The sequence below is a fragment of the Dipteris shenzhenensis genome, chromosome 32, assembly GCF_047967505.1.
Source record: "Dipteris shenzhenensis isolate YYH24624 ecotype China chromosome 32, Dip_SZ_1.0, whole genome shotgun sequence".
NCBI lineage: Eukaryota > Viridiplantae > Streptophyta > Polypodiopsida > Gleicheniales > Dipteridaceae > Dipteris > Dipteris shenzhenensis.
This window is the reverse complement of record NC_141627.1, coordinates 35,841,418-35,913,506: the sequence shown is the minus strand read 5'-3', so window position 1 is coordinate 35,913,506 and position 72,089 is coordinate 35,841,418. Positions and strand designations below refer to the sequence as shown.

General features: G+C 42.5%; 3 protein-coding genes across 4 annotated transcripts in view; all 3 read left to right on the top strand.

The window, feature by feature from the left end:
• The first annotated feature begins 9,260 nt into the window (after positions 1-9,260).
• LOC147880671 (uncharacterized) lies at positions 9,261-11,941 on the top strand. Its single transcript, XM_087371268.1, has 5 exons — positions 9,261-9,304; positions 9,424-10,158; positions 10,253-10,383; positions 10,646-10,800; positions 11,378-11,941. The coding sequence occupies exons 2-4, from the start codon at positions 9,773-9,775 to the stop codon at positions 10,708-10,710; spliced, it is 582 nt and encodes a 193-aa protein (XP_087227394.1). The 5' UTR covers positions 9,261-9,304; positions 9,424-9,772; the 3' UTR covers positions 10,711-10,800; positions 11,378-11,941.
• A 13,923-nt stretch (positions 11,942-25,864) lies between these two features.
• Positions 25,865-68,453, top strand: LOC147880670 (ferric reduction oxidase 6-like). 2 transcript variants are annotated; one of them, XM_087370340.1, is made up of 9 exons: positions 25,865-26,400; positions 26,514-26,604; positions 26,716-26,901; positions 27,061-27,298; positions 27,432-27,759; positions 28,163-28,421; positions 52,112-52,376; positions 52,510-52,960; positions 67,988-68,453. In XM_087370340.1, the coding sequence occupies exons 1-9, from the start codon at positions 26,103-26,105 to the stop codon at positions 68,158-68,160; spliced, it is 2,289 nt and encodes a 762-aa protein (XP_087226466.1). In that variant the 5' UTR covers positions 25,865-26,102; the 3' UTR covers positions 68,161-68,453. The 2 variants fall into 2 exon arrangements, with proteins under 2 accessions (XP_087226466.1, XP_087226465.1); XM_087370339.1 differs by having other exon boundaries at positions 26,713-26,901.
• Positions 68,454-71,289: 2,836 nt separating this feature from the next.
• LOC147880669 (uncharacterized) overlaps positions 71,290-72,089 on the top strand; it is a 1,233-nt gene continuing 433 nt past the window's right edge. The window contains exon 1 of the mRNA XM_087370653.1: positions 71,290-72,089. This exon is cut by the window's right edge and continues 433 nt beyond it. Within this exon, the coding sequence (XP_087226779.1) occupies positions 71,290-72,089 (800 nt within the window).

Sequence of the window (72,089 nt, the reverse complement as noted above, 5' to 3'; positions counted from 1 at the left end):
AGCTTGACAAATCAATCATGATCAAGGGAAAATAATGGCTTGTAAATCATTAGGAAAGCCAGATTGTTCTTTGTCATATCAATACTTAACTTGATAAAAGATAACTCTCAACCTTGTAGGTAAGAACTTGATTCTAAAAATCATCTAAACTTGCTTCAACAAATGAGCATTACCATTTCTCTTCTCAATTCATAATCGAAGCACTTGTTGCTTAAATAAATATTGAGATCAAGTGCTTAAATAAATATTGAGATTACTCGAGTTATGAAATATCATTCCTATAAATTATAGCATCAAGTACCACTTCTAAAATTGAAGTTGTTATTTATTTAGCGATACTTTCTTACCATCAGATTACCTCTTTACTGAAGAATCTACTTGGAGAAAGTATTCCAATGCTATAGTCCATTCTCCTGAAAGCATCAAGGAAAAAACAACACCACATTTTTCTCCTCATATTGATTTACAAGGGTCAGGAAATAATAAAATTTTCAAAAGAAATATGTAGCTTCACTAAGGAATACTTGGCTTTATATAATTTCATTGAAAAATTTTCGACATATTCAAAGGGTTCTCATCTACTCCCTCAAGAACTCGGAATGTTGGTGCAAGTTGTCAAAATTGAAGAAAATTTATGATGTAATCTGCTTTTCAAGCAACTTAATACTTGATTAGGTCAACAACAAGCAATTATGATATTCAAACTGTAAAATTATGATACTTCCCTCTAATAGAGTTTTAGAAGTTAATCATACTTCCAAAAGTTGTAGCCACAATAACTTGGAACAATCGGCTTCAAAAAAGCATTCAAATAGCTTCACTTATGAAAGAATTAGTGAATATGGAAGAGGGGTAGAAGAGGGGTGTGACTTGATAAGATATTGGATTTTTTGATAACTTATCAGAGGACAAGTCACCCTCTTATCATTTGAAAACTGCATTTATCTTCTCTCACATTTTCCCCTTGCTAAGCATTTTCAAACCTGCTCATGTGCTCCACCATAGCTCAAACGGACCAAGAGAATGCATTCAAAGGGTCTGAAAACCCTTTAGTCAGCTGTAGAGGCAAATTCATCGCCGAATTCTTCAAGGTTGATTCTTCTTATCCGTAGCAGGATTCGTTACTTGTGAAGAAAATTTTACCCAAATGCTGTTTCTACCCGTTTGGAGAGGCTTGGAGGGAGGCTTTGAAAGGCTTATGCAATAGATTGAGTAGATGGAAGAAGCATTGAGAGGCAAGAGGATGAGAAGTGGCATCACGCGGTGTCACGAACAGAGACGAAAGTCTCTCTATTTTCTTTGCAAAAGAAGAAGACCTTAATCAAAGTCATAAGGCCCCTCAAAAATTGACTTACATTTACCACTCTCCAAAGTACATTTGGAGTCCCCCTTTTTAAAATCTGAGTCGACGACTCCTTCAGCTCTCTTCCCAACAATTCCTTGGAGAGTACCTCTCAATCTTAGGTCCTCATGGAGCATAGCAAGAGCTCTAAGACCACTGTAACATGAATTGCTAATGCCAAAATTCACATTAGCTTAAAAATACAAATACACTAAAATACATGAAAGAGAAGAACGAAAACCATGAAACGGAAGAGGACACAAGGCAAAGCATAGGGTACAATCTCCCCCCTCAAGGTGTGTGGCTCATGATCCCACACCTTGAGTATTTATAATATTTAAAACATAATGCATGAGCCAAAATACAAGGATACTTGATCCTCTCATTGCCAAGGCATGTCCTTGTCTTTAGCCATCCTTTTCTCTTGTACATCCTTTAATACATACTTTTCTTTTCTTCACTCCTTTACTCATGATTGAGTCTATCACATCCAAAATACATGCCCAAAAATAATGGGAAGGCTTTAGAGCACTTTCCTTTATTACATTCTGAAATAGGCCCTTGGCCATTGTTGCAAAAGCCTTTGCATGGCATAAAGCATTAATCCACAATGATTCAACACCACTCTTCCAAGATCATAAGCCAATAAATGTAAAAGGCATTTGATCCCTTTATCAATTGCAATCAACAATTGCCCCAAGGTCATTAATTCATAAGACCAAATATACCAAGGTGAGGTACACCTTATACTTCAAATGTTTTGCCAATAATTGCCAACGCTTGCTAATGTTACTTGGAGCCTTAATATTTTCGATCTTCCTTAGCATCACCTGAACTCATGAAACCAAAGCATATTAGTAAATAATCAGACAATAAATACTAATACCTTCAACACTTAGCATCCCAATGGCATACACCAAAATACTCATGACTACCCGTCATACTAACCAACATGCTAACAAATGGTCATCACATGCATCTACCAAATAATTCAAGTATTTCATAATGGCATCACCCACAATACTTTATTAAATGGCATTCATTTAGCCAGGCATCCCTCAAACCACATAAGAATACCAATAGAACCCCTGCCATGTCTGGTGCGATTCTATCCTATTCGCAAAATACTTTGCTTAATTTCAAGAAAAGAATTGAAAAATAATTTCTCATAACACATGTATCTCGGTGTAGAAAATAATGTCTCTATCAATATCTCTCTCTAAAAAGCCGCCTAGATCATACCAGCAGTAGAGCAATGAGTGCCATTATAGTTCCATACAACCATATTAAATATACCATGTGTCTCTCCATCTCAGAGGCCTATTACCATCATGAACTATCTGTATCTATTTCTGGAATGATAACCTTACCATCTCAATATACAACCCATTTTTGTTCTTTCCTCGTAGCCATCACTCAGGTCATTGCCTCCCTTCTGAGCTCTTGCTATAAGAGTGTGAGATCATCATCCAAGTGTGTTCTAGTCTGCTTTAAAGCTACCCTCATGCTCATGAAGGTGGACTGGTCTGCTAGTGTCCAGAACCTCACAAACATACATCTCATTGGTGAATGAGAGAGAGAGAGAGAGAGAGAGAGAGAGAGAGAGAGAGAGAGAGAGAACACATGCAACCATATTCATCTTTCTCTTTTCCATTCTTGAACTTCTACTACTTTTTCTCACCTTCACTTTTGTTTACATATCTTTTATCCTCCGCTTGGTATATTTACACATGAATGCATATTTCTAATCAAAGTTTAGTGATAGCCATCCTCATGTGATGGAGATGATGATGCTCACTCAACAAGAGTTTGGGAAAAGGAGTCTAGATATATCATAGGCAACTTAAAGAAGTTGGGTTATACCACAAAGAATATGGCAGCAATGCTTGAGCAATGTGAGAATTCATGAAGCACTAAGGAGAAATGAGAGGCGGCATGTCCAGAGAGGTATGAGTCTATGGAGAAGACACAACTACCTGTGTAGTGTGGGAGCACACATGAAGTGTGCAGAGGTCTGAATAGTTGTCTATGGAGAAGACACGACTACTTGTGTAGCATGGGAGCGCATTGTGCAGTGCTCTCAATAGGATTTCTAATTCAATTGGCGCATTCCTCTGTAGGGAAAGAGATGACAACATATAGGACTTTATTTCAATGTCTTTTGATTTATGTGAGGGGTTTGAATTCTCTATGAGGCTTTGCATTAGTGGTCTGTGAGGCATCCCATAAATTGTGTTGCATGGGAGTGGCCAATTTCATTTAACTCTTTCATTGAATATGAGTATATAGCAAGAGGTTTTCAAATGGCTTATGAAATTGACTCTTTCTTTGAATATGAGTATGTACCAAGAAGTTCTCAAATGACTTATGATATTGGCTACTTCAAATTATCGTTTCATTGAATATGCCTAAATCCCTATACAAAAGTGAGTATTCTCTCATTGAGACTTGAATTGACTTAAGGAAATAGTTTGCTCTTTGAAATGGCCACATGATTGTAGATCCATACATCTTTTCTTCATGAAATGGTTCACTCTTTAATATCGATGCATAGACACTAGTAGCATTTGCATACACATATACTAGACACATATTGATGCATAGATGCTGGTAGCATTTACATACATATATATTAGGCACAATATATAGATAAACAGATGATAATAGCATTTAGATACATATATACTAGACATATAGAGGGGTAGATGTTAATAGCATTTACACACATATAAACTAGACATGCATAGATGCTAGTAAGTAATAAATATATAGGTTCTAGTTCCATATATATAGGTACATAGATACTTTTAGCATATAAATACATACATAGATACTACTAGCATATAAATCTATACATGCATTCCCTTAGCCAAAATGATCACTCATGAATGCATTAGATCTCCCAACATATTCTTGTTAAGAGGTCTAATATTATTGATGTAGTAACGAAATACAATAGTTTGCTATGTCTTCTTTGAAAAACCATAGACCATAGCAAGTAATGTGAAAGAAATCACAAAAGAAGCTTATGAAGAGTGGCTATGCTTTCCATAGTGCAAATCAATTCAACGTTCTAAAAGGTTGAATATGGGCTCACTTTGTGGTTCAAAGGTGAGTATCATGATAGGATTTCATTTTGAGTAACATGATAGGATGTTGTTTTGAGTAACAAAATGTTCACAATGTACTTAGCATATATATGTAGATACCATATAAATATATTAAATAATATACATAAACACAATATGCATTGCAAACATATATCCATATATTGACACATCTAGATATACACATAGATATACAAGTAGACACGTAGATATACACATAGACACACACAAGTATACACACCATATGTAAAGAAAGATAAACATAGATACAATGCATATAGACAAACATATAAACAAACAATGCACCTATAGCCATACAATGCACAGATAGGTATATATATATATATACATATATATACATACATATATATATATATATATATATAAATAATATTCACATGTAGATATGTATGTATGTTTACAACCATACATATATATACATGAATACACATGTACATTGAAAAATAAACATAAACATTGCAAAACATATATACAAACATGGATACAATGCACACACACACACACACACACACACACACACACACACACACACACACACACACACACACACACACACACACACACACACACACATGCATGCACGCACGCATGCACGCATGCACACACACACACACACACACACACACACACACACACACACACACACACACAAACACACTGAGCACACATGCATGCACGGGCGCACACATAGATATACAAATGTATGAATGTGTGTAGCAACACATACATATACATGAACATATGTTTGTATAAACATATATAACCACATAACCATATTTAAACATATACATACCATATATGGTTATATGTATAAACATATACATACCATATATGGTTATATGTATAAACATATATAACCATACACAATCTGGTCAAGATTATGATGAGACTTATGCTCAAGTAGCAAAGATGGATTCCATACGGTTCTTGATATCACTAGCAACACTCACAGTAGATGGAATGTGTATCAACTCAATGTCAAGAATGCATTTCTCAATGGTTACCTAGACGAGGAAGTCTACATGCAACAACCAGCAGGTTATGTTGAACCAAGAAAGGAGAATAAGGTTTGCCATCTCAAAAAGAGTATCTACAGCTTAAAGCAAGCACCTAGAAGTTGATACAGTAGGTGCTCCTTATATTTTTAGATAATAGTAGAGAAAATAAGGGAAGAAGACGAGTCTGACTACCTGAAAGAGAGAGAGAGAGAGAGAGAGAGAGAGAGAGAGAGAGAGAGAGAGAGAGAGAACCAAATGAAAGTATGCACAAGCAGAAGTTGCAAAAAATGGAGAGAATAACAAATGAAAGGTCTTGTGTATGTTGCAGGTTGACATGAGGTTTTGTGTACCATATTCAAGATTTGCAAGTGCGGAAGGCATGAAAATTTGAAAGCCTGTCCAATGGATGTGAAATTTCAGCCATTGTGATTTGCCTCCTTCGACAACACACATCAGCAATTTGGATATGCAGGTGGCCCCCAAGCAAATGCAATGTGGCCTAGAATATTTAAAATTTTGGATAGGGCAAAGGGCATGCTAGTGTGCTAGATGCTGTGAATTTGAAATGCAATGAAATTTGGTATGCTTATGGATCTTATAGCAAGGAAGTACATGGAAAAAGAAGGAATGCAAAATTATAAATAGTGTCGAATTTATTCAAAGATCTTTGCACATGCATGAGTTAGATATTTTCTAATTTATCCATTCTAGGGTGAATCAAGATATGAATATCAACAAATATCTATGTTTGAAGACCACCATGCAGTAGTCATATAAGTGTGGATGCACATTTTTCAATTCTTTTTACTTGTCAACAAATCAAGAAAAAGTTATGGAGCATGCCCTAAGATGGGTGTGCATAATTTTAGCACAACATTGGCGTCCCCTTAGACCATATCAAATTTTTTCGATTAGGTGTCCTTTGGTTGAGGGGAAGCTCAAATACTACAATTTTTAATGATTACTTGGTTGCATGTATGTGTAGAACAAAATTTTGATGATTTTGAATAAATTGTTGTATCGTATACTGCTTAGGATACACATGCAACATAGTACTTGTACTAATTTAATGATATCATTCAAAATTTCAATTTCATATTTTTTTGGTCTCAGTTAATTTTGGAATGTATACTACTATTTGAAGACTAAGTTTATCAAATTCCATTGAGTGTAATGCATAAGTTATGGGTCATGCAAGTTGCCTATATACAAAAAATGCCCTCCAGTTCACAAAAAATGGCTACACCCAAGCTTTCTTTCACCCCAATATCTAATGTTAATGCCTTGTGTCTAATGCTAATGCTAATTCGAAATTCCATTTCCTATTACATGCACTACTACCATTAGCCTCATTTTCGACATTGTTCATCGGCGCTTTTTACTTCATTTTGCATTGAAAATGACATCCATCTTGATATAAGCAAAGAGATAGCGAGACACCGATATTACCGTCCATATAAGCATTAAGTTCTGAAGAAAGCAACAATATAAGCATCGATAAAAGTGTTGAAAATCTCCGTGGAAAATACACAACATCGATAAAAGCTAGCTTCCCAACTGTCTGCACACGCATAGATGCTCTAAGGGGGTAAATAAGGGCATTTTCCATGAGTTAAAAATTTTCAAATGGAATATCTCCATTTTCAATGACCTTTCATGTAGCTCCCTGATCATCTGCGGGTGCGCAGATGCTCTAGGAGGGTTAAGAAAGGCAATTTCTATGTCGAAGGAATTTTAAAGAGCTGCAAAATTTTGAAATTTCTCTCCCATGCCTAGTTTCGGTAGCTTTTCGACAAGCCAAACCATTGAAAACACAAAAACCAATAGCCTTGGCTCTCAAAAGATTGACATTTCTACACGGTGTCTAGCACTTGATGTCTTTGAATGATGATGTTGATGTTAGCATGCACTTTTGTTGAATACTTTATTTTTGTTGCAATTCTTTTGCAAAACTAACATATGTAAGGATTCCTTGGTCTTATACACCTTTGGTCTTGATGTGGGATTGTTGTCATCCTTATGTCTCTATTGGTTGATATGATTGAAGGTATGCCATTAGTATATCATAAGAATATCTAACTCCCTGGGCATCTGTGCGCAAACAAGTGTTCAATTCTACATCACACCATTGCTTTGTTGTCAAAGGGAGTAAATTCATGCTCGACCAAGTCGTTGTGAAGATCTATGACTTTGCAAGATTCATGGCAGCACGACCCCTCTCTCCTCTGGTTCTACAGTTCTTCTACATCTCTCAATGGATGTGTTTTAATATCTCTTCCTTGTCAAATTCCTTGTCTATAATACATGTTTTATCACTTCCCTTGATCTTGATTCCTTGCTTGCCATGACTTGCTTGTTCTTGCAGGCCTCTTTCATGCCCCCCAAATGGCCCCTACTTCATTCTCTAGACCTCAATTTTACTAACTAACCTTGAGTGCCTGACAGTTTGTTTGATCTCTTTGAAAAGCAGGTTGAGGAGAAAGATTCCCTTCCTTGTACTAGAAAAATTAATAGTGTTGTGTGTGTTAAGAAAGAGGCAGTAGCTTTCTATTGAAGTTAAATATTTCTTTGTTTTTAATTGAAGTTAAATCTTTCTTTGTTTTCAATTGACATAAATTAAGCTATAGATCATCATTACCACAAAGATTGATTTGGGTTGGTAATTATGGTACTCTCATAGTACATTTTGTAAGTATTCACAAGTCATATTAGGCAAGGAGGAAGAAAGAAATTTCAATAGCAAAGAGATATAACATGGTATCTATTATGTGGCTATGTCTCTGAACATTTTTTTCTAATGATTTAGAGGTAACATCGGAATGGCGGGAAGGCGCAGAGGTGGAAGGAAAAGGCAAAGCAAAAATGGTCAGGATTTATTTGAATGTTTCAATTTCAAATTTGTAAAACCCAGGATCACATTGAGTTGGTTGGATGTTTCAATTTTAAATTTTATTTCCTTCCTTAGATTATAAGAGCTAGTAAGATGCATGTCCGCAACATATTTGATTGTTTGATTTTTATTTAATTTAAAGGTTACATTGGAATGGATGGGAGGCATAGAGGTGAAAAAAGAGGACAAAATGAAGTTGGAAGGACAGGTTGGATTCATTTGGATTTTTTCATTTTAATTTTTATTTTCTTCATAAGCTTATAAGAGTTAGTTTTTTCAAAAGAGCAGGTGGAATGCTACTCAAATCTAGGTCTTGTGGTCAAGCACGAAATGTTGATGAAGAGGCTTCATCAAGGACCTTTTCAGAATCCCTTGCAAAAAAGAGTGGTAGACCACGTAAGAGGTGCATTTTTATAGATGATGAGGCAATGGAGGATAGCATTGAGGATGCCAATAATGACATAACTCATAGGACGATAAGTGATGCAGGAAACACAACGACTGAGCTTACGAGAGGAGAGGAAGAGGACATAGTAAATGAAGATGGAGAACATGAAAAAAGAAGAAGAAGATAAGCATACTCGTCATCTTGGTGTCCAGGTTCCTTTGGGCATGATGTCAGATGTGTTAGCCTTTTTTTTAAGGAGAGGCTCCGATCCACCCATGGTCTCGTTGTGTAGACTTGTTCCCCATGAGACCATTAGACCAGCTTCCTCTGATGCCTCTTGGGTGATTCCATCATTTGACAGTGTAGCATGCATTGAAACCATGGGAAAGTTTTTGGTTTCATTAAAAGGAAAAAATGGGGATTATATGCCTATAACTCCACAAAATTTGAAGGATTGGGGACCGATTTGGAGAGGGATCTTCCTGAAGAGTGGGAAAAAAATTCTTGTTTGGGATGGCAATCACCAATTGAAGACTTGGATGAAGCGTATCAAAGATGGTAAGTGATTCAGATTATTGTATACCTATTAAGAATAAGTGATTATATTCATATTTGAATAATCTATGCTTCTGAGGCTTTTACTTATGTTACTTGTGGTTCTATGTATGATGTTGTAGATGGTTGTGTGATGCAAAGAAGAAAGGTGCATTGGAGACCTTCCCTTCTCTTATTGATGATTGGCTTAACTTGCAAGATGAGAATTCAATGTATTCTCCTACTTTACAAGACAAGGGTGTCTCCCAGTGGGAATGTCATGAATGTCCATGGTGGTTGGAATACCCTCTACAAGACATTCCCAAACAAGAACAAGAACTATGGAAAAGTAAGTCCAATTTTCACCTCTATCTCATAATGAAATAGTTGTGATTTGAAAGCAGATGATAGTATCATTGTCCTTATAAATTTGTAGGATTTAAGGAAGAGGTCCAATATATTGTGGATGAGAATATTGAATCTCCAAGAGCCATGGGTGCAACTCATGCTCAAGAGAAGTGTAGTGTGGAATCCCCAAGAGCCACAGATGCAAGTCATGCGCAAGACAAGCCAAAGGTTAAACTTGACAAGGCAAAACAAAAGAGGGAAGAGTCAAAGGAAAAACCAAAGCTTGATAAGAGCCAATTGCACATGTCACCCACCAGTAAGGGGTTGTCCTTTGATGTGGCCGATTCAAATAGACGTCCCTTGACATGTCGAATAGGTGATTTGGTTTATGGTTCACACAATGTGAATTACTTTGATTATTCCTATCCGATTTCTACTAATACTTGTTGGAGTTTAGGTTTCCAATTTCAGTCCAAAGTAGACGCTCTATTGGTTGATGTATCATCCATTGATTCCTTTGCATTGGAGAGGTACCCTTCTTTTTCAAATTTCATGTGAATATAGGCTTATAAGAATTATGATGAGATAAATGGGTAAATGTAATTGCAAGTGGTCTTATTACAGCATACGACACTTCTTGGAGACCAATCAATATGATATGTACTCCCATAATGGGGTTCCATCATTTGAGGTGGCAAGACTTATTTTTGCAGACTTCCCCGCTTCCTTGTTTGTGAAAGGTTTTCACAAAGAAGGTATTCCCATATATTTTTGTTTTAGCTTCTTTTGTTTTTTTCCCTATGCATAGACAATACAATTTACTTAATCATATGCCATTTTTTAAGCTCTTACATTTTATTTTGCATTGAAACTATTCTACACAAAAAAATGTTCCAGTATTATACTTTTGCTTTAGTACCAATAATTTAAAACACTATCTGTTGTTGTAGGGAGCATACCATAGTGGAATATGTTTTCTACTAAGCTAGTGAAAGGCACTATGGAACTTGCCTAAAGATTTCTTGCAGATGAGGATTTTTTGTGACTTTGGGACTTGCCCAGCACTTTGGCAAAGTCTCTAAGTTTGCACACAATATGGGCCTAGGACTACTGCTAGCACATGGACTCTTATGTGTGATGGGAGGTGCATGCATCCTAACACTACGGAGGAGGTATGTTCATTCCTAACCTTGTTCTAATATTCTTTGTTAGAGACTATCCCTGATCTTCGCTCTTGGAGTTTCTTTCATACGTAGTAGAAGTCTTTTTTTTTAAAAGGAAAAAAAGAAGACACACCTAGGCAGGATTCTCGAGTATCGAGTCCAACCATTTTATCAGCCTTATCTGGATTTTTTTCAAAGTACTTGCCACACCACAATAACAATATGGGCAGTTTGAACAAGGCATGTCCTAGGCTCACAAATACAAGACAAGGCCATACCACTAAGATGAAAAAGGAAACACAACAATCATATACTTCTTTCAATTTATGTACAATCTTTAATTGAAGGGCATCGTTAATTGAATGAATCGCTTACCACGGATATCTCCTTTCTGGTTTGTCTGTCAAATGAAAACAATTATTCAGAAATAAAAGTAAAAATAAGCCTAAGCCATGCTATACCAACATGTAAATGTAATCACTGCCTGTTACAACAAACAGCCAAAACTTAGTGTATTTATTGTAGTTGTTTCTGATAGTAATTTCCTTCATTTTCACTAACAATACTCTATTTTGACTTTTTCTAGGTTATTGACTTCACAGTGGGATTGTTTTACCATGTGAGCATGCGAGTGCCAGCTTATGATAGGGAGGCAGGGGAGAAGATTGACCCTCATATGTTTCCAACCACACGGAGTTTCCTCTCTGAGAGTTTGGTAGTGCATTATGGCTTTGAGCGCACCATTGTTGATGGAGCTCTTGTCGAGGAGGGGCAGGGAAATCCCTTGCATTCCTCAAGAGCTCATTTTGTCATGGGTCACGATACATTTCTTAGTGCTATTTCTTTTTTTCAACTTATAACTAGGATTTATGTTTCAGGTGGTTGTTGGATACCTTTACAATTGAGTCAGATTATGTCTTAGATGTCTTTGCTAGTTGTGGAGGCTTGGGTCATGCATCTGGAGAGATGTACCACAATTGTATGTGCTTGGAGGGGGACTTTGGCTTATATAATCAGTTCCTTATAGATGTTGCATGTGGGCCACCCACTGATGATGCTAGTGATGATGAGTAGACCCCTGCTTGTTTGCATTTGCTTCCATGACATGTTGTAGCTTTTGATACTCTTGACCCCTTTAGTAGTGTGACTTCCTCACCTCAATCCATGTTTTGAGGTCTTTGTGTATGGATAATTCTTTGTTGGTTGTGGAGGCGCATCTGGAGAGATTTACCCTTGCTTATTCACATTTGCTACAATCAGATGTTGTAGCTTTGATACTTTTGATCCCTTGAGTAGTATGACTTCTTCATCTCAATTTTGGTTTTGAAGACTTTGTGTATGGATAAGTCACAATCCTAATGATAAGCAAGCTTGTTGTCTCCTGTGGTATTTGTAATTTAATAGTGGTTGGTAAACATGGTCGATACCATAGGAAACATAATGATGGACTAGCATGATGTATAATGAAAGGATAATTGTAAACACCAAAATGTGAAGTAGCTACAAATGAAAAGTTCTTGTACTCACAAGTTAGCTTTTGGTAATAATGTAAGCATAGATGAGTTATAATTCTAATCATATGCATGGAAAATTAATATGGAAAGGTTGTACTCACAAGCTAACTTTTTGGTAATAATGTATGCATAGATGGGTTACAATTCTAATCATATGTAGGGAAAATCGATATGGAAAGGTACCCTTCTATTTTCATGCTCTCACAGTGACATATGGCATAGATGATCGAAGTTTGCTTAGGTGTGTTAAAAAAGCTCTAAATCAAAAGCTCATAGTTTTATGATCCCCAGAAATCATCATCAACAAATGAAATTAATGCTAGCCAAATATTCAACAATCTATTTGATTTCTACAACATAGTTAGTAATACACTTGTTCCCTCTCCAAAAGCAATGTACCACTACTTTAATTGGATCTTACAAGCCTCAATGCTCATGCTATACATTTTTACATGAATGTCTCAAGCTTCTTTTGGATTTATAGCTTTCTTAATGTGTGGAATCAAATTTTCTAAAATACAAAGAGAAATCTAATGCAACACTTTTTGAGATTTTTCAACCCATGCTTTGTACCCTTTCACCAACTCCTCCATTAGACTCTCATCTAGAAAATTGGGGCATTTTATCATCACTAGTAATCAATTCCCATAAGGAATTTCTCCATACAATACGACCGTATGCTATAGTTGTCCTTACTGAGTTTCTCACCCACTATTTGTGATGTTTCACCCATGGTGCCTTCACTAATAGAGAGCATAAAACATACAATAAATCTACATAAAATCAGGTAGAGTCTACTCTCAAGAAACCATTAAAAATCATTACCAGGTTAGGATGAATGATAGGCCAAATAGCATCTAATTTCCTCATATTTTATATCAATGCAACACCATGTGTGAATTAAAGCATCATCTCTGGCATGATAGCATCTAGACAACTAGCCTCATGCTAGTCTACTTCAGCCCAATCATTCCAAAAACATGGCCTATCTCTTGTCCACATGGGATATGATGCAAAATACATAGGAAACATGCCTTTAAAAATTTCCCAATGCCGTTCAAGGCTCCAAAGTACCTGCGTTGAGTGCATTTTTACTCCTTTTTACCAATATATGCATTCCATAACTTCTCATTGCATTTTGATGCCCAAATGGGCTCATATGCTATTTATGCATTCTATTGGCATTTCAAGGCTTTTTTCCCACTTTTTTCAATGCTATAACAAAAACAACTTTTGGCTATCTTACAAGCATCATAACTTTTGTTACAGATCTCAAATAGGTTTGCTTCCATAACAAAAGTTGTAGCTTATTTAGAGATCTAAAATTTCTCAGTTTAACTTAGACTATAATTATACAAGGATTGGAAGATTCTCATGTCGCAAAAACTAGAGTTCTTTGTGCCTATATTAAAAATGGTGTCCTCTCCACTAGGTACAAACTTAAAATGTAACTCCAAATCAATGCTTGCAACCTATCTGACATAAAATGAGAAAAGCTACCCTAAATGTCCTTACAACTTGTCATTTTTGATAAATTTCTGCAGCGAGAGTTTTGCCACTGAGATAATGCTTTGCTATGCTTAGCAATGTAGCTCTTTAATGGCAGTTTGCCTCCACCAAGAGCAAGGAGAGTTTCACAAAACCTTAGTCTAATTTTGTTCATGGTATTCTTGTTATCTAAACCTGGCTCTTCAAATCCAAGGAATGCACACTTATAGTTGTAATGTTCTTTCAATCATGTAGTAGAATTGCAACCAAGAGAGCCAATGGCAAGCACACAACTTGCTTCATGCTTGGAAAATATCTCCCAACAAAGAAATCTTGATCAAACATTGGCATTCAGCTTTATTCCCTATAGAGTCTGCAACTCCAAAAATAGTAGTAATTATTGATTTAAAGCTCCCTCATACATAGGTCAATCCATGGGTTTCAAGAGATCAAGCTCTAGTACCACATTGTAGAGAGAGAGAGAGAGAGAGAGAGAGAGAGAGAGAGAGAGAGAGAGAGAGAGAGAGAGAGGAACCAAAATGTATAACCACTTCATTTTATGCTTTTCCATTATCCAACCACTACTAATTTTTTTGACGCTTATTACTTTGTTTTTTGGTGCAAAATCCTTTCATCGATATTATAGCCAAAAAGTCATTACATCCATATTTTTATTGATATTACCATTATTTTTTGAAATAGCATCGATATTTCAGTAAAAAATGCCTCTAAAAAACACACAGCATCAAAAAAAGTGTTGATATTCACCCTTCCTAACCTTGCAAAAATTAAATCAAATTCAAATGTTTCCACATTGGTGCACATCTTTAGCATGTAGATCGAGGCCTCTAAAATTAGTATCTAAAAAGTCCTCTGAGGAATTCAAACTATCTTCACTTTCCAAAACTCTAATAGAAGGGGTATTGGAAGTGCTAGCTTCCAACCCATATATTTCTTGATCTTCCATTTCATTCTCTACTTCCACATCTTGAAAAATACTTGTCATTTTCTAGGTACAACTTGAATCACAAACCACCACTGATCGTCCACTCAATTGGGTTGAAAGACCACCTAAAACAAAAATCCATGATATGTTCATACAATCTTTAATGCAGTTGAACAGAAAATGATATCCATAAAATAAAATGCTTACTTGCTCACAGTGCATGGGTAGCACAAATGTGTCACTAAGGTCATCCGAAATTTTGGTTGAGCCAAAGGACATAAAACCACTTGGATCCTTCTTGACCATCGCTTGAGAACCTCTGCAGATGGCTTTGAACCATTTCACATCAAATATAAATACTTGGAATTTCCTAACATTCACTTGCAAAATATCTTGTATGGTTCCAAAAAAATCCCTTTTTTTTTTTTTTTGAAATGGCACCCTCTAGTGATGGCGGTAGGGATAGGGCATCCTCTGGCGATGATGGAGATAAGGTTTCCCCCAATGATGGTGGCGGCAGAGATAGGGTGCATCTCAGGGGGGTCACTATGTAAAAACTCTCTATATCACGTGCGTTCAAGTGCCACGTGTCATATTGGGAATTATCCCATATACACTAGGTACTTTAGTTTGTGTGTGCACTCTATAAGAGTGTTATACTTCCTTTTGTCAAATCAGAGGAGTCAACATCTACATCAAGCTTTCCATCATGTGAGTACTTTGGTTATCTTTGCTTTGCTCTAGCATTTTCATTATGTCTTTCCATTCCATTCTTGCACCTTCATGTGGTATCAGAGCCAGCTCCCCTTCCTCCTTGCCTTCCAAGGAATTGAGTTGAGAGAGGCCAGAAAGAGAAGCTTCTCTCTCTCTCTCTCTCCTTGGAAGGCTTCCCTTCTCGTACCCCTTCATGTGGAGCTGGAGATTCCCTGTGGTCTTCATCAACATGTAGCTACCCACGATTTCCCTCTTCATTTGCAATCTTCTCCTCCAAATCTGGCCGCTCCCCTCGTGTTTACTGCCTGCCACCTCTTCTCACTTACCTCGCCATTCTCTTGCTGCTGCCCGCCTCTACATCAGGTTGCCACTACCCTGCTGCTACCCACCTCTACATCATGTCAGCATCCGGCTAGTTTCACTCTAGATCACAATCACCGTGGGCAACGAATCTCAAATCTCAGTAAAGAACCTGGTGCTGCCTTCAGCTTTTACTATAGTCCTCTCTGAAAAAGCAAGCATGGAGCTAGTGGAGGTGTACGTTTTGCGAGTTAAACTTGCTTCGACGTGCTTGCCATGCTTGTCGACCGTTTCACAATCTACACTCAAAGCGCAATAGTGAGAAGACCTTCAGTGCGTTGTTTGTCGAAGAGGATTTTTTCTGCTTGTTTGTGAATAAGACGTGTTGGCTGCTTTGGAAAGCTCTCCTCAAGGATCGTGAAGCGTTTTGCTATCTCTGAGGATGTAATTGTTCGCCGCATAGCAAAGGGTCACGATGACGGAATCTAATTGTTTGACACACAGCAATGTATGGAGGGATGTGATCATCTTACTTCCGAAATTGTAAGATGAGCATGATTGCCTTTTGATAGCTCTTGAAGGATGAACACCCACGCTGCCATTGAAAAATTCAATGGCCAAGGATTTCACACTTGGCAAATGAAGATCAAGTTCCACTTGATGAAGTACAATTTGTGGAATCTGGTCAAGGGAACTTCTTCATCAAAAGAGAGGGAAAAGGAACCTCAACATCTCAAGCAAGCATTCGCAATCATTGCATTGGGTCTTGGAGACAATTATCTGCATCACATTGCCAATCTTGAAGATCCTGCTGAAGCTTGGGCTGTGCTTGACCACTTATTTGGTGCAAGTAGCAAGCATTCTAAGCTGTCACTCAAGATTGAGTTCTTTGAGTTAGAGCTAACATCTGGAGCACCTCTTGATGCTCACATCAACAAAATGAGAAGTCTCATGAACTAGTTGGCTTCGGTTGATTCACCGGTGATAGAAGATGATTCTATGGCAGTGCTTCTCAAAAGCATGCCTGAAGAATATGACAACTTGGTCACAACACTGAAATATGGTCCCGATCCTTCATTTGAAGGGATCATAAGTGCATTGCAAGAAGATGAAAGGAAGCGAGAGAAGCGAAAGGATCACCAAGTGGAGGGAGAACAAGCTTTGGCAACCAAGTTCAAAAGGATGAATTTTAAAGCTTGTAGACATTGTGGCAAAAACAATCATGATGAGAAAGATTGTTTTCGCATCAAGCCATGTGGGATTTGTGGCAAGAATGGCCACTCTGAAAGTAACTATTTCTCAAAGAAAAATTCAGCAAATTTGGTGGAGGACACAAGTGATGAAAAAGCATATATGGTAGATGATAAAGATTTTTGTTTCTAGGGTTCCTTGCTTGGATCATGTTTCCAAAAAGGATTTTGTAAACCTGTTGCAACTGCTATGAGTATGCAAAGGTATCTTGTCTTATCTGTTTGAACCTCTCAGAAGTATCTATTATGTTTGTGTGTTTATCCTGGTATATCCCATATTATGTACCTACCCAAGGATGTCCAACTTGCATGAGAGACTAGAGCCGTGGATTTATCCTTCACCAGAGACCCTGGCATGAGAGACCATGAGCCTATGATTTATCCTTGCAGTATGAGGCATTTCCTTGAGGGGGGATTTGTTGGGAATATCAAGGAATTGCATCTTTTATGAACTCATGCTATCACTCACCTTTCCTTCATGGGGGGGTGTTAGAACATGAAGTCAAGTTGAGTGTTCTAGTGTGTACTAGGAACTAGTATTTGTGTGAGAGTGCCACGTGTCATATTGGGAATTATCCCATATACACTAGGTACTTTAGTTTGTGTGTGCACTCTATAAGAGTGTTGTACTTCCTTGTGTCAAATCAGAGGAGTCAACATCTACATCAAGCTTTCCATCATGTGAGTACTTTGGTTATCTTTGCTTTGCTCTAGCATTTTCATTATGTCTTTCCATTCCATTCTTGCACCTTCAGTCACCAGCCCTAAATCATGAAGACAACAGTAAGACAGATGATATCATGCAAGATCTTGAGCAAACCAAAGAAAATGCAAAAGATGGTAGGACAACGGGCTTCACATTCCAAGTGGAGGATAGTGACATGCAAAATGCTAGCAGATCTGCAGCTATCAAAGAACTGCTAAGCATCTTTAGAACTGGCCCTGACAGCTTCCTGTCATTCTCAGAGAAAAAAACGATATAAACATCCAAAGTAGTCACCTTTTCAGTGACAAAGTCTACACGCTAGTCCAATGGAGCTCCACGATAAGATCCAATTCAGCTAGCCCAAACAGGGGCATCCATGCAAGATGTGTCGAGAGGCTCCTACGTTAGAGTTGTTCAAGGTGGAGGAAGGAGTCTCTTCAAAGTGCCGGAAGCCCCAAAGCAAATTGCGTGGGGGCAACTTACCCCAAGGGCCAACCAAACAAATCTTCGGCGACACCTTTAGCACCGGACCTTCTGAGAAACTCCCTAGCTCAGATGGGAGCACTTTCAAAGGTAAGCTGCCTACTGTGAAGGTCCAGAATGGCATACTCAATGAACTGACCAAATGGCAGTGTTCCTGTGTGATTGTCGATTACATTCATAGCCCTCATCCCCTCGCAATGTTTCTAGAGGGTTGGGTTAGGAATTTCTAGACGTGCAAAGATTTGAATGTTACAAGCATTCGTTTCTTGAGGAATGGTTATATTGTTTTTCTCTTTGAGAAGGCCGAGATGGTGACTAAGGTCATGCAGAAAGGAACTTGGATGATCAGAAACCAACCCGTATGTATCTAGCTGTGGGAGCCTTCGTTTAATCCGGATTTACCTTCGCCTTCCAAAGCACCCATTTGGGTAGAGTTTCTAGACCTTTCATTGTCTCTATTACCCCAGTTGGAAGCATTATGTCTCCCTCTAGGCTAGTTTCTAGGATTAGAAATGGAAAGCTTCATAAGTCCAAGAGGAAATCTGCTAGCCTGTGTGTTGATGGAGTTGTCTATAGAATCTCCCAACGCCATTCGATTGCTGGATGGCATGACAGGTTTGGACTTATTCAAAAGGTGTTCTACAAGAATATCCCCAACTCATGTTTCCTTTGTGGATTGGGAGGACATTTCCTAAAAGACTGTCCTTCCTGTAGTAGTCGCAGAAAAGAGAAACAAGCTGAGAGTACAAAAGATCTGGAGGTATTGGAGAAGACAAGGGTAGAGGAACCAACTCCATCGCCACAGGAAGAGAAGCAGGGCAAGACTAAAGAGAGTCGGATAAAGATAGAAAAGATGAAAGGAAAACAGATAGAGGAAGAGAGGACCAGGACCAATGAAGAGAACATGGAAGACAGTTCAGGAGAGGAATTTGTTGCCATCTCACAGGATGAACAGCCTTTCACCCTAGTGAAGGGGAAAATAACAATTCAACTTGAAAAAATGTTAAATAGCTCCCACCTAGATAGCCCAACCAAGAAGAGTCTAGCAGAAAGAGAAAAGAGAAGGTTGTCTAGAGGATTTGCACTATCTCCTCAAATGATCCTGATTAACTCCAAAACGTTGAGGAATAAAAGCTCTACCCAATGATGAGTCAAAATAAAAAAAAAAAATTTGGTCTTTTGGTAAATGTTGAGGGGTTATCTAATGACTTAAAGCCCCTAGTTTTCAAGAGATGGATGAGAACAAACAAGCTCTCCCCTAACTTCTTAGCTCTCCAAGAAGTCAAAGTAGGAGGAGCAAAGACTCTCTTGCATCTAAAACAAATTGATGACAAGAGATTGTGGTTCACAACTAATCATGATGAAGGGAGAGGAGGTGCAATCATAGGTGTAGCAAATCACTTGGCTCAAGGAGTAGGGAGAGTTATCTCGATTTTTGGCAAATACGGGGTAGGGGTGGAATTTGTCCACACTAATCTCTCGTGTCAAGTCTTCTCGGTGTATGCTCCAAACTCGGCTAGAGCACTTTTGTGGGAAAGCATTCGCTTGTCAGACAATGCGCTTCTACTAGGAGACTTCAACATAGTCGAGAGTAGAATTGATAGATGGGAAGGGATGGGCAATGTGATATGAAGGATTAATCACCTAGGAAGATAAGGGTGTTTAAATGTGTCCCTTGAATGCACGTGCTATGTTCATGTAGTGTTCCTCTGAGTTTTAGCCAATGTGATGGCACATACTCAATAAAGAAATGGTCATGAATGAAGGGGTCATTGTCCTTTGGGCATCCTCAATCCCTCAAGCCTCCTAGAATTCTCATCTTGGTGATGAAATTTTGATCACCCTCACAATGCTCTTATCTTGGGTAGGCTCTTGGGCCATGCCTTCTCTCAAACTTCTTATAGAGTTGAGTTTCTATGACATCGAGAAACATCTCAATCCTCAATATAATCAAGCCTTTTATTTTTCTTTTGTGAGTCTATGTACTTACTCTTCACCTCCTCATGGGTGGGACTCTTGGGTGGGTAATGTAGCTTGGTGGCCCTCGCTTGCAAATTGACTACATGCTTCATTCTCCATAAGAGTTAGCTCTTTCTAGTGGGACATCACACGGCTTATTGGAATGCCATGCCGCCTTTTATTTTTTTAACACTTCCATCCTTCTCATGGCTGCGGCTCTCTCTTGCTTTACTCTAGATTGTGATCTCATTTATACCTCATCCTTGATGGGATTGCTAATCTACTATGATAGCATCATGCCACTTGGGATGTCTTGCAGTCTTGTATTTTCTTGAACATCCTCCATTTTGGGCCAATCATGGTCCAACATTTTTGCACATTGATCCAAATGTCTCTACAATCATTTATTCCTCAAATCAATCATGTTTGAGATTTAGTAGACTTTTACTAGAAAGCACTTCATCACATGAGTCTGGTCATTAGTAGAAATTGCTTCAAATCTAAGCCCATTTATCAATAATTCAATTGATTTTGACACTCTAAGTGAAAATTTAAAAGCACCTTGCAAGCTTCCTACTTAGTGAACACTATAGGATCATCTGCTTAACACTTCCTAGAGTCTCATAATAGAGATTACCAAATGTTAGTGGTTTTTTCCCCTTCTCTAAGTTTCCTATTCATAGATCAACAACTTAAAGTGGTCAATGCACCAAGGTTACTCACTCGCTAGCTTGTCAGAATAGGTGATGCTTGAGTATTGCACCAAAATCAACATGAACAAAAAATGTTGCTAAAGAACAAGTGATCACAAAGATCATCTTTCTACCCACTTGTGTTGGGCTCAAGCACTTCAATTGGTCAATGATGAGCACCATAGTGTGTTGCCTTAAATGATTCTCATGAGTGAATGACAAATATAAGGCCAAGGTTTCCTACTTATGCATATTTGAGCGGCCAACCACAAGTGGCTTATGGGACTAAATTAAGTCCATGTACACACTATTCTTCCATAACCACTCAAATGACCTTAGCCCTTAAGCCATGCACATTGATAGACTTCAAACTACCTTTGAACTTGTGTCCCATAGGATCTCACAACATGGAGATATCTAACACCCATCCAAGCACACATATTTCAACACTCCTTTTTAACTCCATGGCTGTGATCTTGATATAGATACGTCAATGCTGATGCTCCTCAGGATCTCTCCATGCATGCATCCAAATCCACAACCTCCTTGAAGAGACCAACTCTTCTCCTCCTCGAACATACTTCTCTTGCACCCTCTCGTGCAATGACCTCATCATATAGTTCTCATACAAAATATAAATATACTTCAAAAACATTCAATGGATTCAAGAAGTTCCAAAAGGCTCCTTTATGTATTCTAACTAACTCATATCATTAGCTAAAATTCTTAGATCTTTACAATAGCACTTTATCATGTGCATCCTTGTTGATATCTCATTGTTAGAAGGTTCTTTAGCCGCAAGTTGAGGTCTTCTCTTCCTTGGTCACTTATCGTTAGCCTTGGCTACCTAGTGGATAACATACTCATGCACTCGCGGGGTAGGTATAGCGAGGCTATGACATCCCACAATGTTATTCCAGACTCTATACAAATCTTGGTTAAGTCGTATTGAAGCCGTGGCTATACAGCATGGAAAAAATCAAGGGTGCAAGTGGGTATAGTGAGCACCAACCCATAGCTATGAGGAATGACAAAGAACAAGAGAGCATATATGCTCTTGTACACTACATTTATGCTCTCTTTGTGGTACATATTTTAGATGAGCCACTCAATGAACACAAACACATGCAAAGGAAGTTGTATTTTGTGGTTTATTAAGACTGAAGCAAGAACACTATCATGGAGTAGATTATCATTGGAAAAGGGGGAGTGCGACATCAATTAAAATTCAAGTGGAGAGAGAGAGATGGATTGGATGATTTTTTTCTATTAGTTTCGTTAAGAAGCGAAACTTTTATATTGGTGTCGAAAATTTGTATGCCTTGATAAAAATAAATGTTTGAAAATTTTGCCAAGATTTGAAACTTTTATGAGAAAAAATCTAAAGTTTCACCAGGATTTATAGCTTTTTCTTTAAAATTCAAAAGAAAATATACAAAATTGTAATATGTTCTACAAATATTGTGAAACTAAAAAACTAGCTCGATAAACTTTCACCAAGATTTTATATTAATATATAAGTATAGCTTCGATAAAAACATCCCTAGACCATCATCATCATCATCATGATATTCATTAGGTAAAAGGGGGATCACAACATCAATTAAAGTTCAAGTGGGGAGGGGGGAGAGAGAGAGAGAGAGAGAGAGAGAGAGAGAGAGAGAGAGAGAGAGAGAGAGAGAGAGCACAATGATGGTGACGATTGTGTTTATCTCTATTAAAGGCTGAGTATGACCTATGGGACCAAACATCTCATTACAATAGTAGCAAAAAGTGATTATGATGTGGAAAGAAACACTATTGGTCATAGCTACTTTTGTGTGTGTTATTGATTGAGATGCTCAACAAATTGATTCATAATCTACATGATTTGCTACAATGGGGCTATAATGTATATGCCTAACATCATCCTTGGACTTTTTAACATCAAAAGAAATAATGGTTTTGTAGTAACATATGTGTGTGTGTGTGTGTGTGCCTACATCTATGTAGGTGTCTATGTATGCGCATATGCATGCACCCGTGTGTACATGCATTCATGTGTACATGTGTGTGTATGTGTGCATGTGCGTGTGCATGTACGATTGTGTGTGTGTGCACGTGTGCGTGTGCGTGTGCATGTGCATGTGCATGTGTGTGTGTGTAGAGAGAGAGAGAGAGAGAGAGAGAGAGAGAGAGAGAGAGAGAGAGAGGGAGGGAGGGAGGGCGAGAGGGAGGGGAATAGAGAGAGAGAGAGAGAGAGAGAGAGAGAGAGAGAGGGGGGGGGGGGAGGGAGGGAGGGAGGGAGAGAGAGGGAGGGAGGGAGAGAGGGAGAGAGAGAGAGAGAGAGAGAGAGAGGGGGGGGGAGGGAGGGAGAGAGGGAGGGGAATAGAGAGAGAGAGAGAGAGAGGGGGGGGGGAGGGAGGGAGGGAGGGAGAGAGAGGGAGGGAGGGAGGGAGAGAGAGAGAGAGAGAGAGAGAGAGAGAGAGAGAGAGAGAGAGAGAGAGCACAATGATGACGACGATCATGTTTATCTCCACTAGAGGCCAAGTACGACCTATGGGACCAAACAAAGCGTTAAAATAGTAGTGAAAACAATTATGTTGTGGAAAGCAACACAAGCAATGATATTGGTCATAGCTATTTTTGTGTAAGTTATTGATGGAGATGCTCAACAAGGTTGATTCCTAGTCTACATGATTTGGTGCAATGGATGTGTCCAACAACATCCTTGGCCTTTTTAAGATGAGAGAGAGAGAGAGAGAGAGAGAGAGAGAGAGAGAGCACAATGATGACGACGATCATGTTTATCTCCACTAGAGGCCAAGTACAACCTATGGGACCAAACAAAGCATTACAATAGTAGCGAAAACAATTACGTTGTGGAAAGCAACGCAAGCAATGCTATTGGTTATAGCTATTTTTGTGTATATTATTAATGGAGATGCTCAACAAGCTTGATTCCTAGTCTACATGATTTGGTTCAATGGATGTGTCCAACAAGATCCTTGGCCTTTTTTACATGAAAACAAATAATGGTGTCATGGGGGCATACATAGATGAGAGAGAGAGAGAGAGAGAGAGAGAGAGAGAGAGCACAATGATGGGGATGACATGTCAGTCTCTACTAGAGGCTAAGTAAGACCTATGGGACCAAACTGTGTAGCCAAATATGGAGAAGCTCTCCTTTAACACCTATAGCCAGTTTGGAACTTCTTTGCAACATCCAAAGGTGCTAAAGAAGCCCTTGACACCAATAATGAATGTCAAGGCTGGATGTGGGGATAGTATTTCTGCTTTGTTAGTAGGTCACACTAGGCTTTGCTACCACTCCTAGTGGAGCCATGTAACCATTACAACTGCAACAATGCTATTTGGTTTACAATTTCCCATCCCATTGTTAGTAGGTCACACTAAGCTTTGCTACCACTCCTAGTGGAGCCATGTAACCCTTACAATTGCAACAATGCTATTTGCTTTACAATTTCCCATCCCATGGATTGGTGGCTTTGGCTACACTTGTCTGCCTGGTTCTGATGCTTTTGTGCCAAACTACGGGATCCCCATTAGGCAAGACCAAGCGATGGCAGCTGGAGAGCCCCACCAAAGCTCAGGTCACAATGCACTCATCAAAGCACACGAATGTGGGGAGGTCTTTAAGAGACTCAAATGAAGAGGATCCCTTGTGTGATTGCCTCTATACAACGGCTCTTCCTGACTTGGCTTCAGTAGAATCCCTTGTGTGAAGGCATCATGTGGCTCTATATGCCAACACCTTGGCTTTGTGTATTAACTGTTGGTTCTGAGAAGCAACCGTAACTGGGGCGGGTGGCCATCTACCTACCCTAGCGGCTGCCCTCGTTCAAATCCTACTCAGAGAGCATAGGTTCTGGTAGCTTACCGCTTGATGGGACCATGGGCAGGTGCATGGAAAAAAACAATTGTTAGATTTGTATTAAGCCAGGTTTCGCACTTGCCCATCCATAAATCAGTGGACAATGCATTGTCCAATGAAAATCCACACTAACGAGCTCGCGTTTCACACCCATCTGCTCACTCACAACAAAAATTCTAAGCTAGAATCTAAGTCACACGTGGGATTGAACCAAAACTTGGGCAACCTACATGCAATGCCCAAGCAAGGGTTTGCGAAAGGTAGCCCAATCAACCGCCTGGGACCCTCAGGCAAAAGTCTGGAGCTGGCCCAACCCTACTTGGTGTATTGTAGCCTCAATATTTATTATTAAACAAGACTGTCTGAAAGAGCTCGAACGGACGTAGCTTTTGTCATAGAAGAGTGGCAAACGAAGAGTTTGAGGGCTTCTTGTATCTGCAAACAAGTGTGAAACCCCTCTAATTATTGTTTCTGAGGAGTAGAGGCAGCTCATGCGGTAGGCTGTGTTCTCGCACAACCCAAATGCACACATTTGGGTGAGACCTATATTGATGAGACGCGGTGCTCTGGAATGCGCTTGGGTGCCCGATTGAGTATGACGATTTTTGTTGGACTATTTGGCCACCGCGATGCCCGATTTTGCCCAGATGTCGTCGTCGTCCCCGATGAGCTACATGGATACTCTGCCTCCTTGTTTATCCGCAGGCGCGGTGGAAAGCTTCTTGCAGTCTGCAAAGTCTCGGCGCCATGTCAAAAATATGTAGGCGTATGGGGCCAGAATGGAGGATGAAAAACAACTGAGGTGTGGAGGGGAGGGGGGGGGGGGGAGGTGTTGGCTCTCTAGTGAGTGAGAGTTTTGTAGGTATCATGTCCTATGTCCTGAGGATGGGAAAGTTAGTTTTGTTAGTGAGTGTTAGTTTTGTAGTTAAGATAGTTTTTGTTGTTAAGATAGTTAGTTTTTGTAGTTAAGATGTCCTGAGGACGGGAAAGTGGTCACGCAGCTCACGCTTGTCATCGCCATCGCCATCGCCATCGCCTTGTTCGAATGGCGATCGGTCTGGCTCCTCCCTCCCATCGATTCTCCTTCCCCACCTTGTTATCCGTAGCCCTTGTGGCCTTCATGGATTCACCTCTCCTCCATATCCCCCCGCTTCACAATACCATGCATCGTTCTGGTCTGTTGACTTTTCCTAAGGAGCCACCTGATGGAGAACAGGCCCGATTAAGCGTAATTGAAGCAAAGGATCACATAGCAGGTGGCACTCATGGTACGATGAGATTTTGGAGCAGTAGCAGACGTATCTGTCTATCCCAGCATACATTGCGACCAGTTTGAGGGTCGTTCAGACCTGAGGCGTAGGCTGTTTCTCTTCTCGCGGTAAGCCATGGCGAGTCCCGGCATCTCCAACGACGGCGAGCAAGAGCCCCTGCTTGTCGGAGAAGGGGAACGTGCTCAGGAGAATGAAGACAAGCTCCAAGCGCGCCTGCCTTCAGCGAACAAATTTTGCGCACTAGCAATCGTTGGCATTCGAACGGGAGCTCAGACAATTCTGTTGGGCTTGATGTGGGTGTTGTTACTGCTTTGGATCGCTCTCTTTATTCTCTGGCCTACTCAGTTCTTCCGCCAGCAAGTGACCCATAAATTGTCTCAAATGTTCAGCTCGTCCTTCTATCGCATTACAGGTATTCCTCAGTTTGGGTGATGGATTTTCTGGTCGATTCATTTTTGAACTAAATGTGAGCTTCGTTTAGAGAATTTCATTCCGGGCTTATATTGTGTGATTGTCTAATGACAGAGTACCCCGTCATATTTTATTCCGCCCCTCCGTTCCTCATAGCAATATTGGCAACAATCTATCTTCAAATACGTCCAGAAACGTTCAGCCAGTAAGCAAAAATAGTGCAATCTTTTTCAGCCCACTCATCATAATTTTGATTTGGCAGTCTAAAACGTTCAATTCTGTTCATTTCTGGCTCGTATTTGCATGTCCCCAGCAGCAAGGGATGTCGTTCTTCAGAAGTTCTATCCTCCACAACTCCAGCACTAGCCAATGGGTTTCTTGGCATCATATCCGTGGCCGAGCTTCTATTCATGCTACTTTTCCTCGTGTATGTGGTCTGGTTATTCTGGAGTTACTTAAGCCAGGACTTTTCTTCAACGAGTCGTTTCCCACCGGCTCAAAGGTAAGGGTTTTTCTGATTTCTTTGTGCGGGTGGCAGTGATCTTTCCTGGGAAGGTTGGTATGGGGATTGCATGTGGTGTGACTGGCCGGGTGCCTAAATTGGGATTCGCACATAATCTGACTTATCTGCGGGATCTTTTTCTTGGGGTGGTTTATGCAGATGGCGGTTTGAGCTCGCTATTGTCGGGCTACGTGCAGGCATCATCGGGCTCATCGTGTTAGGCTTCCTGTTTTTGCCGGTGTCTCGTGGATCAGTGCTGTTGCGTCTGCTTGATCTCCCATTTGAACATGCAGTGAAATATCACATCTGGTTGGGTCACTTGATGATGGCCATCTTCACTGCCCATGGCTTGTGTTTCGTGATCCTCTGGGCTTTGGAGGGCCGCCTCATTTCTGAGGTTAGTATCGATACTGACTGCAGGCCTTAAATAGCGTGTATTTACAATGTCTGATAAAGCAGTCAAACTGAAAGGCAGCGCTCCTGAACTCTCTTAAATGTCTTTCTCTTTTGGGATGGTGGTTTGTATCCAGCTGGTAAGTTGGAGCAATTTCGGCGTTGCAAATCTTCCTGGAGTAATCTCCCTATTAGCAGGATGGGCTATGTGGGTGACATCTTTGCCTCCCGTTCGCCAGCATTTCTTTGAGTTGTTCTTTTACACCCACCAACTATATGCAGTCTTTTTGATATTCATGGCATTACACATCGGAGACTTCCTCCTAGGGCTAGCAATTGCTGGGATATTTTTTTTCCTTGTGGATCGGTTTCTGAGATTCTGCCAATCCCGTAAAGCTGTGACTCTGCTTTCAGCAAGGATCCTGCCTTGTGGTGCAATGGAGATAGTTCTGGCCAAACCTCCAAGTACTCTCTCTCTCTCTCTCTCTCTCTCTCTCTCTCTCCTCCCCCCCCCTTCCCCCGCTTGTCCTCTGTGCATAAGTGCACAAGTCTGTGCATATGACTCGCAGAGACAGAGGTATATGCATGTTCCTTTGTGTATACGTTACTCAGGCAATTTTTCTGATTTCAAGAAGACATTGCTGACTTTTATACATATGCTTTGTCCCTGATCCACTCATAGCATCTCTTTTCAGCTCCTTGCACCCATAGTTTCTCTTCATGGACCTTCTGCTATCTTGTTGTATAATTATAGGCTACATGCAAAGTTTTTGTTTACTACAGTTTGACTTGGATGTTTAAGGTTTTCAATAAGGGCAAATTTATTCCTTATTCATATTTTATGCGTTTGATTTCTTTTTTTTTTCAGGTTTAAAGTATCATTCTCTTAGCTTTATTTTTTTGAATGTTCCCAAAATCTCGTGGTTGCAATGGCATCCATTCAGTGTCTCTTCCAGTCCTCATGATGGCAGTAATCATCTTGCAATTTTGATCAAGCCTTTGGGACAATGGACAAATGAACTCAAAGCAGCTGTGAGAGCATTTGGAACAGGAAGAAATGGTTGCCCTTTCCTCTTCTCTGTCGGTATAGAGGGTCCATATGGACATGAGTCCGATTACTATTTGAGGTGAGTATTTTGCATCTTTGATAGAATGATTCCTTTCCCAGTTAGGGGAATTAAAAGGATGCTCTTTCTCTGAATGCTGTCCTCTTAAAGAACAATTTGGGTGAAATATGAATTAGGAAGATTGATTCTCTCTTCTAGTTAAGATGCTCCTCGTGTATGCCTCTTAATGTCATCTTAAATTCTAGGAAACACGATTTCTCCTTGGGCTAATTGTTTAATGCATGATGGATATGTTTAGTGTCAATTTGTGATTTGCTATTGAGATGTGTTTATCTTATTTAAGATGGTAATCTCTTCTCTTGTGAGTGTGTGTGGGGAGAGAGAGAGAGAGAGAGAGAGAGAGAGAGATGATGATGATGATGATTGTGTTAATGCTCACTGGAGGCTGAATGCAAAAGCAGCATTACAATAGTAGCAAAGGGTGATTGTGATGTGGGAAGCAACCCTTGCACGTGGTATGTGCGCCTTAAGGTAGTTGCTCAAGTTGATTTTGAATAGGGTAACGTATGTATCTGTTGCATTCATAAGCCCTGCTGTAAGAGGACGTGGACAATAGTGTCACGGCCATCTAGGATGTGCTGGAATTTGTCTTGTATAGGAGAATAGGCTGCACATCTATAAGGTAACAGTAGGGGAAGCTTCTAATCATCTACCAATCAGTAAGCTATATAGTCAAGCGACTGGACCTAGGTATATTGTCTGTGGGACCAACTGCACCGGGTGACAGAGGAGAGACAAGTTGAGTTCGTCTGATGGTGGCTATGGATTGTGTGAGGTCTCGGGTCGAGGAAGAAAATCAGTGATGGATCATTGCTAATGTTCAACCTGTCTATGTCCTTCCCTCTTAGACTCTGTGAGGTGGTGAAATGAACAAAAGACCAAATTTTCCTAGTCAATCACGGGCTTTGGCACGTTGTTGTTCCACCCAGCCATTCTCTGTGTTCACAAGCTCGAAGTCACATATCACGTGTATCCTTCCTGCATGCAATACACAAAGCCCACAATTCCCTAGATGGTTCTACATGCCACATGTCACATTGCTAGGACCATCCTTTGGTGCACCATTTGGAGTACCATTTAATTCCATTTGCCCCTTGGCAATTACACCATAAAGGTCAGTGCTAATTTGCCCTCACTAAGGACCTTGACATTGATTCCTTTAACCATATACTTGAAGTCTAAAGGAAAATGTCCACCGATCCTTCGGAGGTCATGTTATCTTGACTTGAGCATAATATTCCTTCCCTCTTAAGGCATCAACGTCCTCGATGATAAAATTTGGGAATGCTCTCTGCATCTAGTACACGGATTCCCAAGTAGCCTCGGATAGAGGTAGACCATGCAACCAACAACGTGGATATCTTTCGTTTGCGTACTTTCGTTGTTCCTCGGTCCAAGATTCTTGTTGGTTTGTGTGCCTTGCATTATTCTCTCTCTCTTGAAACCTCGATTATTGAGTCACCTGGGTGCAAAAACTTCTTTAAACAAGAAACATGAAACACTGGGTGCACCTTACAACCGTGTGGTAATTCTAACCTATAGGCCACCTTCCTATTCTTTTAAGAATTAACCACGGCCCACAATATCAGGTGATAACTTAGCATGGTCTCCTACAGTCAAAGTCTTAGAGTGTGAAGGAATTTTGAGAAAAACTTTTTCTCCTTCCTTAAATTCCCTAACACATCTATTTTCATCCGCATACACCTTAGTGAGACGGTCAATACCACAAGGATAGAATCATATCCCCCTTGTGTAGCCAACTATAAATTCCATGAAAATGCTCTCTCATCTACCTAATGGAGGAACATGATGGAGAGAGGGAGAGAGAGAGGGTAGGCTACAGAGAGAGGAAGTGATACTCAAAAGGAGACATAATGAAATGGAAATGAAATGACGAGCAATGAGCAAAAATGAGAGTACTCACATGTAGACCAAAGAGCTTGTACCTTGATACTTGATTAATTTGACACTAGACAAGTACAACTCTTATATAAGAGCACACACACACATATGAACACCTATGCATATGGGATAACTCCCAATGTGACACATGGCATCCATAGGACACACTAGACTAGAACTCATACTAGAACACACCAAACTGACTCAACTTGGCTTCATATTCTAACATCCCCCCATGAAGGCAAGGTGAGAGACTACTGGAACGGAACCAAGGACAGAACATGACAGTGATAGGACTACTAAACTGTGCAATGTCTGAACTAGACATGGCTCCCATGCCAACTCAGAGGCTGAAGTCTGAGCATGGTTTCAGAGGTCGGACTGAGCACTCACATGGCTTTAAGTCCCAAACATGACTCAGAGGATCATGTCTTCAGCATGGATGCATGAACAACTCAGAGGTCTAGAAGACCAATGCACCAACATCCTGAAACTCATATGCCAGGCCTGATAACTAGACCCTATCAATGCCAATACATGGCTCCTACAATACATCCCCCTCTTGAATCCAGGGACTAACTAGGAACATGGAGTCGCACTCCAAACATATAAGAGAAAATACATCATTTTAGGAGGACAATCCAAGGCAGAGGACCTTTATTGATGCTCCAAACATTCATTTTAGAGGGACTACTCAAGGCAGAGAACCTTTAACTCAACCATATAAAAAATATAAAAGATTTCATTCATTTTATGCATAGCAAGGGCAGAGAACCCATGAGCCCAAAGTATCTACTGCACAAGAGTGTGCACATCCTGATGCAAAGAGGTATGTCTGTGAAGAACCAGGCGAGAATGCCCTCGAATGATGTGTCGATGAAGGCCATAGGAGCAGCTACCAAGGGAGATCACGTCATGACTCTCAATGTGCCGGAAGGAGTTACAAATGTCGAGTAACTTCACTTGATTTTACAATGTCCCCGAACAAATGTTACAAAATAGTGACGATTTTACAAAATTTCTTGGCAAGCCTCAAGAGTTTTACATAGAGGAGGCTGTAATACAACTGTAGGAATCAAAGAATCAGAAAAGCCCTAATTTTTGAAATTAGGGTTTCTGATATTTTCTCAGAAACATGCAGAACTGTAAGCCTAGTGCATCAGAGGCTAAATATGCCAAAATCTCCAAAAAATACTGAAATTTTGGGCTGAAATTGCAAAAGTTGATTTTTAGGTTAAAAATCACAGTTTTGACAGTTTTTCACAGATTTCAGCACAAAATGAACCTGGAAACTTGCTGTGAGTATTGGATAAGCTTCTTCCTCAGTAGGGCGACCAGTTCTGAATCAGAAAACGTCAAAAAAGATGGCTGGAACCCTAAAATCGGAGGTGGTTTTGGCAATACCAGCAGTGGTTTTGAGGATGGGAGCTGATTTTGAAGGGGCTTTTGCACCAGGATGAGGCGCCCTGCTGTAGTGACTGCAGATATGAAAGAAAATTTGGACTTGATCAAAACCACCCAATCGAAAAGCTGTTTTCTTGTTTCAGCATGCGATTCTCGCGATGAAACTCATCCAAAAGCTCTCCAAAAGGCTGGACCAGCAAAGAGAAGGTGCGGAAATCGCTGAAGAGACGGTTTGAGTACAAGATTAAAGTGATGGCGGGCTGGAGCAGCATTGGACTTCAATGGAGAGGCTAAGGAAAGGGGAGGGCAGCTCTACCTTGGAGGGAGAGGGTAGCTTTCATTTGCGGGCCTCCCTCATCCTCTAGGTTGAGCTAAGTGAAGGAAAGACGAAAGGTAGGAGAGGTGGCTCTAATACCACATGAAGGAACATGGTGGAGAGAGGGAGAGAGAGAGGGTAGGCTACGGAGAGAGGAAGTGATACTCAAAAGGAGACATAATGAAATGGAAATGAAATGACGAGCAATGAACAAAAATTAGAGTACTCACATGTAGACCAAAGAGCTTGTACCTTGATACTTGATTGATTTGACACTAGACAAGTACAGCTCTTATATAAGAGCGCACACACACGTGTGAACACCTTTGCATATGGGATAACTCCCAATGTGACACATGGCATCCGTAGGACACACTAGACTAGAACTCATACTAAAACACACTAGAACACACCAAACTGACTCATATTTCAACAGTAAAAAGCCAGGTGACTTCACCCGCTCTACCTTACTCACTTAACATGAAAACCAACATGTCACATATTCATGAATATTCTTTTTCATTTTGGGCCAAAGGAAATCTCATTTCATGAGATCATATGTCTTCCCGACACTTGGACGTCCCGCACGCGGGCTATCATGGCATTGCTGAATGACCCTCTGCCTGAGATCATTCTGATTAGGTACTACTACCTTGCCGTTTTGCTTTAGCATACCATCTGCTGTGGTATATCTTGCATAGGTTTGGCCTTTTCTGGATGCCATGTCATCCTTTTCCTCGGGTTTGAGCACATAAGCTTAGGCCAAAGGCTCTAGGCGAACTCGTCTACTTTTTGAGTTTCTTTAGTCTCGGTCATTAGAGCACTCTCTAATACCATGAAACTCATACATGCATAATGCGCGACAACCCATCATCAACTTTATTTCAATTCCCTCTTTGGTACCGAATCGTCATATGAAACTCCTGCATGAGTTCTATCCACCTAGCTTGGCGGCCTCTCAAGTCAGGTTGTTTATAGAAATGTTTCAGAGTATCATGATCTACATCTACATAAAACTCTGAACCATACAAATAATGCCTCCATGTTTTCAAATCATGGAAAACAACATGCAACTCTACTTCATGAGTTGGCCAATTTCGTTTGAGAGTGAGAAAGCTTCTTGCTTTCAAAGGCTACTGGCCTTCCCTCTTGGAGGAGAACTGCTCCTACTGCAATGGCACTTGCATCAGTTTCTATGAAAAACGGTTTTTGTGGATCAACAATTTTTAACACCAGTTCTGACACTACAGCTTGCTTTATGCCGTTAAAACTTTCTTGTTGATTCTGTCCCATATAAAAGGTACTTTATCTGAGGTCAGCAGATCAGTCAATGACGATACTATCTCGAAATATCCTTTGATATGCCTTCAATAAAGTTGGACAAATCCCAAGAATGATCCCAAAGCGGCCAAACTCTTAAGGGATAGGCCACGTTAGCATCGCAGCCACTTTCTTTGGATCCATTTTCAGGCCCTCCGAAATAATAATGAGCCCTAAATATTCAAGTCTTAGCATGCACATCATAGTTTTCTTTTTATTTACATATAGACTGGCTATCCTAAAAGTATTGAACACTATTTTAAGTGTTCATGATGCTCAACAATACTTTTGCTGAAAACAAGGATATCGTCGATAAGATGTATTACAAACTTCTCGATATACGGACGTAGTAAATCATTCATAAGCATGACGAATGTAGCTGGAGCATTGGTAAGTCCAAACGACATTATCAAAAACTCATAATGTCCAAAACTTTTTCTAAAAGCAGTTTTATGTACATCCTTGGCTCTAATCCGGATCAGATGGTAGCCACACTTAAGATCTATCTTGCTAAAATTTATGGCTCCATGTAATGCATCTAGCAAGCCATCAATCTGAGCCATCGGATATCTATGCTTAACAGTGAAATTATTGAATGCTCTCTAATCTATATAGAGACGAAAAGTATAGTCTTTCTTTTTCTTCAATATCACTGGCGAAGAAAAAGGTGAGAAACTGAGCTGAATCCGCCCTAGCTTGAGGTATTGCTCTAGTTGCCTTTACACCTTAGCTTCTTCAGTAAAACTTAACCTATAGGGAGGCCTATTTATAGATTCTGCCCTCAGGATAAGTTCAATCTTATGCTGGACATTCTGCTCACGAGGTAAACCATAAGGCAACTCATCCCTAACATAGTCAGAGAACTCCTCTACAATTTGATCATCCAACTTGGACATCTCTCCATCTTGGATAACGTCAGTGCTAGTTGATGGACCATCAATCGACTCAATCGATGATGTACAAAGAAGCAAAACTCTTCTTGAGTTTTTTGAACTTCCATTACGGAAACTAATGGTCCCTTAGGCAAATCCTTTTCACCTAGCAAGACATATAGCACATCGTTCATCTTGAACTGGTAAATGTGCTTTTTCCAATCAATGGTTGGATTCTTCTTAGAATGCCAAGCCTTTTCCCAAGGCTATATCTGCATGAGCAAGCCTGGACATTTCAAAGTCCAGCTGCTCCGCATAGTCATGAATCCGAAGTTCCAACTGTGTAACCCCTTGTTCCCATACTTCAGTTGAGCTTCCATCTGCCATCCTGACTATATATGCATAGTCATATGTGCTATCTTTTAATTTCAGCCTCTTTATTATGAGCTTGGAGTTAATTACATTGTGTGTTAATGTTGATTCAAACAACACAATGACATCATGATTGGCCACTTGCCCTTTCATCTTAATTAACTCCGTATCACTAAAGGCCGTATACCCCGTTGCTGCGGGCCTAGATAAGATATTATCAGGTGCACTATTTACTAACTTAGCAACAGACACACACAATAGAATAGGTAATGACCTCTGAGAAGATCCTGCTAGCTGAATCTAAATCTGTTCATCTTTGGGACTTCCCTCCATCTCCACATCGCACTCTAAGATCACCATCTCAACCATCCGACAATCCTTGTTTCGTGGACAATCTTTCCACTGATGAGGATGAAGACATCCAAAACACAAGCTTTATGTTCTCGACTTCTCTTTTTGTTTTGGGATCAAAGAAGATTTTGACCAAGCCTGGGCTGCCATTGGAGTTACTTGGTGGTACTTGGTTTAGAAGGAGTCTCGTCCAGCTTTGCCTACTTGGCTTGGCCACTAGGTTGTGTGACACTTCCTTTGCTAATCAACTTCTTCTTAAACCCACTTTTCTTCGGGTACTCATACCGAGTCCCAGCTTGCACAATCCCACTTGGTCTGTTCCCTTTGGCATCCTCATAGTTCAAGGCTATGACAATTGCTTCATCTAGAGTGTTCGCGTACTAAGTGTGACGAATGAGATTTCTCAAGAATGTAAATGTGTGTGATGCATGCAGAATTTGAATGCAAATTGGCCCTCCAATGGGGGAAGAGCGCGCTCGTGAGAGTACTTGTTTCTCTTTTCGACCTACATGCTAGGTGGGAGAGAGATAGCGGATGAATGCAAGGTGAATAGAGAGAGTGCTATGTGAGATTCACAATGAAGGGTGATACCCTTTTATTAATGTCCTTTGAGATCACTCAAGTTCCATCTTCCCATTTACACCTTGCCTAAAGTCAGAGCTCCCAAACAATGTTCCAAGTTTCAAATTTTGCTCGTTGCTGTGGCAAGATATGCTGGGTGTCACCAACCTGCTTTCTTTACTACTCGTTATTGCAAATTGGCCAGCTGCTCTCATGCTCAACATCCCAGCTACTATTTTTGCAACCCTTCCTCGTTACCCAGACAACACACACAAGTCTCACAATGCCCTGTCTGCAGTCTTGACACGCGTGTACATCAAACGCCACAGCTCATAGAACTTGACGGATCTTTCTGTGAATCTTCTGGTGTATGCGATCAAAGTATCGTCAATTTCCTGGACCAACACTCCCATCCATCCTTACATAGAACTCTCAAACCATGCCCTCAGAAACCACACCAACCACGTTCACCCTTCGTCAATCGCTTGCACTAGCACCAAATGAAACAAACAAAAGTTGGCACATAGTTGTTCCACCCAACTATTCTCTGTGTTCGCAAGCTCAAAGTCATATATCACGTGTATTTTTCCTGCATGCAATACACAAAGCCCACAATTTCCTAAATGGCTCACATTGCTAGGACCACAACGTTTACCCCTCTCTTGGAGTACCATTTAATTTTCTTTTCCCCTTGGCAATTACACAATTTGGTGCACCTAGGCCCCTCACCTTTAGAACCATCTACTCAGTGCCAATTCGCCCTTACCAAACCTTGACATTGATTCCTTTAATCATATACTTGAAGTACAATGAAATATTGGTCCTCTAAAGGAAAATGTCCCCTGACCCTTCCGAGGTCATGTTATCTCGGCTTGAGCATAACAGGTGGCCCACCGCCAAACAATCGCTACCGTCACTAATATGTCTGTCTCCCCACGTCAAAAAGAGAGGATATGTCTACAGTCCTTATGTGAGTGTCCACCTGGGGTCGGGTGAGTTTGGTACTTTGGCTCTTTGCTACATCGGGTCCATTTTACCTGAACGCTTACATGCCCCATCTAAAACAAACCCCAAGCTGGGGTTCTAGGATCTTCCTCTATCTCCGTGCTAACCTGCAAGCATAGCCCAACATGAGTATACAAAAGTTGGCTAGTGCGTCGGTTCTAGGATCTTCCTCTATCTCCGTGCTAACCTGCAAGCATAGCCCAACATCAGTATACAAAAGTTGGCTAGTGCGTGACCACCCAACCATAGATCCCTTAGGATCACCCCGGAGCTAGAGGTTAGGCAACCTCTGACCATAGTCCATCCCAGGTAAGGCTCCGTGTCCCATACCAATCTGCCTTGTTCGCAATCCTGTATGAAGTTGTCCAAGCTTATTACATAAGAAGCATCTCTTTTTCTTTTTGCTCCCATCATCTGAAGACTTCTTCCCATATGAGGAATTTGTGTCATCTTTCTTCTTGTGATCACCCTCATCATGGGCTTACACTTCCTTTGACCTTGCCATTGCTCGAAGCAATCAGGACCTTGTTCATCATCTCCCTCAAGCATCCTTGCACCGGCCTCCTTTTGTGCCAACATAGCTGAGTGGCTTTGACTTCTTGGTAGTCGTCACATTGGTAATAAATTACCTAAACTTCTTTCAAAGCAGATTGGTTTGGATTACTCATGGATGCTCACTAATTCTCTCCACCCTACATCTTTGCTACTTGCTAAGGTTGAAGGCTAGTCCTAGGATGTGGCAGTCTAAAGTCTTGAGATGAAGAGTAAGGGCTTGAAGGCCTCCTTTTATAGGCTGAAAGGAGGTTGAAGGCTAGTCCTAGGATGCTGCAGTCTGAAGTCTTGAGATGAAGAGTAAGGGCTTGGAGGCCTCCTTTGATAGGCTGAAAGGAGGTTGAAGGCTAGTCCTAGGATGCTGCAGTCAGAAGTCTTGAGATAAGAATCAGGACTTGAAGGCCTTCTTTTATAGGTTGAAAGCAGCCACACAGCTCCATTTGCGCATAGATGTTATTAGGGAGACACAGGCTTGGTTGGGCTCTCAACCTAGCTAGGTATTCTAGAGAGGCCCCACCCCCAAAAATGACCCAAGTGAGTAATGGATCTCACTTAAATAGATGCATGGTGTCTTAGGTGTCTTAAGACTAAGACTCCCCTTAGTGTACCAAAGATACCGTGTGTCCTAATTATCCCATGGTTTGGACACGGCTAACCGAACCTCCACAACACTTGCTAGGTTATGTCCTTGCATGGACATAAACTTCTCCCCCCCTTATTCAAACCAGGCTGAGACATAAATTTTTATTTATTTTTTTTGCAAAAAAGAGACTTCTATTAAGTAAGAAAGAAACTCGCTAGAGCAAGCTCTGTGCGGAAATACAACATGCTAAGCATGTAATAAAAAACACCTCAGAGGAATGAGGTAGAAAGAAACCAAGGCTGAGGCTGAAAATGCCAACTCAACCCTGTAAAAGTCTCAGCAAAGAAGGGAGAGTCTCTCCAATCTCTGAGAAAAGTAACTCTCCTGGAGGAGGCTGCTCGAGATGATCCCTGCATGGTCGCCCAACTGGCCATCAGAGTGTATACCGTATCTGTCCAAGTACTGGCCAAGATCTGAGAAGGGTGAACCTGAGAACCCTCCAAAGCCTCAGTGCATCTGGCTCTCCAAATGTGCCATGCTGCAATGCTAGCTAAGACCTATCATGGAGAGTCGACCGAGGAATGAGAAGCCTTGAAGAGAGTGGCCGGAACATCCTCTAGAGAGCAGCCTTGAAGAGAGTGGCCGGAACATCCGACGACTCCACAAGGTGTCGTTGGATGTGAAGAGCCGAAGAGGAGTCAAGTCTCTCAAAAAAGACTTGGGGCCCTGAAAGAGTAAGCCAAGCCACTGATCCCCATGTCATATAGAAAGGTAGGCAAACAAAAGTGCTGAAAAGTCTTGCAATCCCCTTCCATATGATTCTCGCCTGTCTGCAATCCCAAAGGCAATGCTGTATTATCTCCAAAGCAGAAAGGCAACGAGGGCAAGAAGGGTCAGCTCCAAACCTGGATCTCCAATGGTTTACTGCTATCCCACCATGAATAGAAAGCCAAAAGAAGAGAGTGATTTTTCTATTTTGGTGGGATTTCCAAAGCCTCTGCCAAAAAAATTTCTGCAAGTCAGCCGAAATCTGAAAGTTCTCCCAATGATGAACTCTGGTAGGCCTCCAACCCCTACAGCTGAGCTGGAATTTTCTGGCATTACTAACCGTGTAACAAAAGAAGGGGATGCCCTTCTCTCGGTGCCCTTCATCTTTATATTCCCATTCCCCAGGGTCCCACTACAAAAACTTAATTGGGACACCTCCATAGAGGCACAGCCTCCATGAGCCCAGGGCGATGAGAAGCGGGTCAAGATCCAAGTACCACTGTGAAAGAGAGCCATGCTCCATAAAGCCCACTATCCTAACTGGATGAAATGGTACCTCCAACAAGATATCATATGTGGATCTGGACAGCCTGCCCCTGGAAGAAACATCAAAGACTAAGGCATCCTCATGTGTGTCATGAAAAGCAATCACCTGTAAAGGAACTCCCAGTCTGGAAAATGCCCCCATCCAGGCGGAGCAAGTAATAGGCATGTCATCTGTGTCCACCCAATCCAAGGGCAAGGCTGCATCAATCTGTCGGACTCTCCCTTCACTCCCTCTGAGATTAAGAACCATCTGGGCCTGTCGGTCTGCAGGAAGCTTCCTGAAGGCTTTCCATGCTCCCACAGTAGATGCAGGGCCCCTCTCCCATCTTGGCCATTGCATGTAAGGAGAAGCTCCAAGTGGTCTACCATGCTCATCCAAAATCCTGTCATTCCACATGATAGGCTGCCTTTCAATCTCTTCACAGGTGGATGGGGGAATCCTGCGAAGAGTACTCCTGAAGCTGGCCCATGCTTTCAGGATAGCAACCATAAGAGGGGAAGAGGGAGATCTGAGGTGGGCTGTGGTGAAAACCCATCTGGTACTGTGTGTCCAATCCTCTCCTGAAGTGAGCGTGCGAGACTGTATGCATTTGATAAAGAAATCCTTCCAAGGCTCTTGCCCTAGCATAAGTCCTCCAATGACCTTGCAGAGTAAAGCTCTACACTATAGATCCGGGTCGATGATATTCAAACCCCCTTCTCTTGTAGGAAGAATCAAGGTCTCCCAAGCCACCCAGGCTGTAACATCAAATGTACCATCTAGACCACTCCATAAAAAGTTTCGTATAGGCCTCTTAAGCTGAGTGATACAATCCCTAGAGTGGCACCAGCAAGAGCAAAGAACCTGATTAACCACCACCACCCTGGAAGCCAAGTCAAGTTTGGCTGAGCTCCAGAAAAGGAGCTTTCTTCTGATGCTCTCCAACACAGGAGCAAACTGTTGTGAAGGAGAGATGCCCCACCCTAGCCTGGCAGCCCAAATATCTAAGTGAGACGCCTCTCTGTACCCAAGTGAAGCCAAAATCAATACCCCAATCCGGGGTGTCATCATTGCAAATCCAAAAACCATTGGATTTATGCCAATTAATGTGTGCACCTACAGCTGTGCAAAATAAATCCAAGGTTGTCCAGAAGGAAGTGAGCATCCTGGGGGAGGCATCCAAAAAAACAGCCGTGTCATCTGCCAACTCACTATCCAGGAGCTCTTCTTCCCGGCGGATAGGAAGCCTCAGCCCATAAATATCAGCTTGAGATCTAATGTAGATACTCATAGCTTCTGCCACAAACAGAAAAAGATAAGGGGCAAGAGGACATCCCTGGCGGACTGATCTGGAAATCTGAAACCTGTCCCCTCTTACCCCCCCAATGAGCACCTGGCTATGGGCTGATCTATAAAGAGAGGACACTCCTCTAATCCATGCATTTGAAAAACCAAAGCGAGATAGAGTACCCTCTAAAAAATCCCAGTTTACTCTGTCGTAAGCTTTCTCAAAGTCCAAGAGTAGAATGGCCAATCTCTGGCAGCTCTGCATGGCCCATTCTGAGGCCTCCCAAGAAAATATTATCAAAAATACTTCTGCCATGCACAAACCTTGTCTGCGTGTCATGAATCAAATATGGAAGAAAAACCTGTAGCCAGAGACTAATGGCTTTCGCCAGAATCTTGTAAAAGGTGCCCAATAGAGTAGGGTCTCCATTGAGACACAAGATTCCTATTACCCCCCTTTGGGATGAGATGAATGAGACCATCTGTAAGTGAGTCTGGCATCTCATCAAAGTCCCACATGCCCTGTAGGGCTGATGTAATGTGATCACCAATCTGCTCCCAAAAAGTAATAAAAAAGGAAGGGGTAAGTCCATCCGAACCTGGGCACTTGCCCTTGTGAAGGGCAAGTAATGCAGTCTTGAATTTTGCATTGGTGAAAGGTGCATCCAAAGAAACATACATCTCATCCTTCACCAATACAAGGATACACTGCCAAATAACCTCTCTGGCATCATCTATAGCCAGTGTGCCCAGATCTGCAGTAAGAAGGGATGCAAAAAAATCTGAAGCTACACGAATGACAACATTAGGATCTGACTGTAACACCCCGTCTGAGTCGACAAGCTGCGAGACACTATCTCTACTATGTCTGGGCCCATGAGTAGAGAAAAAGTGTTTGTTGACCCTGCCACCCATCTGAATCCAAAAGGATTCCCGAGCATGAAAGACATATTCTGCTCTCTGATCCAACAATGTTTGCATATGAGCCCTTGCTGCAGCAAGGCGCTCCTGAATCCAAACATCTGTGGGCCTCTTCTGCTCTTCCCTCTGAAGGGACGCTAACCGCTGGCGTATACCAATCTCACATTTGAGAATCTCACATCTCCTAGAATCAGCGACTGTATGATAATAGTCACTAATTCCGGATAAGGCTGCAGCTACCTGAGATGGGCGGACAGCTCCACCCTATATGTGAGAAACCCAAATCTGTAAAATATCCTCCGTGAGGCTCTCCTCTGCATAAAAACCATCCGGAATCCTGACACTGCCAGAGCGTCCTCTCCGATGAGGCTCAAGAATCTGCAACACCATTGGAAAATGATCTGAGGTGGAAACCCCAGTAGAAATGCATATAGATCCTCCTCTGCCAATCGTCTACATAAAATCTGTCAATACGTGCATGGATGGGCATGTGTATTCTCTTGTTCGACCAAGAGTACAGGAGTGACTGTGGCATAACATGAAAGGCATCATCCAACCAAGTGTCCTCGCCACTGTACTGAAAGAGAAAGGCATCCCAGGCTGCCCTCTCCAAAGAATGAATTCCACCCTGTCTGCCTCCCTTTTTGTCTGAAGGCAACTTAACCATGTTGAAGTCACCACCAATGATCCAAGAATCTGCAATGGGGGCCCAAGAGAGTAACTCCTTCCAAATTCCGCTCCCCTCTATTGTTGGGAGCATAAAGATTGAGAAGACCAATCTTACGCCCTCCAATCAAAATAATGATCCATTGAGCTCTAGAGGGGGAGATAATACCATGACCAACAACCAAGGGGAGAATAGAAGGAGAGACCGAAATGCAAGTACCTCCCCTTGTGCCCATAGCGGGCAACCAGAAGGTATGTCCTGAAAGCAATTTGCCAGACTTAGAGCAATCACTGGCATCCAACTTGTGTTCCTGGATAAAAAGGATATCAATAGCACCTCCAATGACACCTGGATGAAGCTGATTCCAGATCGCTGCCTATGGCGACGGTGTGGAACTCTGCCTAGGCCCTGTATGTTCCAGCTGACTATCCTCATCGACAGGAGGATGCTGGATGGAAAGGCTTACCCGACCTAGTAGAGGAGACCAGCTTCCCCTGGGCCAAAACACTCCTATTGAGGGCAGGAAACTCAACAGGTGAAAGGATCCCCACACCTGCTGAAGGGGAGGCCCTATCAAAAGGAATCCCAATGACCGGGACCCCTAAGGTGGAGGGCACAAACTCCTCATCATCCATGAAAGTAGCCGAATCTGCCAGTGCCGAAAAAGAGTTCCTGATAAGTAAGTCTGGCTGAGGAGTGCGAAGAAGACCTGCACTCATGAAAGATGGAGGAGAAGGACTTGCCAGGCCTCTATCAGTAGAACTGGAGTTGGGGGCTGAGGAGGCCTATGGCTGGGCTGAGGGAATCTGGAGTCCTCATCTGTGCCTGCACTTTCTCGGTTGTCCTGATTGTGGCAGGAACAGTTTGCGGGGAAGAAGTACATGTAGCCCCCTCGTGGTCAGAAACGAAGGTGATTGGGGCTGGTGCATCTGAAGGCCCCTCCTGGTGTGGAGCTGTAGTGTCTGGGGCTGCAGCAACATCCACCTCTGGAGTCTGGAAGGCGTCTCTCTGAATAGGATCAAAGGTCTCCTCTTGAGGTAAGGGAGCCGCTCTGATAGCTCTCCACCGTGGTGCTGGGTGTGCTGCGGGCATTGGGCGCCCTGCTGCCCCTGGTGGTCCTGGGGTGCGTGAAGCAGGGCACCCTGCTACTCCTGGTGGTCCTGGATTGTGTGGTACAGGGTGCTGGGGAGGTGCAGTCGGGGTAGTACGTGAAGGAGCTGCACCAAAGACCTCTTGGGCCTTTTTCTCTTCTTGGGCAGTCTCTAGCAAAGTGCCCAAGGGTCCTGCAAATCCTGCACTGGTCCTGTCTACCTGAAATCTCGACTCTTTGTCGAAAGAGAGAGCCGTCTGGACACTGAAGCATGATCTGGTCATCTGAGATATTAGGGTCAGAGACAATGACCCTAACATGAGGTACCCCGTCTGCACTAACTGCCTCTGCTGAGGAAGAAGGCATGCTAGGAAGGGGGGGAATCTCAGTGACCACTCCGAATGTGGCTCCGATAGTAGCAAGCAGTCGATGGTAGACCTGAGGAAGACCAGGAAATCTAATGAATAGTAATGTGACCTGCCTGTCCTCCTCAACTGGATCAAAGCCCAAGGTGTAGGGTAAAAGAAAGATCCTCCTTGAATCCAAAGCCAGGGGATTAGCTTTGAGAACAAGGGCTGTGGACTCGTGGGAGTCGAAAACCACTTGGAAGAATCCACGTTCCAGAAGTCGAATATCCTTGAGGTGTGTGGGGCGAGATCTCTTGGTAATGCCATCAGCATCCAGTCTCTAGCCTGTGATCTGGAAGGGTGTGACCCAAAGATGCAGGTGAAAAGTGATGTGGAGCCCTCTAATTCCACATCTTTCTTGAGCTGCTTCAACTCGTCTTCTGAAAAAATGACTGTATCGCGGCCGGTGGAAGTGGACGGAGATTGGCTGAATGGGGATCCATTCGCCAATCGATGTGAAAAGGCCAATTCCAACACTGAAAAAAGCTCAGTCCATGAAACTACTGCCCAGGACGCCCTGGAACACAGGCACAGGAAGAAGGAGAAAGAGAGGGTAGGAGAGAGGGGAAGGGAAGGAGAGGAAAGACTGAGGGGGGAGACGGAGGTAGGCTGAAGGGGGAGGCGTAGGGGAGCTGAGCTAGGAAGGAAGGGGGCGGGGAGGGAGAGGGTGGTCAGGGAGGTGTTTTTTTTTTTTTTTTGTTGGTAAGGGGGGGGTTAGGAGGGAGGGAGGGGGCTGACGGGAGGGAAAGGGAGGGCGGGGGAGAGGAATGGGGGGGGGGGGGAGGAAAGGAGGGCGGGTTAGGACGGGCAGGGGGGGGAGAGCAACGGGGGGGGAAAGGGAGGGCGGGGGAGGGGGCGGGGGAGGGGGGGGAGGAGAAGGGGGCGGGGGGGCTGGCGGGTGGGGGAGAGGGAGGGCAGGGAGGGAAAGGTAGGGGGCAGCGGGGGAGGGAGAGGTAGGGGGCAGCGGGGGGGGGGGAGAGGGATGGCGGGGGAGGGGACGGGTGAGGACAAGGGGGCAGGGGGGCTGGGGGATGGGAGAGAGGGAAGGCGGGGAAGGGGAGGGAGGGGCGGGGGTGAAGGAGGGGGCGGGGGGGCCGCCAGGTGGGGGAGAGGGAGGGCGGGGAGGGAGAGGTAGGGGGCAGCGGGGAGGGAGAGGTAGGGGGCAGCGGGGGGGGGGAAGAGGGAGGGTGAGGGAGGAGGAAGGAGAGAGGGAGGGTGACAGAGGAGGGAGAGGGGGCTGGCGAGAGGGGAGGGAGAGGAGGAGCAGCGAGGGGGGGCAGCGAGGGTGAGGGAGAGGGAGAGGGGGCTGGCTGAGAGAGGGAGAGGGGGAGGGCAGTAGCTCACGGGGAGAGGAGCAGCTCAAGATCTACAAGGTCCCATTTCTCTTGCAATCCGGAAAGTTGACTTTGAAGTATGGTACTCTCAAATTCCAAGAATATGCATCCTCAGCATGCCATAGATCACACCCTCCTCTGCTAAAACATGAAGATATGAGTAGTCATTTTCATGTGGCATGCTGCAAGGCATGCCAAAACATTCTGAAAAAAAAACACATACAGGTGAAACATAAATTTTGGGAATTGGTGTCCAAGAGAATCAACACTTTACCAAGTGCTATCCTTATCTAAGCGATCTTTCCACCTAACCTTCAGCTCTGGAACAATCTTGTTTCTAGGTGGTCCTTCCCTATAATCCAGAAGGCATTCTGGACCCGAGATACAAGCATACATTTTGAACTGGTGGTGTGATTGAAGATATGCTTCAAGCATACATCTCCAAGAGGCCTTATGATTGGGAGAAGTGCATCCTAATGACGGAATTTCTCTACAATAGTGTTAAGCATGCAGCCACTAGATTCAACCCATTTATGCTTATGTAGGGATATCAACCCAGTTTTCCCGTGACAATTGGATTGAAGGGTATTCAACTAGATGCAACAAAAGATTTCTTGTAGGACATGTAAGACATGCTAGGGACCGCACGAGAATCTATAAGGAGCGCTCTAGGCAGAGCACGAATTTATGTTGGTAGGCTGATAGACAGCGTTTTCCCATAGAGTTTTCTAAGGAAATGCAAATCATAATTACGGAGAAACGCCGTTTCAGGTTTTTTTTTGGTGAAACGCCATTTTGGGGAGGACACTTTAGAAACACCATTTCTTGGGGGAAACATCTCCCCACGGGGAATTGGTGGGGGGAAATGTTTCCTCACCCTTGCGGAAATGTTTCTCAAGGGAAACACGTCGATTCCCTCTGCAAGCCACACAACACGGTATTTTTGTTTTAAAAAACATTTTTTTTCATTTTCTGTCCGAATCTCTTCGTCGCCTCCACTTCCTCCACTTAACATGTAGCTCTGCCCCTCTCTGACAAGATGAGACAAGAGTATACATAGGATAGATATACTGTTTTTTATAGCCCAAATGAGACCCAGATGAAAACAGTAGAACGGTCCGTACTGTACGGAACAGTCCTTACATCCTGTACAAACTGTATGGTAGGATGTACGGCGCAACGGGAGCATGCAGAAGTCCTGAGGCAGTACGGCTTGTTGTACGGGCTAATGGCATTGCTTTTGGCAAGGCATTTGGAGCTGAAGGGGTGGTTGATGGCGAGGAACCATGGCGAGGCTAAGGAACGGCTGATGTAGCTCCAGCAGCTCCCGAAGGTGAGGCTAAGGGAAGGGAGCCTCTACCTTGGAGGAAAGGGGAGCTTTCATTTGCGAGCTTCTCTCATCCTCTAGGTAGAACAAGAAGAAGAGGAAAGTGGAAAGGAGGCTATGATACCACATGAAGGCACATGGTGGAGAAGGGAGAGAGAAAGGGTAGGCTAGGGAGAGAGATAGTGATACTCAAAGAGAGACATAATGAACTGGAAATGAAATGACTAAGCAATGAACAAAATGTGAGTACTCACATGTAGACCAAAGAGCTTGTACCTTGATACTTGATTTAATTTGACACTAGACAAGTACAGCTCTTATATAAGAGCACACACACACCTATGAACACCTATGCATATGGGATAACTCCCAATGTGACACGTGGCATCCATAGGACACACTAGACTAGAACTCACACTAGAACACACTAGAACACACCAAACTGACTCAACTTGGCTTCATATTCTAACACTGAAGTCCTCTAGGCACCAAGCTCTCAGGGTCTGTTTCAACCCGTCCTTCATCTGGCTAGGTCTACAACCAAACACAATACCCAAGACATCATATCCTAGGCACAACTCCAATTTACCTAGACCGTCAAGCTCCATTTGTGGTTCTTTGTTGTTGTCCCCCTCTAAGTCATAGTCACCGTCGAATTCTAAGTCTCCAGGTCTTGTCGAAGAATCCCCCTCAGCTTAAGCAACCTTAGCCAAGCACCCAGATGATTCCAGGCACTTGTCGTTGTCCATCGGCTTCACAAAGGATCCTGACTCCTCTCCTAACCATTCCTCAATGTCTAACGTCCTAATAGTAACACCGGGGTCCATGTATCTAATCTCAATAGTACACAGAGTGGCCACCAAGAAAAGTTTCCCTATTGCCACCTAAGCTGACTCCTTTGACTCTGAGCCATAGTTCCCAAGAGTTTCGAAAACCGGGAAACAGAAACGGGCACGAAACGGTGTTTTGGAGTTTCGGTCACCAGAAGAAACAATGGAAATGGAGTTTTAGACTTTAAGGTTAATAAAATCTAATTTTATATATGTAATTATTATTAATACATATGTCATATAACAAGGCCTGAGAGGAAAACAAGGAGGAGAGGAGAGGGCAAGGGCTAAGGAGAGCAAGGAGAAGAGGGCAAGGGCTGAGGAGAGCAAGGGAGAGAGGAGAGTAAGAAGGAGAGGTTGGAGAGGAGAGCAAGGAGGAGAGGAGAGGGCAAGGGATGAGGAGAGCAAGGAGTGGAACTAGCTCCTCGAAAGTCACCGGTGCCACCGCGTGGCCTACAGTCATTATAGTCATAAAACTACTGTAGCTCCAGGGGAGCATTTGCAGCAACAGTCTTGCCATCCTGGTCGAGTTCATCCTTTGACCAACTGCTACCAATTGATCCCGCACCACCTTCATCTTAATGGTATATTCCTATACCAATTCCCCTTCATCCATACTCATGCTAAACAGCTCTGTTTCGAGGTCCAAGATTCTTGCCTCATTGTTGAGCTTGTACATTTTCCCCAAAGTAGTCCAGGACCTATTCCAGCCTGATAGCCATGCATGGATCTGCTCCTGACAGCCAAGTTCTTTTCTTTGGCTTGCTGCCACATGGCAGCCCATGTGCTGCCCATGTGGCAGCCTAATATTTTTCTTCTCTCTTTGGTCCACCCCCCGATGCACACCTCATTTGGGGGCTCACAAGTGGGGGAGGTGACCATTCATCTTCCAGTGCATTGATCTTAGTTTTCAGACACCCCCTATCAATGACCTAACGTGGGCCAATACCCACTTGTTGTATGAGGTGCTCCAGTTGCTTCCTTGGAAGAACTCTCGAGAACATGTTGAAGGCGTCCTCCAATGTTAGCCCACGTCTTTCTTTGGCAAGCATCGCTCCATATGTTGTGACACAGGACTTGTACCTAGATCATCCACGGAAATACCACATCCTTTAGGGACTTTCAGGAATCATATGAGCCGACTAGAACACTGATTGATGAAATCACTTCAGAATTTATTGAACCAGTGGATGACCTTTGGCTCCAGTAGGAAACCCTGTCCTAAACCATCTTTCCACTTGGCATCCCTATCTCTAGCCCAGCTAGAAATACAATATCCAAACCATGCAGCACAATTTGCACACTTGTCCTAGGATTTTGTGTGTAGAGACCCTTGTCACTACTACACTTGGAGTCCATTCAAAAAATTTAAAGTTGCATCCATCTGTGTTTGGACCAAGCTCGTGATGATCTCCTTTCAGGAATGAATTTTGAGTCATCCGAGGTCTATGTAGGATCCTTCTCAGCCTACGGCTCCCTAGTCTCTGACATAGTTCTTAATTGGTTCAATCACATAAACCTTCTTCCTGGACAGTTGCCTCTATCAAGAGTGCAGTCTCTTCAAGGACCTCATCACCAACGTTCATAGTCATCTTGTAACAGCTGCTGATTGCTTCTACAATGAAGGCTTCCCCTCTTGTCTATGTAGAGGATCCTCACCCTCCCTTCTTCTAGAGTCAAGAACATTAGAATAGAACATGCACTAAAAAACAATCTACTGAAATTACAATGAACTGCATCGAGAAACTAACCCCGACTTTACCTCCCACTTTATTGAAGTCCACCAACTCATGTGGGTCATGTCTATCCACATAGCCTCCATTAAGGCTTGGTCTCAATGTTGCCTCCAATCATAGCAAGCGAGCACCTGTCTGAAATGACCACTATGAATGAAAACCCATCCACCTCAGCACACCCTTCTTGACTCTTTAGGCAATTTCTTATCATGCTTTAGTGTTGTGCCTGATCCTCATGTCCATAATGCTGATGGAGCCTGTCCACCAAGTTGCCACAGTATGTGGCACTTGACTCCTTGGGAGTTCCTCCTTTTGCCTTCTTGCAATCCCGCATGAAGTGTCCAAACATGGGAAGCATCTCTTGTTCTTTTTGATGCCATCATCTAAAGACTTCTTCCCATATGAGGAATATGTGTCATCCTTCTTCTTGGTATCATGCTCATAATGGGCTTACACTTCCTTTGATCCTACCATCGCCCAAAGCAATCGAGACCTTGTTCATCATCTTCTTCAAACATCCTCGCACGAGCCTCCTCCTGCACCAACATTGCAAAGTGGCTTTGACCTTTTGGCAGTTGTCACATTGGTAACAAATGACCTCAAGCTCTTTGGAAGCAGGCTGGTTTGGATTGCTCACGGATGCTCACTAATGCTCTCCATCCTACACCTTCGCTAGGATGCTGTAGTCAAGTCTTGAGATGAAGAGTCAGGATTTGAAAGCCTTCTTTTAGCTGAAAGCAATCCCCCCCCCCCCCCCCCCCCCAAACACACACACACACACACACACACACACACACACAAATACTGAATTGCATAGGCCGTATGTTAAAATCCTAAACACATGATAGGTACCAAAAGAGAGTATTATTTATAAATGGGTGTATGTTACAAATAAATAAACATTCTCTTAGCAAGGTTTCTCAAAACAAGCCTTTGACATTTTCCTATCAAACTAGCCAAAAAAAGAGATAAACCAATTAGAGCATACGTTTATACTATGTTCTATGCCCACCATTGGGCACTGATGACATTGGTGGGGATGTCATAGAAGTTGTCTCTACTGAGTTTATGGTTTTTAAGCTTGTGGGTGACTATCTTTAAGTTAAACTGCACCATTTGTGGATAAGTTTGGGTGTGTTCTTGGATTCATCTACACATACACGTACATGTGCACGCATGCACGTGTGTATATATACACACACATTTTTGTTTGGGTGAAATATAGTTGTATTTATATTTGAAAAAACAGTCCCCAAGAAAATGATGCTTAGCTAGGGAAGGATCACAAGAGACTCCATGGTTGTGATCCTTCCATAGAGTCCATAGAGCCCAATAACAAACCCAATAGGAGAGAAGACCACATCCCTGCGTGACAGGATGAAAACCAATAGCCTGAATAGCTGCCAAATCAAGCAGTAGGGAGACCGGCTTGAAGACGTTGCTGTAGCAAAAGCAAAAACTTGTGGAATGCCAAAAGAAATGTGGCATAGACTCCCGCAGGGACAGACACGGTGACAAATGGCAAGAGCAATATGTCGACAAGCCAAGATCTATTCAAGGGGAGAACCCCAGGCAAAACTCGCCATAAGAAAAACTATTGTCGAAGAGGAAGTTTGCAAGCCCAAATTCGTGGCAACCTTTTCTGCCACCACTGAGACGAACATATCATAGACCAGATATGATTCGCATGTGAAGAAACCCAAGGAGGAGGCAGTAAACCTTATACAATGTTGCAACCGTGACATCAAACAACATCAAAGAAGGGCATGTAGGATCTACAAGTGAAGAGCCCAATCATTTTGAGACGGTCTAGAATCTCAAAACGAGGCACTGGCTGAAAGCCATGAAGCATTTGTGACAATAAGTGCCATAGGGGTCTATAATGTTGTCCCAAGCCATACTGTCTGACTGCGGCAGGAAAAGATATCACCATACCAGCATCCTCAAGCACATCACCACCAAGGCATAGTCCTTTGGACCAAATAAAATAAGAGTGGTGGGGATCCTATAATGCCAATGGAGGTGTAAACACCTTTGACTATAATGAAGACTCTCAAAGCACAAAGAGTTTCCTGCAAGAGTATCTGTGCCATTCCATTTAAGGTGTGAGAGTATGTGCTTCCAATCAGAAAGCAGATGTGGATGGGATCAACTATGTCATCCACCTCAATTGTAATGCCTACCATGAGAGCAATCTCTTCCAGTCCTTTTTTGTGTCTTCAAACCCTTCATGCATAGCTTCATAAACCAGTTGCACTTCATGTGAAACAAGAAGGGGGTCATCTTAACCCATCACATGCTTCTGGTTTTTAGTGTGAGCTGCTCTTTCTTTTGTATAAGTTTTTTCAAACTGATTGGAAGTCATTCTTACACAGGAAAAGACCCCACAAGCTGAGTAGTGTATAACACACCTAAGACTATGAGCAGCAAGGCAAAGAAAGCTATAAGCTCTGAGATAAAGAAACCAGTAAGAAAACACAGTTTTACAGCAAGATTAAAAAAGAAAGAGTGGTATTTTTTAAAGGCCTGAGTATGAACAGAAAATGAAGCTAAAAAACCCTAAAGTAAAATACTGTATAAGATGGTAAGTTCAGAGAAAAGTAAGGGCAAAAGAAACGCAGAGCTGAACAACAAAGAAAGCAGGAGATGAATCTTAATGCAGCCCACCAAAGACACACACAGACCAATGCACACACACGCAGAGGGATGTAGCACAAAACAGCAACAAAAGGGCGGCAAAACTGTGCAGAGCAAAGAAATCGAGGCAGATAAGAGTGCACAACAGATGGAGCTGCTGGAAAATAGCTGGGTGCGGAATTTGGAGGCTCCCAAGAGGGTAGGTGATCACGCGATGGCCCAGAAGTGGGAAAATGCAGCCAGAAAGGGCTCTCGGGAGGTTGAGGAGGTTGCAGCAGAGAGCAGATCTGTGTAGGAGTCGTGACAGCAGCCTGAGGCTAGACGGAGGTCCTGGGCGCCTGGGGGGGAGGCACAGTTGGAGGGAAACACCCTAGAAGGCCTCCAAGAGGTAAGGCGCCATAGCTCCTACTCCCTCAGCTCCACCACTCTCTCTCTCTCTCACAACCCCCCCCCCCCCCGCCCCTCCACAACACACACACACACACACACACACACACACACTCGCATACATAAATACAGTGCACACACACACACACACACATATTTATTTATTTATTTGGTAATACACACACACACACACACACACTCGCATACATAAATACAGTGCACACACACACACACACACATTTTTATTTATTTTTTTGGTAATACACACACACACACACACACTTATATGTACATATATATGAAATAGGGTTCCAGCATCAATTACCAGGTTCCAAATAATTCACAATGTTTGACAATACTATGACAAAATCATTAGTGAGATACAGCCCACAGTCACGATATGAACCTTACTGTTTCCATACCTCCTTCTTGCCCCAAATATGTGTATTCTGTCCACGTTCCAAGAATTTTAGCATTGTATTAAGTGAAAGAGTTTTTTTGGCATATTCAATTAGCTCAATCATGACTTTTGCAGATATAACAAACTCATACTTGTGGCTGGAGGCATTGGTGTGTCGCCTTTTGTGGCTATATTACGGGACATTTTTCATCGCTATCAAAAACTTGAAAGTAATCTCCCCAAAGATGTGCTTCTCATTTGGGCTGTCAAAAAATCAAAGGAACTGCATATTCTTGACTTGGTGAATCCCACATGTATTTGCTCTGACTATTCCTCAAGACTCCATCTTGATGTTAAAGCATATGTCACACAGGAGACACAAGCAGAATTCGAAAGCCAGGTATAGGTGCATGTATAACATCTTGAAGCTGCTTTGATTTCCACAAAGGAAGCAGCAACATGATGGTTTCTAATAATACAAGTGATCTTAATGATACAACTGATCTTAATAAAGTGCGTGATTGCTTCCACAGGAAATTTGTATATGTGAGACTGCTGTGGGTACCAGTGTGCCAACGATTAGGCCTATGTCTATAATTGTGGGAACAGCCAGCAATATATGGTTTGGTACGTGCCTAGCAGTTTGCATCATTGGCTATGGAATCATAGCAGGAGGCTTTGGCAGTTATTTTGTGACAACTTTTAATGAGGGATCAGATTCTCGCACACCAGATTGGCTGAGGGGTGCCTATGTGGCTATTAGTATGATGGCGGCTGTGATAGTATTTGGAGGTTTCACAGTTGCTGTATGGAGTATGTCTAGTGTAAAATCAAATCATTCACCAAAGTCATCTAAAGTTGCATCTGAAGATATGGAGACCTTTGTTCCCTCTAGAAAACAAGGTCTGCCAGCGAATGAAGGTGGAAGTGCAAGGCTTTTACAACGTCACAATACACATTATGGTGCTAGGCCTAATTTTTCAGGTTTCTTTCATCCTCTCCTCCTGCGTTTGTCTACTTTCTACCCATTGCTAGTGTTTTAGTTTAATTTGGTCCAGGGTGTTACTCATGTTTTTCGACTTGTGATGTGACTACTACATAGTGAGTTCCTGTAGTTGTCAGGTGGTGTATGTAGGATGCCTTGAGATTATTTTAATCGCCATGAAAGATAGAATGAATTGTCTTGTCAAGCCAAAAGCTTTGCTTCTGATAGTCCTTGTTGTTTACCAAATGGGGACATAGCACACAATCAGCCATGAAGTTTATAATCACACGTTTGTGCAACTTGTACATGATGAGTTTGAGCATGTTCCTCTGTGTGTGTGTGTGTGTGAGAGAGAGAGAGAGAGAGACAGAGATTTATTAACATCAGCAAAAGCCCTTCGGGGCTATGAGACAAAGGTACACATCAGGAAAAGAAAGCTCCTACACTCCGAGGAGAGAAGAGTGCTCAGGGCATCTCCTAGAGAGTGCATAATGCAGCTCTCATAATTATTATAGATCATACCAATGTCTTGTACTATCATAATGCAACCCTCATTGCATCAGTTTAAGATGGATATGAAATCTCTAATTAATGCTAGTCCTTCATGGTAGACCACCCATTTTCTCACTTTCCTAACTTATTTTACTTAATAGAGTTCAAATGGATCTTTGCTTGAGCTGAGTCAAAGTGAGCTCTTCAGATATCCATATCTTTGTACCCTTCACCCTATGCGTTTGCTTTAAAATCTTGATCTTTGCTCCTTTGTCACTAATGTAAAGTTGTATCTGTGTCCCCCTTTGCTGGATATTCCAAATAGCATATGGATCCCATTCCACTTGTGGGATCTTCTCTTTGAGGTACTTGAACTTGTCTTCTCTGTATGTCCCTGTGACTAGACAGCCCTCTGGTAGTCACCTCACACGTAAGATCAGCTTGTTAGTCTCTCTGGTTTCCCGCTCTTTTGCTTCTTTGTAGACATCAACTTTGTTGACTTAGCTATTCACATCTGCTATCATCCTTGTTTCATGGATTTTACTTGAGTGTTGACAATTTCTTGCAATTTAGAGACAGGCTGTGTTGTCGGTGGGGATGCACTACACTGGTGAAGCACCTCCTTAATGACTTCTTGCTTTGCATTTCCCTCCAGATCGTGGTATTTCCTTTCAAGTGTTGCAACCCAAAGCTTAAGTTCTCAGTCTTCAACCTCGAGATGGTACAGAGGTTCTTGTGGATCGGGGGGCTTAGTTCTGTGATATATTTTCGCAGCATGGGGAGGGGTCGGGGCAAAGCCTGCAACAAATGAATACAAGGGCTTCACAGGGGTGAAAGCCTTGATCTTGGGCACCTTGGATATCCACATTGGCCCATGCAAGCTGAGTAACCACTCTCCCTGCTGTATTAACCCCCGAGATGGGTTGGGGGGTTTTCAGCCCAGCCCAGAGTCCCAAGCTGTGACCCCTCTTGAAGTTAGGGCGAATCTTAGAAGAAACTGCAAATAGAGGCGGCTTGAGGAGTGGACGAACAAGCTAGGGGACAACACTACTGCGCTGATGCTGCTAGTGGCAATGGCTTGTTGCACCTTTGCTACCTCCTGCTGTGTGCTGTTATAGGCGGGGATGAAGAGTTGAAGGGCAAGGTATGGGCGATGGGCTGAGGCGATGGACAGACGGATGATGGGCTGAGGCGACGGCCAAAGCGATGGGTCAACGGGCTGAGCTACGGGCCGGCGGGTTGTGCTGAGTGATGGGCTGACGGGCTGGGCTGAGCTGTGGGCAGAGAGAGAGAGAGAGAGAGAGAGAGAGAGAAATGAGCATCTTCAGAAGCCCTCACAGAACTATGAGACAAAGCGCACACATCAAAAGGGTAAACACCAAACATCAGCTATAGACTGAGACTGAGAGTCTCTTGGGAGTGCATATACCACTTCCAAAGTTATTATAGATAAGCTACATTGTGCTAGGTGAGATAGTCAGTCTGTATTACATCAGCTTAAGACCGAGAATCCTTGGGTTTTTTGGATTTAAAATCTTTGAGAAGTGCTTTTCCATCTGTGTACACAGCCCATTTTCCTTCTTTGCGAGCGTCCTTCACTTTGTTCAATTCTGTGGACTTCATCTTTGAGCTGAATTGGGGTGAGGTCCTCTGATATTCATACCTTGGTGCCTCTCAACTTATTTGTTTGCATGAGAATCTTGATTCTTGCTTTCCTGTCATTGAGCACCACTTTAGCTTGTGTCCCAATAGGAGCCACAATGGTTATATCCTTTAAGTCCCACTCAATCTGAGGGGTTACTGCTATGATATTATCAATTTTTTTGCTAGGCTCCCTTCATGCCAATCTTTAGGTAATCCTCCAATGCGTAGACATCGAGCATTAGCCGCCCTTTTTTCCTGTTCTTGTACCTCTCCATATACTTCACTTTTGTTGATTTTGTTGTCCATTGTTGCTGAGATTTCCTATTTGATCAATTTGATCTCATTGGTAACCATGTCATGGACTTAAGTTGCCAACTGTGGTGCAGGTGCTGCCTCCCTGTGTATCTGTAGCACTGCCTGTATGATGTCTTGTTTCCCTTTGTTCTCCATCTCCTTCACTTTCTTCCCGAGAGCTGCAACCATAAGTCAAAGATCCCTTACTTCCTGTTGTAGAAAGTATGTCTGCTCCTGTTCATCTGAGCTAACCCTCCACTTGTAATGCAATGTGAATGGGCTGGGTGTTGCTGCGATGTCAGATTAGGAGGGTTTGCTGATAGGGGTTGTAACAAAGGTCTTCACCTTTGGGACTTCCATGATGGTCTGTATAATCAGCATGCTATGGTTGTCTCTTGTGCTACTCAAGGTGATTTATGGCATGCCAGGTTTGGTCATGCACATCACAGAGCTTTGGCATATTGCATAATCATAATATGGTTGAAGGATTGCCAAAATTACAGCAGCCCGCTCAAGAGGTGTGTGAAGCTTGTGCTCTTGGAAAGTTACATCGCCTACCATTCCGAAAGGATGGTCCAGGTTCAGTAAGAGCACAAAGGGTCTTGTAGATTGTGCATAGTGATGTTGTGGACCAATGAATGTCGCAACCCATAGAGGGTATTGGTATTTCGTCACATTCATTGATGATTATTCAAGGTTCACTTGGCTCTTTCTGATGAAGAGCAAATCTGAGGTGCTCAATTGGTTTAAGGAGTTCAAAGCATTGAAACCAAGTCTAGAATTGGAACACTTAATTCTGACAATGGGGGAGAGTATACTTCACATGCTTTTGAAGGGTACTTGAAAGAGCATGGGATAAAGCATCACAAAAGAATGCCATACACGCCTCAGCATCATCCGATTGTAGAGAGGAAGAACAGGACTCTCATGGAGATGACACGGTGTATGCTGAAATTTAAGAGAATGTCAAAAGCACTTTGGGATGAAGCGATTGTTACAGCCACATATATTCAGAATCACTGCCCTACACAACCATTGGTTGATAGGACACCTTTTGAGGCATTTTATGGATACATGCCCAAGATGAATCACTTCAGAGTGTTTGGGTCTGTTGCATATGCTTTGGTACCAACTGAAAATCGATCCAAGCTTGATGATAAAAGCATTAAATGCATCTTTGTGGGTTATAGCACTGAAAGCCAAGGCTTTAGGCTTCATGATCTAGCCACAAGGAAAGTAATCATAAGCATGCCCTACTTTCTCCCCCGCTCCATCTCTGCCCCCCCGCCCGCTGCCTTCCCCGCTCCGCCCCCCCCTTGTTGCTCCCCCGCCCCCCCTCCTTCTGCCTCCTCGCCTCCCCTCCTTGCCGCCTCGCACCTCTTCCCGCCCTTCTGCCCTCCCGCTAGCGCGCCCCCCCGCCATTCCGCCTCCTCCCACCTTCTCCTCTTCTCCCGCCTCCTTCCATTTTTTCATTCCTTCCTCCTCCTCCTCCTCCCCTTGCTCCCTCCTTCCTCCCCTGCCCTCTCCTTCTCTTTGCTCTGCCTCTCCGCTTCGTCCCTTTTTCATTTGCCTCCCTGCAACGGGAGCACTCGTGTTTGTTACGGTGCAAGAAAATCTTGGTGGTGACCTTTGGTCTGGCCAAAGGGGCTCTATGGCAGCACCCTCGACTCCCACAGCCATTAAGGTTCTTCTTTCCCCAACTGATAAGCAACAGGTATAGCAGGCAGTCTAGTCCCTCCAGGACAAGATGCTTGTGGGCAGAATTGTGGGCCTCATGCCTACACGAAGACAGGTGCGAGAGTGGATCCAGGCGAGCTTGACATTAGAGGGCGACCACATCCAGGAGGTCACCATCTATGAACGAGGTGTTTTCCTCATCTAGTTGAGCTCCCCTGACACCGCGTTTGTTTGTAGAGCATGAGAGCATGTAGCCCATCAATGAGGAGTTGCTTCCATATGATGATACACCTCTAGACATCATTCAGTTTAAGGATAATGCTGATTTTCGTTCTCTAGTTGATGTTCCTGTTGGAATATGAAGCCAAAGTGAGTAAAAAATAAGTGTACTTTTTTTGGGAAAAAAAAAAAAGTATACTAGGTGTCTAGGGGGTGTTTTATAGTCTAGTGAGTCCTAGACATGCCACGTGTCATATTGGGAGCTATCCCATATACACTATGGCTTTCTAGAGTCTAGTGTCACACCATATAGTGTTGTACCATTTTCCATTTTCCATTATGCCTTTAATTTTTCCTTTCCTTCCTAGAGCTAGAGTGGTACTCTCCCACTCCACATGTTTCTTCATTTGGTATCAGAGCTAGTTGTCCTCAAGGAATGAGGAGGTCTTGAAGCCCACCATCTCAGACCTATGGGGAGGCTAGCTCCTCCACTCTAGCTCCTTGTGAGCTCCTTGAGCTCTTCTCCTTCACCCAAGCCTCACTGTTGAAGATCTTGAAGAAAGGACTTCACCAACATGAGCTTCACTGACATCTTCATCAACATTGGGTGCCCTCGATCTTCTCCAACAATGAGTTCGACATTGGCTTCTTCAATGGGCTGGAACACTTCAGCCTGTTGAGATATCGAGCTCCACTCGCTATATGCCAGGGTGATCGTTGTGCATTTATGTCACCGAGTTGTTAGCTGCAGATGCGGTTGGTATACCGCCCATGAATAATAGCTGGATGACAGCTATCTTTATGTACTCTAGTTAGTGGCTCAGTCAGTATGCCACCTTAGTTAGCTGAGTTTGGTTTGAGACCCACATATAGGGTTCTCCTATTCTATTGTACTATGAGAGAGAGTTCTTTTGGCTTTCATAACTAAGAAGAAGAAAACTGTTTTCAGCCTCCACCCTTGTGTATATTCCCCCATTGTGTATGTGAGAAAGCTGCAAGTGAGATTCCTTACTTCTCTCCCACTCTCTTCACATGGTATCAGAGCTCGGTTCATGGTAAGGAGCTCAAGAAAGCAAACCAAGTTCGCGGTGTCTTGGTAAGAGGACCAGTGTTGCTTTCCTTTTTTAAGTTTGGGAGCAAATCTCTACAGGTAGCACAGCCGAAAAGTGAAGAGTGCACTGTCTTAGATTGGGACACCCTTCGCGGTGTGGCGAGAGGGAAATATAGGCTGCGGGCGAGGCAAAGCCCTCGGTGATATTATTTTTTTGATTCGAGGCCATTTCGGGCCCCGTTTTGGTGGCGGAGGTTTTTCGCAGACACTCAGGAAAGTGCGTTGTTTTTGCTGTGTGACCACTGTTCTGCAGGTCGGTGAAAAGTTGCCGTAGAAATTGCATCGTATGCCTGTGCGTAGAGATATTGGGAGTGACAGAATCATTCTTATTGCCTATAGATGCAAAATCGTCACTAGGAAGTGACTGTGTGGTCAAATACCACTTTCGTTAGTTTTGCAGATTTGCCCTTGTGAGGCAGAAGTTGTGTTTTTTTGCAGTGACAGAATATTTTTGCAGTGTTCTGTAATGGCGTCTGATGATCTTTCACAGATTATCACTGAAAATCTTGACAAGAACAACTTCCCAGCATGGAAGTTTAGAATGATGAATTTCCTTAAGGGAAAAGGCTATTGGGAGTTCATTACTGGAGCTGAACAAGAACTAGTTATTCCTAATGTTCCCAATCAACAGAAGTTGCAGGCATTTAAAGGATGGCATGAGAGAGCCAGAAAAGTTATGTACTGGCTGTCTATCAGTATTTTAGATTCTATGATTGTGCATATTCAGGATGCAAGCACGCCGAAGGAGGCGTGGGATACTTTGACAAAAATGTATAGCACAAATATGCAAGCCAGGAAAATGCAGCTCATATGACTACCACATGAAGGTGAAGAAGATTGCAGATACACTTGCTTGCATTGGATCGCCAGTGGAAGATGACGATTTAGTTTCTGTGACCTTGAATGGTTTAGGAAAGGATTATACACAGTTCCGAACATCCATTGCCGTCCGTGACAATTTTCCTGATTTTTGGGAGTTGATTGCTCTTCTAATTTTTGAAGAGCAAAGAAATGGTGGTGCATCTTCTTCAGGAGAAACTTCAAAAGAAAGTGTCTTCTATTCAAATGATAGTAGAGGTAGAGGTAGAGGTAGAGGTAAAGGTAGAGCAGGCCGAGATCTAGAGGCCGTGGCAGAAATTAGAATATGCAGCAAATTCAAGAAAACCAGTCCTATGGAGGAGGACGTGGTAACTTTGGAGGCAGGGGGAGCCAAAGGGGTCGTGGTGGATGGCAGAGAGGCCAAAATGCAAACAGCAATGTTGAATGCTACTACTGTGGTAAAATGGGTCATATGGCTAAAGACTGCTACAGAAATGAGCATTTGTTTATGATGCAGCACATGACCAATTCTGTGACGAGTGCAGAAGAAAGCAATGATGTGTGGTATGTTGACTCAGGTGCGTCAAACCACATGACAGGTCATGCAGAATGGATGCAGGATGCAAGGAAAATGGAAAGACTAAGATTTGTGGAGATTGGTGATGATACTGCACATCCTATTGTGCAGATTTGTAAAATTCCTTTGTCTATGCAGGATGGAAAAAAGAAATACTTGTCTGATGTATTTCATGTCCCGAATATCACCAAGAATCTAGTTTCTGTTGGTTAAATGGTTGAGCAGGGCTTGCATGTCAGATTTAATCCTCATGGATGCTTTGTTGAGGATATTGTGGGGGTTAAAGGTCACTATGCCTTAACCCCGGTTATGTACAATACTCAAACACATATATAAATGAATGAAAAAGAAGATTAGGGTGGTTCTGCACCCACCAAACTTGTGTGGCTCTCTGTCTCTCTCTCTCCTTCTTCCGTTCTTGCTTCCGTTGAGAGCACTCTCAACTGGTATCAGAGCCCGGGTGATCTAGCTGAGCGTGCGTGAATGCTTGGAAGCTCAGCAGCTCTGTGGGAGGAAGGAGAAGCTTTGTGGGAAGCTTTGTGGGAAGCTTTACTTGCATCCGAGTGTGCAGAGACCTTGGAGGAACCTTTGGAAAAGTCACTTTGGCTTTGCGAAGTGGTTTTGAGAGCCTGTTAAGAGCTTTCAAAGAAAAAGTCGTTTTTTGAGCTTTTCCCTGTTCCGTTCGATGACAGAGACTCTGTATTGACTTGTAGAGGCAACTATTGCTTGCTTTTGGTGTCCACATTACTTCAGGAGCCTGGAAACACCTTCATTCCTGAATCTGGGATCATTTCATTGGATTTTTGAGTCACTGTGTCAGTTCCTGCGTTTTTTGCCCGGGTGTTGGAACTCAAGTTTGGAGCAACCATTTGCAGATCTGTCAGTTCCGGTGGACTCAGGAGGTCCTAAAACTTCTATGTTGCTCATCATTCGCACTCCGGTGGAGTTTACAAACAGCTCTGTTTCAAAAAACGTTTTTCAGTCCGTGTGTTGGACCCAGTGATTGAGACCACGGTTTCCAAAACCGTCTGTCCCATTGCGTTCCGGACGCCCAAAAACCCCTACCTATCAGTTCTTGCGTGATTCGGTGGAGGATTTTCAGAGTTATAAATCTCTGTGTATTCGATTTCGTCTCTCTGTTATGCATTTTTCATACTAAGGTTTTGAAACCTTAGATTTATGCCACATGGCAGTGGATAAGTGTTGACTCCCATTTCTCACTCATCAGTTGGGATTTTGGAGTTCTGGCAGAAGAGAGATATTTGTAGATTTTCTTGCTGAGTCCGATTATGCAATGGCGCCCATGTTTTGAGGCATCTCAGGTTCTATTTTCAGTAGCGCTCATTATCGTGGGACTATGATTTCTTGAGCATACCTTATGCAGATCACTCTGGGTGCAGTTTGAGCAGTGTTGTGCGCTCATTCGTGGTATGCATTGGGTTGCAATGGATGATTTATAGGCCATTTGGATGCATTGGGGTCCTTATTGGATGCGCTGATAGGCCCAAATTGCCTTGTGGGATGCTATTTTTTTATGGACGCTTTGCACATGGATGCTATTTTAGGGACAGCTTTGAAACATTGCAGGTGATGCACTGATAGTGCTATGCTCTCTTGGATGAGACATTATTGATGCATATGCCAGTGGACAGTGTTTATGCTTGAGTCATTTGGCACTTATTGGCATTTTCTTTAGGGCCAGATTTGCTCATATGGATGCATAGTATATGCACATGAGTCAGATGCATCTTTTGATGCTTTGAGCTTTGAGTTTTGGTGATATTTCACACTATTGTGGCATACACATTTGGGTGCACCTGGTATTTGGTGTGATTCTCTCTTGCAGGCACTAGCATTTGGGATTTTGTTTCATTTGTATCATGGCATCCTCTTCCATGTCTGAAAAGGCGTTTTTCAGCATTAAAAAGTTTGATGGGACAAACTTTTCTTTGTGGAAAGAACAAATAAGGGATGTGCTTATTCAAAAGAAGCAGATTAAACCCTTGGCAGGTATTGAAGCTAAGCCTGCGGATATGTCTGAGGATGATTGGAATGAGTTGGATGCATTAGCAAAGTCTACTATTAGACTTCATCTTGCAGAGTCAGTTTATTTCACAGTAGTAAATGAGCAGACTACGGAAGATTTGTGGAAGAAACTGTGTGCCACTTATGAGAAGGAAACTGCCTCTAATAAAGTTTACCTCATGAAGAGGTTGTTTGAGCTGCAGATGAAGGAAGGGGTCTCCATTGCTTCTCATTTGAATGAATTCAATATTATTTTCAGCCAGCTTCAGGCTCAGAAAATGAATTTTGATGCGGAGACTAAGGCAATATTTCTCTTATATTCATTGCCATCCTCATGGGATACCTTTCGTACAGCTGTCAGTAACTCTGCACCTGGTGGAGTACTGAAATTTGATGATGTTGTGGGTAGCTTGTTGGCCGAGGAGATTAGACGGAAGTCTATGGATGGCACCAAGCAGGATGCAGCCTTAAATGTGCAAAGGGGCAGATCACAGTTCAGGGGGAAGTCCCAAGAAAGAGGGAAGTCTCGTAGCAAATCCAGGGCACGAAACATTGAGTGTTACCACTGTGGCAAGAAGGGCCATATGAAAAAGGATTGCTACAAGCTGAAAAGAGAGCAAAAGGTTAAGAAAAAGAATGCAAATTGGGGTGCAAATCAAAAGGAAGAGAGTCCAAGGGAGGACAAAGGAAAAGTGAAGATCGAGGAGATCAATGCAGTCACACATGATAGTGACAATGATGTTCTCTTCATGTCTAGTTTATCTGCAGAGTTGCTTACCACTTCAGATGATGCATATTCCCAGAATTGGATTTTGGATTCTGGTGCTTCATTCCATGTTACTCCCCATAGGGAATGGTTCTCCACTTATGACAGTGGAAAGACAGGTTGTGTGCATCTTGGAAATGACTATGCATGTGACATAGTGGGAGCAGGTGACATAAAGTTTTCTTTTGCAAATGGGTCTGCATTTGTTTTGAAACATGTGAGACATGTGCCTAAGCTGACCAAGAGTCTTATTTCAGTGGGTCAGCTAGATGATGCTGGTTTTCACACCACTTTTGGCTTTCAAAGTTGGAAAATTCAGAAGGGCTCTATGCTTTTGGCCAGGGGTGCCAAGTGTGGGACTTTGTATCCCTTACATGTATCAGGGGTATTTGATCATGTTGTTGCAATAACCGAGCAGCCAAGCACTTCTTTGTGGCATTGCAGGTTGGGGCACATGAGCCAGAATGGAATGAAACTCTTATGCCGTTTGGGTTATGTACCACATTTGAGTTTCTCTGATTTTGAATTTTATGAGCATTGTCTCTATGGGAAGCAGACTAAATCAGCCCATAAAAGAAGGGGAAAGAAAGAGTTTGAAAGGCTTGATTTGGTGCATTCAGACGTATGTGGTCCCATGCCTACACGGTCATTAGGCGGGGCTGAATACTATGTGACATTCATTGATGATGCAACTAGGAAAGTGTGGGCTTATGCTATAGCTCGGAAGAGTGATGTGTTCCAGGTATTTCAGAAATGGCTGCCCTTGGTTGAGAATCAGTCAGGTAGAACGCTTAAATGCCTACGGATTGACAATGGTGGAGAGTATCTCTCTCATGACTTTCAGCATTTCTGTGATAGACGTGGGATTAAGAGGGAGCTCACATCCCCTCATACTCCAGAGCAAAATCCAGTTGCAGAAAAGATGAACCGTACCATTCAAGAAAGGTTGCAATGCATGCTTTCCAATGCAAGTCTTTCTGGTGGTTTTTGGGTTGAGGCAATGAAGACTGCAGTGCATGTGATCAATAGATCACCTAGTAAGAGTTTGGATGGTGGTATTCCTGAAGAGGCATGGAGTAGCAAGAAGCCCTCTTATTCTCATTTGCATATATTTGGGTGTGAGGCATATGCACATGTGCCAAAAGAGCTTCGAAAGAAGCTAGATCCTAAGTCTAGGAAATGCATTTTTCTGGGTTATGGTGAAAGTGGAGAGATGGGCTATCGTCTCTGGGATCCAGAAGCAAAGAAGATCATACGCAGCCATGATGTGGTCTTCAATGAGAAGAAGATGCATAAGGCACCCATGAGGGATGTGGAAATGAGGAGAATCACTTTCCAGGATGTGAATCCACCTGCATATGTTGATAGACAGCAAGCTGTCCATGCACCAAATGTGCAAGAAATGATACCACCAAGTACTCCCACAAATATACAATTAAGGATAGATGATGGATCATCTATTGGTGGAAATGATGAGCCAAATGTGGCTGATATGCAGGTGGGACAGCAAGCTGAAATGCCCGTGAGAAGATCATCTAGAGTGTCTAGACCGCCTGATAGGTTTGTTCCAGGGGTAGACTATGTGATGCTTACTGATTGCGGGGAGCCTTCTTGCTATAGAGAGGCTATGATGCGTGAGGATCAACGCAAGTGGGAGTATGCTATGCAATCAGAGATGAGTTCACTTATGAAGAATAAGACTTGGGACTTGGTTTCTTTGCCACATGGAAAGAAAGCATTGCCATGTAAATGGGTCTACAAAATGAAGGTCACAGGTGATGATGTGCCTAGGTACAAGGCCCGTTTGGTTGCTAAAGGGTTCAAGCAAGAGAAGGGTGTGGACTTTGATGAGATATTCTCTCCGGTTGTAAAGATGACCACACTTAGATGCATGCTTGGACTAGTGGCAATAGAGGATATGGAGCTTATGCAGATGGATGTCAAGACAGCTTTCTTGCATGGGGATTTGCATGAGGAAATTTACATGGTTCAGCCGGAAGGCTTTGAAGAAAAGGGCAAAGAGCATTTAGTTTGTAAGCTGAAAAAGAGTCTCTATGGTCTTAAGCAAGCACCTAGAGAATGGTATCAGAAGTTTGATGCTTTCATTCGGTCCCAGGGTTTTAGAAGGAGTGAAATTGATCACTGCCTCTACACTAAAAGGGCTAAGGATAATAGCCTGATAATCTTGGCACTATATGTGGATGATATGCTATTGGCTAGCAAGAATACTTATGAGCTAGATGCATTAAAGGCCAAGTTGCATGAGGCCTTTGATATGAAGGATTTGGGATTTGCAGGTCATATTCTTGGTATGCGCATCACGCGTGATCGGAGTAGGAAACTCCTTTGGCTTTCACAAAAAGAGTATGTTACAAAAGTATTGCAGCGTTTCAATATGGAGGGGGGGAAGGCAGTGAGTACTCCATTGCCTCCATATGTGAAACTGAGTCATACAGATAGTCCCAAATCAGATGAGGAGAGGGCCATGATGGCCAAGGTTCCTTATGCATCAGCAGTTGGGAGTCTTATGTATGCTATGATAGCTACTAGACCAGACATTGCATTTGCAGTGGGAGTTGTTAGCCGGTATATGGCTAATCCAGGAAAGAGGCATTGGGAGGCAGTTAAGTGCATCATGAGGTACATGAAGGGTACCAAGGAGATGTGCATCTGCTTTGGTAAAGGAGACATGCGTGTACTTGGGTACACAGATTCAAACTATGCAGGGCATGTGGATAGTAGGAGATCCACTTCTGGTTATGTGTTCACCTTTGCAGGTGGTGCAGTGTCGTGGATGTCTCGTGCACAGAAGTGCGTTGCTTTGTCTACCACAGAGGCTGAGTATGTTGCAGCCACAGAGGGTTGCAAGGAGGCTATATGGCTTGATCGGCTAGTGGGAGATTTGGGGATTCATACAGGTGTACTGACATTGCATAGTGATTCCATGAGTGCTATTCAGCTAGCACGGAATCCGGTCTTTCATGCAAAGACCAAACACATTGAGGTCAGGTACCATTTCATCACGGAGGTACTTGAGGACAAGCGCATAGAGCTTGTCAAGGTTCATACAGATGATAACCCTACAGATATGCTGACGAAGAGTCTACCTAGTCATAGCGGTTTGAGTATTGTCGTGTATTGATGGGCATTGGATAGTATGCTCACTAGTTATTCTCCCTTAAAGGCACATTGTCCTTTAAGTGGGAGGTTGTGGGGGTTAAAGGTCACTGTGCCTTAACCCCGGTTATGTACAATACTCAAACACATATATAAATGAATGAAAAAGAAGATTAGGGTGGTTCTGCACCCACCAAACTTGTGTGGCTCTCTGTCATTCTCTCTCCTTCTTCCGTTCTTGCTTCCGTTGAGAGCACTCTCAGATATGAAAAATAAAGGTCGCTTGGTAGCAAAAGAGAAGAAGAAGGGCATGATGTTTACGTTGGATGCGGACATGCCTGAATTGAGTGTAGCAATGTTTGCACATGGGACCGGTGTAGTTGCATATATTGATATCTGGCATAAACGCATTGGTCATGTTAATGTATGACGACTTAAATTAATGCAGGCCCAAAATATTGTTGCAGGATTGCCTAAGTTCAAGGTTGCAGAAATGCATAAGGTATGTGAAGCCTGTCAATTTGAAAAACAGGCAAGGAAACCATTTCCTAGACATGTTCAAGAGAGTAATACTAAAGCTGCATCTATTGGAGGCTGTCATTATTTTGTCACTTTTATTGATGACTACAGCAGAAAAGTTTGGGTGTATTTTATGAAAAACAAAAGTGAAGTATTTGGGCATTTCAAAGCTTTTAAAGCTATGGTTAAAAAAGAAACAGGCCTATAAATAAAATGCCTAAGGTCAGACGGAGGGGGAGAGTACCTCTCAAATGAGTTTACAGGGTTCCTACAGGAACATGGCATAAAGCAGCAATATTCATGCAGTCATATCCACAACAAAATGGACTTGCAGAAAGGAAACACAGGCATATTGGAGAGGTATCTCGTGCCATGCTCAACGAAAAAGACTTGCCAGATTATTATTGGGCTGAAGCAGTTGCTACAGTAGTCTACATAATGAACAGGACTTCCACTGCACACTACATGGCATGATGCCAGAGGAGACGTATACTGGTAGGAAACCAGATATTTCTCATTTGAAAGTTTTTGGTTGCATTGCCTATGTTCATGTGCCAGATGAGTTGAGATCCAAGTTGGATCCAAAAGCTGAGAAGTGCATCTTCATTGGTTATTCTCTGCGCAACAGAAAGGGTATAGATGCTATAACCCTTCTACTCGTAAGTTTACAGTAAGCAGAGATGTTGTTTTTGATGAGATGAGCAGCTGGTATAAACCAGTAAATGTGATTGATGATGTAGATGCACAAAATGGTAATGCTGCACAGAATTCACAACAACAATCACAAAATATTAGTGGACCTGTAGTCTCTCCAGCAGTGGTTCACATACTTCGCCATGGACAGGCAGATTGAGATCAAGAGAATCTCCTCGAAGAAATGCAGATAGTGGTATGCAAGTATCACGAAAAGGAAAAGAGAAAGTAGATCAGCCCATGGTTGATGTGAATGCAGGTCATTCTTATGTGGATGGTGAATCCAGTGGCTCAGAATAGAGCCTTGATGATGAGTTGGGTATTCCTTCTGTTGTTACACATGGAGTAAGGAAGACAAGGGATGTTTTCAGAGCACCCGGTAGTGAGCCTATCTTGCACAGGTCTACTAGAGTTAAGTATCCTATGGATAGGCTGAAATATGATGGATTTACAGCCATTCACTATGCCTATATGGTCAAAAACATTTCTATCTTGCTCTTAACTTCTCTCCAAAAAGTGTTTTTAAAGATTTTATTTGGACTCTCACTATCTTGTCCTGGCAAGGGCAGGGTAGGGCAAGCGTGAAAGTGTGAGGATGCAAAGTGTGGAGGGAAAGACATGGGAAAAACGTGCATGGAATAGTACCGTTGCTTGATAATCGCAAGCTGTTAACTTGGCAGTTGTTTATGGCAACTTGTTAACCAGTTTTAAATTTCAAACACACTCACATTCAAAACCACTTCCTCAAGGCTTCACAAAACCGGTTAAAAGTGTACCACCTTACTATGCATATACCCTGATGCTAGACTAACTTGAATGGATCCTTTGATCATTACATCCTAGTTTGTAATCTCTAATACTTTCTATATTGCTTGCTTGACTAAGTGCCCACCTAGAGAGGGCTTTTTGTAGAGACAGGGTGTTAGGTCTTGTATCTAGTTTTGGTATTGGTGCCAGATGTGTTTGTATGTTCATATCTATAATAATAGTCTTATGATGAAATGATTTAAAAAAAATGTAATCAAGCTCTACTTTTTCCTTATTTTGGCTTTCATTGCGGTATTTTGAAACAGAGATTTTTGAAGATGCATCCAAAATTTGGGAGGGCTCAAATATTGGAGTATTAGTTTGTGGTCCACCAGGTCTTCAAGCTACTGTGGCTGTCCAGTGTAGAAAATGGAACTACAGAAACTTGATTGGAAGAAAAGTTGCTTTTCATTTTCATTCCTTGAGTTTTGATTTGTGATCTAGTCAATTCAACATATGCTGGTTTGTAATTCTCATAGTTGTAATGTAAGTTGTTATAGAAGTAGTCCAGTGATTTCTTCATATGTAGGGAATCTATCATTATCCCCATAGTTATCTTTATGTGATAGCTTTAAACCATTTGTGCACTAGAGCTGGTGTATAAAAGGTAATGGTTCTTATGCCATTTTTAAAAGCTAATTGTAAGTTGACTCACTAAGACGACTAATGTAAATGTGAGCCAACAAATTTTTGCATGGTCAAATTCATATCTACATTCACACATGTAGGCTCGTTGGTTTGTTTTGGACTAGCATTTCTTAGTACATGGTTCTTATCTTGTGTTTCTTCTGGCACATAATACTAACACTAACATCTATTTTAAGATGGGTAGGAGTGCACTTACATATGCGTACACACAAGAAAACACACTCATACACATGCACACACATTGCAAGTGTATGGAAACGGATAGTGTTACAATAAACACGTATATGGGCATATGCAACACACACACACACACACACACACACACACACACACACACACACACACACACTCGCATGCAAGCACGCATGCATGCACATGTTCTCTCTCTCACACACACATGTTCTCACATACATATCCATGTGGATGCATGTGTGTACGTACACATACACATGCATACACATATGGGAGCACGTAGTAGCACACACACATGCAGACACTACACATGTAAATGTGTACAAATAGCATGGGACGTGCGTACACGTGCACATGCACGCACGTGAAAATACACAAACACGTACACATGCACATGCATACACAACAGAAATAAGGAAGGCATGTACACAAATGCACATAGTCACATGCACATAGATGAACAGACATATATATACACATGCACATGCGCATACGTGTACACACACACACACACACACACCCACATGAAGTGCAGCCATATATGCGACTATACATGCAAAGATCTTATTGCACTCTCTCCCTCTCCCTCTCCCTCCTCCTCTCTCTAAATGTGTAGTATATTGCAAAATATCTAACATGCTAAATTCTTCCTTCTGTTATACTACTTGATCAAACATTCAATTGATATAATATTGTAGATGTGTCGTGACTTCCTTACTCGTATTTAATTATGGAATGAACATTCCCTCAAGCATTGAATGACAACCCTTTTTATTAATAACCATCTCTATTATTATAATTCTGTCTCTTATTAATTGCACTTTGACATTCACAATGCATAGGGCATCCTTGCCAATTATCATAAATATTCAAGAGTTGCAACTTAAGGAGACGTGTATTTTAGAAAGCTAAGTATATAACAAAAAGTCTACCTATTTCAAGCCCTTTCGATAAGCTATGGTTTAATGTACACAAGGCTATGGGATATGACATTATCATGAATGTGTACATATTGGCAATAATGTGTACGATGCATGAGGGAAACTATGGTCTTAAGTACACAAGCCTATGGGATACGACGTTCTCATGAAAATGTGATGTATGAGTATTGAAAATAATGTATCAGATGCATGAGGGAGATTCATTCCTTGCACCTTGTGTTGCTTGAATGAATGCATTGAGCATACTTTGTTTTCTTCATGTATTTGGTTTTGCTAATCTTGTGGTCCTAATCTCAAACTTTTATGGTTTTTTAATAATATTTCTATCTTGCTCTTAACTTCTCTCCAAAAAGTGTTTTTAAAGATTTTATTTGGACTCTCACTGTCTTGTCCTGGCAAGGGCAGGGCAAGGTAGGCATGAAAGTGTAAGGATGCAAAGTGTGGAGGGAAAGACATGGGAAAGACGTGCATGGAATAGTACCGTTGCATTGATGATTGTAAGCTGTTAACGTGGCGGTTGTTTATGGCAACTTGTTGACCAGTTTTAAATTTCAAACACACTCATATTTAAAACCACTTTCTCAAGGCTTCACAAAAACAGTTAAAAGTGTAACACGTTACCATGCATATGCCCTGATGCTAGACTAACTTGAATATCCGCATCCTTTGATCATTACATCCTAGTTTGTAATCTCTAATACTTTCTATATTGCTTGCTTGACTAAGTGCCCACCTAGAGAGGGCTTTTTACTCGCTTTTTATAGAGACAAGGTGTTAGGCATTGTATCTAGTTTTGGTATTGGTGGCAGTTGGAGTCAACGATGATACATGATTATTAAATCAGCACAAGAGCATCGATAGGCAATTAAAATTTTTATTCCAAAAAAAACCCCAAGGATGGTTGTTGGCTTGCAACTGATGGAAAACATTTGATCATGAGAATTAACCAATTCCAAGCTAGTTGAAATTTTATATTTGTTGGTTGGAGAGGGGGAAAATCTGGTACAAAAGGTAGAATGCAAAGTGCAAGGCCCACAGGTGGGGAGTAGTTGGAGAGGGGGAAAAAGTGGGGCAAAAGGTAGAATGCAAAGTGCAAGGCGCACACGTTCATGAGAGCGTGGGCAAGTAAATAATGAGAACTTTGGACACGTTCATGAGAGTGTCCCATCCCTTCATATTGCCCTCAAATGGCTCGAAGAATGAATAATGATAATATATATGAAGGGTTGCCACCATCATTTGACGTGCTTAATTATAGTATATACTGGCACTGCGTCAAATATATAAAACTATGTGATCGATGGCTCCACACTCCAACTATGTGAATTCCTTCACACTCCATAGCTCAGTTCATCTTCCCTATTCTCTACAATATGCAATTTTCTCATTCCCTAGTCTCTACTATATGCAATCTTATCCTTTTGACCTTCTTCATCAATGCTCAGTATCATATCATATGCAGTATCCTTTCCCCTGCATAACTTAGCCCATCAGATCCGAGCTCGCCCAGTCACCCTTCCTGCTGATCTGCACCCCCACAAGCTTGCTTTGCATCATCGGCATCCTGCATGCTTTCCTGCCCATAGGTCCTCTACGTTCTACTTGCCTGTCCGAAAATATCTCGAGGTACCATCATGGGCTGTAGACTATGGCAATCTTTGGCTCTGCTCGGATGCTTGAGTTTGGGATTCGTTCTCTCCCACTTTGTCCTTTACAACAGCCTGCTATTGCCCGGCAGCCAGCATATCTCGAAAGCGTATTCAGCTCCCATGCTTCATGTGATCAAAATGGCTGACGACCCTGCATGCACCTGCACTCTTTTAGGAGATTCAGCCACTATTGCGTCCATCAACTGCTCTTGCTATCCAGAAACGGTCAAACGGAATGCTAATGCCGAGAAGCCTTTGTGCAAGGAGACAAATGCAACTATTCAGGAAAATCCAAAGAAAAATGTAGTGCAAACAGTAGTGACATATGAGCCGTGGTATGCCAAGCAGCGAACTTGGCATTATCCAGTTAAATTTCCTCGGTGTTCCATGGATGTGTGCTTCAACTATTCAAGGTGCGAAAACGCAGAAGAGGTGTTGGTTTATTCCTATGATTCGCCAAGTCCTCCGGTAAGGTACTTCTCACGCATAAACGAGAGTAAATGGCATACTGGAGATCCGAAGAGGGCCTGCATGTTCTTTGTATTTCTTGACTTGGATAAGCCCCATCGGCCAGATATTAGACAGCTACCGCACTGGGATGGTGGAATGAATCATGTGCTGATAACTTTTGCAGATATGTGGCGACAGAGAGCACCTCCTGAAGACACAATCGGTTTCGCATCCGTGATGGTTTCTGATATGCACGAGACTACATACCGCCCTGGCTTCGATATAAGCATTCCTCTTCCTGGCAAGCTCCATATGAGAGAATTGCAACAGCTGAAACCTTTCGAGCGCAAGTATTTGATGACTTTCAGAGGGTTGCGCTACTTGGGCAAATCCGGTGAGGGTATCTTCCGGAGTGACGAATCATTCAGAAAGATGCATAATGGCAAGGATATTATCATAGCGACCTCTTGTCGGCATCCCATAAACGA

What these genes read in the sequence shown, in the direction of transcription:
- LOC147880671 (XM_087371268.1), top strand. Translation starts at nt 9,773, where the DNA reads ATGGGTGCAACTCATGCTCAAGAGAAGTGTAGTGTGGAATCCCCAAGA. An exon ending in GATTCCTTTGCATTGGAGAG is followed by an intron (nt 10,159 to 10,252) that starts GTACCCTTCTTT and finishes GTCTTATTACAG; the next exon opens with CATACGACACTTCTTGGAGA. An exon ending in GAAAGGTTTTCACAAAGAAG is followed by an intron (nt 10,384 to 10,645) that starts GTATTCCCATAT and finishes ACTTGCCTAAAG; the next exon opens with ATTTCTTGCAGATGAGGATT.
- LOC147880670 (XM_087370339.1), top strand. Translation starts at nt 26,103, where the DNA reads ATGGCGAGTCCCGGCATCTCCAACGACGGCGAGCAAGAGCCCCTGCTT. An exon ending in GAGTCCGATTACTATTTGAG is followed by an intron (nt 28,422 to 52,111) that starts GTGAGTATTTTG and finishes TGACTTTTGCAG; the next exon opens with ATATAACAAACTCATACTTG. An exon ending in AAGCAGAATTCGAAAGCCAG is followed by an intron (nt 52,377 to 52,509) that starts GTATAGGTGCAT and finishes TTGCTTCCACAG; the next exon opens with GAAATTTGTATATGTGAGAC.